We start from the raw sequence: 68,528 nt of genomic DNA, 5'->3' as shown, positions 1-68,528 counted from the left end.
GCAAGAACCCCAAGTCCCAGCTGCCAGTTCTTTAGCTGGGATGTCGCCCTTAACATGCATCGGGCTCTGCCTGAGAACCTGGGATGGCGTAATGTATCGGCGTAATCCATGTGTGGCTCCAAGCCGGGTGGCCTTTTGCAACTGAACGGTGGAAATTTGGTCAATACACAGGTTTTCTATGTGCTGGCCATGATGTTTTTGGTCTGGCACCCATTGTACTGATAACCACTGGGACCACCATGGTGGGTTGATGCCATAATCATTCAATTTCTATTTTCAGATCTTGATACTTTGTGATCTTCTCCAATTCTTGGTCTTCTACTATCCCCTGGTAGTGCCACCCCAATTATTCACACGTTCTTTGTTTCAAGCACAATTGTCTCTGTTGCGACAGGCCAAAACTCTATTGGCCTATATTCAGAAATCCCATAATATCATGCGTTCATTTTTTACTTCTACTATTCATTTATTTATTATTAAATTATTTGCTGCCTTTCTCAGTTTGAAGCAACTCTGGGTGGCTTACAACATTAAAAGCATCAAATCTTGAGATAAAGACAGCTGGGTCCAGCTGTTCCAGAGGATGGGATCCGCAGCAGGGAAGGCTCTCCTGGGCCCTGGCCAAGGGGGCCCACAGCAGGCCTCTGCCAGGGGGGGTGGGGGCGGGGGCAGGCCAAGTCCCCTGGGGTGTGAGGGTTCCTGAAGTAGCCTGGGCCCATCCCCTGCAGGGCTTCCAAGGTGATAACTGGCACTCTGAATTGCACCTGGGAGCAAAGTGGCATCCAGCAAAGCTCTGTCCAACAAAGTGAAATTGAATGTGGAGAAAAGCAAGGTTTTACACTTAGGCAGGGCCTGGCTCAAAACCAGGAACTGTGAGGGGGGCCTTGGAGTCCCAGGATCCCTTAAGCACCTGCGGCTCAGAGGCACAGAATCAAGATCACCTGGAGGGTTAGTACCGCTTCCTAAAGGCCTGGAATCCTGCATCCATTTTTGGGCGCCACATGACAGAAAAGAGGCTGAGGCTTTGGGAAGAGAGAAGAGAGGAGCAACTGAAGACGATCGAAGGCCTGGAGACGGAAACAGAGGAAGAACGGAGTACGGCCTCTCTAGGGAAAAGAAGGACTGGGGGGGGGGGGGGGACGACACATGGCGGAAGCCTTCCAGTGTCTGAGGGGCTGCCACGAAGGGGAGGGGAGGGGGGGCTCCGCCTATTCCCCAAAGCCCCCGAAGGCAAGAAAAAGAAGCCACGGGGGGCAGGGGGACTGACCAGGGAGAGAGAGAAGCAACCTAGAACTGAGGAGAAACTTCCTGACGGAGGACAGTTAACCAGCAGTGGCCTTGAAGGAGAGGCCGGGCAGCCCTTTCTCTGGGGCGGCGCAGGCTGTCCTGCTTGAGCGGGAGGCTGGACTAAAAGACCTCCAGGGTCCCTTCCGGCTCTATTCTGAGTATAATATCGAGCGGCCATGACCGTCCATCGGAGGCACCGGAAGGGGCGCCGGGACAGCCAAAGCCGCTAGGGGCGCTTAGCAGACACACGCGCGCGGCCACCCCTCCGCCAGGCCCGCCTATCCCGGGGATGCTCACGGGGCCTGCGCGGGGGGAAGGAGGCGCTGGGCGGGGCCCGGGCGTGGTTAGGCGGTGGGCGGTGGGCGCGCGTGCGTGCGTGCGCGGGAGAGAGGCGGGCGTCGTGGGCGCGGCTGGCGGCCATGACGCTGCCGGTCTTCTTCGGGTGCGCCTTTGTGGCCTTCGGGCCGGCGCTGGCGCTCTTCCTGCTGACGGTGGTGGGGGAGCCGCTGCGAGTCATCATCCTGATCGCGGGGTGAGGCCGAGGGACAGGGGGAGAGGCGGGGGGGAGGGGCCTGGGGCCAGGGTCTGACCGAGTCTCTACCCCCCCCTCCCTCCCGCAGGGCCTTCTTCTGGCTGGTGTCGCTGCTGCTCTCCTCGCTGGTCTGGTTCGTGGCGGCCAAGGCCAGCGACCCGGCCGACCAGGCGCTGCAGCGGGGGCTGCTGGTCTTCGGCGTCCTCTTCTCCGTGGCGCTGCAGGAGGCCTTCCGCTTCCTCTACTACAAGCTCCTCAGGTGGGCCCGGCGTGAGGGAGGGGAGGGAGACCCCCGCCCACTCACCCACCCACCTACCCACCTACCCAAGGCAGCACATGCAAGGCGGCCTCCCTCAATCTGGCACCTTCGAGCCGGACGAGCGGGAGGGGGGTGTTGGGGGAGCAGGGGGGCGGAGTCTCCGGGGGGCCCTCCCCCGCCAGGCCGTGTGTGTGTCAGGGGGAAGGGGGCTGCCCGCCGCCTTTGTCCCCCCTGGTAAGGGTTGGTGGGAGTCGGCACGTCCCCGGAAAGAGGGGTTGCTCCCGGCGGGCGGCCTTCCGAGTGACGCCCCTTCCGCTCCGCTCGGATCCGGCCTCTCGACTAGGCTGCAGCCTCTGCCGTCAGGCCCTGGCCTCGGGAGTCCGCTGCTCCCTGCCCCTCTTCAGGCGGCTACCCTCCGGGCTGTCCCCCAGCAGTGCCTCGGCCTGCGCCTCCCCGAGTGGGCTTTTTTCCTTTCCTTTCTAAAATGCAACAACCAGAACTTGGGAGTTGATGCAGCCCAAGTTTTCACTCTGCAGTCGCCTTGCCTTGTCGGTTCCTCTTCAGCCTCTGATCCCCCAGCTCCCCCCCCCAATACTTTTCCCACCTCCCACCCATCCTGCCCCCAGAGCCCCTGGGCAGGAAGTAGGAAAAGTAAAGAAACTAATGCTCATGCCGCCTTCTGTGCCCAGGGCTTAGGGTTGTGCGATGTCAGGATGGAATTTCAGCTCTGTTCCCCTCCTGGGGTAATTGTATTTAATGGGGGATGAACTGTGGTTTTTCCTTGAAGCATACTTTATAATTAAGAAAAATAAACCCGAGATATATTCTAAGAAACACATTTTATTGTAAAGAAAATGAAAAACAAAACTTACTAGCTAATGATTACATTTTGGCAGAGTTCCTGCCTACCTTCTTGGCAGGCGAACAAAGAAGCAAAGATGTGGAAAAGAATGTGGACATGCGTAGTGAGCTTAGTGATAAGAGTTAGATCAGTCTACCGTACGTCTTAGAGTTTAAGCACAGCTGGCAAAACAAAAAACGCAATGACATGTGAGCACTCTGCCCTTACGCCTGCCCTTCATCAGGAAGGGGCTCTGACACACACACACACACCGAAGCTTCAAAGTGGCCTGGGGCCCAAGGATCTGTCACAGAAGCTCCCTGATTCCTGTGGGCCGTGCTCACCTTCCATCAGGTGTTCTGCTTTTCCCCGTGCGAGGCCCCCTGAATTGGACCATGTGATGAAGCAGAGGCTTCGCAGAGGGGCTCTGCCCCCTCCCCATTATCACTCCCTGCTTGCCCTGGCTGCCAAGCCTCGGACCCACCCCTTCCTCTTCTGCTTGGCTGTTCACTTCGCTTTTGCGGCTTTGGCTTTTCCGACTTTTTCAGCTATTAGACAATATGTGCACTCATTTCCCACTCTTGTTACATTTAACTATTAGTCAGAAATTCTCCATTTACCTAAATGGTTTCTTAATTTTCCCTGATTTTTCCCTCCTTCATTGGATATGGATTATTACTGGCACTGACTGCAGTTGGGACTGGCAGCTTCAGTTCTAAGCAGCATCATAAAAGTCACCGTTGTGGCTATTAGGCAAATCATCTGCAAATCATCCCACCTGAGTGGGGAGTCATCTGACTGTGATTTGCAACTTCCCGTTGGCTTCCCCATGTACTTCTTTTGTTAGAAGCTGGCTGTGGATATTGCAAATGGGGATCGTGTGCCCGTGGGATGCTGTGTCCGTTGAAAATGCACCCCAGTTGCCGAGTGGCCAAATCACAATCGCATAACTGTAGGGACCCTGCAATGGCGGGACTTGGAGACAGGTCATAAATCTCCAATCATAACTTTGAACAGTCACTAAACAAATTGTCGGTAAGTGAGATTGTTGCCTGGATTGTATTTTCAGCATCTTGTTTTAGAGATATTCCCAAGGTGCTTTGCTCCGTGAGGATCCTGTGTGTGGAATCACACCTGCACCTCTTTCTCTAAGCTTGTTGGAATCAAGTTTCTGGGTATGGCTAGGCTCCAGTTTTTTCCTGTCATGGTTTTCACACACGGTTGCTCCTTAATGTCTCTATGGCACCTCCTCAACCGGTCCTCGTCTTTGATTAGGGTCAGATCCAGGAGAAGCTTATCCCTTCTTCATTCTTCCAGAAAATGGAATAACCCCTAGAAGACAATATTTGTCTCTTGGTTAGACCATGGAGTCTTTGGTGCTCTCTCAGCTTGGTTGTTTTCTTGCAGATATTTTTTTCTTGCAGATATTACTCAACTAGGTAATATCATCAATGCTAGAAGGGAGCAGGGTTGTGCTCTGTTTAATGACAGTGGCTGCCCTGTCATTCGGTGTTTTGTTGGGTTCCTTGATTAGGGTTTTGTTTATTGTTTGATTGTCTGCGTTGATAGTTCCTTGTTTGGGGCATAGTTTACCACTCAATTGTTGATCTGGTATTAATCCTGGTGTTAATGTTTGCTTACCTGGGTGTTGCTTGCTGGTGAGAAGATGTTTTTGGTCTCTCTGTTTCCCTTTTGACTTTTTGATTATTTCTTTTGAAGGTATGTAAATGTTTTCTTCTATATGTGCCTATTGATGCCTGATTTGTCAGAGTGCCAGGCTTCCGGAAATTCTTTAGCATTTTTGGATTTAACTTGGTCTAGGAGGGTCTCTGTCGGCCTCTGCTTTGCTGCTCGCTTTCGGCTGCCATTGAAATGGGGAGGGGGGGAGATAACATGGTGTTTGGGAGGGGAAGCTTCAGCACAGGAGTGAATGAAGAAGGGAGTGGTTTTCTCACCATCTACTGCGCATGCCGCAGATAGTGGAATTGCTGCCAAGGCCAACCGTCCGGCATACCAACCTGATGATGGGTTTTGAAGCTGCAGGCCACATGACACCTGTGGGGTGTGCGGATTGGACCTGGTGATGGGATCACTAGGGGGAGGGGGCTGGGTCACATATTGATATCTATGATTATGCGCGCTTTTGCCTCAGATCTTGCTTTGCCTAGCTGCTATCTACTCATAACCAGTAAAAGTACTCTTAATTCTGAAATATGGAGTTGAGTGATTTCTTTCTTGGTTACTCATGGAGGCTGCCCTGACAGTCTCTGTTTCCCTGAAACTGTCTGTCCATATGTTTCCATCCTGTTTTCTGACTGCTGGTTGGTGTTTGTGGATGCCATGCTTATTCTACATAATGGCTGTTGCGGTCCTTACACTGTATGGCTCCCGTTTTTTTCCTTCTGGGGCTGCTGGGACTTTTGCTTTACTTCGGATGATCTGAAGGGCATTTCTTGGTTTGTGGCCTACGTTGATCCCATGAGAGGCTGTGATAGTCTGTCTGTTGGTGGTTTCTGAGGTGATTTGACGTATGGCTGTGTTGTCCTTTTTACAGCTTTTGCTGGTCATGCCAAATTGGGTTGAGTGGACGGGAGCTTTCTGGTAAAGTTGCGTGGGTCTCCATTGTGTTGGGAGATGTTGTGTAGATGATCTGGTTCCTTTTCCTGAGGTTCGGGGCAGCTGCAGTGTGTTTGGGTGGGAGGCTGGGTTGCTTACTTTGGTCATGGAGTACAGGAGTTCTCAATATACACAAGAGTTCATTTAGTGACAGTTTGCAGTTGCACTAAAAAGTGATTCGTGACCATTTTTCACGCTTACACAACCATTGCAGCATCCGCATGGTCACAAGGGTCAAAATTTGGATGCTTGGCAACTGGTTCATATTTATGACGGTTGCAGTATCACAAGGTCACCTGATCGCCTGTTGCAACCTTCTGACAAGCAAAGTCATTGGGGAACCCAGATTCACTTAACAACCATGTTACTAACTTAACAACTGCAGTGATTCACTTAACAGCTCATAAATGGAGGACTCCCTGCCATCTATGCCCCTTTTGTACCCGGGTACTTGACCTGCCAGGTGATTTGTCTCTCACCTGGTCTGTCAGGCCTTCCAATTTCCCTGTGGCTGATTTCATGCACTGTGTTGCTGGTCCCCTTTCCATTCTCTCTTCTTAGCCTTTTCTAGAAACCGACTGACTTGTGTAATTCAGCTGCACCCTTCCCAGACCCACCTTCTTTTTATTTACTTATTTTTTTTAAAAAAAACCTTGACATTGTTTGACCTCATTTATTTAACTAAACTAGAATTCACAGATGAAAGGAAATGGAAATTTTATATAAAGATTAGCAGAGTTGGAAGGGACCTCGTAGGGTCATCTAGTCCAAAACCCCGCCCAAGCAGGAGACCTTAACACCGTTTTTGACAGATGGCTGTTCAATCACTTCTTGAAAGCCCCCAATGATGAAGCTCCCACAACTTCTAAAGACAACTTCTGTTCCGCTGGTTGAATGTCCTCAGGATCAAAATATTCCTCCTTATTTCTAGGTTTAATTTCTCCTTGTTCAGTTTCCACCCATTATTCCTTGTCTGGCCTTCAGGTGCTCTTCACTAGACTAGCCAGACCCAGTTCCTGCAACCGTTCATCGCATGTTTGAGCCTCCAGTCCCCTAATCCTCTTGGTTGCCCTTCTTTGCACTCTTTCTAGAGTCTCAACATCTTTTTATAGTGTGGTGACCAAAACAAGATGCAGTACTCTAGGTGTGGCCTTACTAAGGCTTTATAGAGTGGTATTAGTACCTCCCTTGATCTTGATTCTATCCCTCTGTTAATGCAATTTAGGATTGCATTGGCTTTTTTGACTGCCGCCACACACGGCTGGCTCATATTGAACTGGTTGTCCATTAAGACTCCAAGATCCCTCTCACAGTCACTGCTATTAAGCCTGGTTTCCCCCAGTCTATATGGGTCCTGTTGGTTTTTCTTGCCTAAGTGTAAAATCTTAACTTTTTTCTACATTGAATTTAATTTTGTTAGAAAGGGCCCAGTGTTCAAGTCTGTCAAGATCCATCTGGATCTTGAGCCTATCATCTAGGGTATTGGCTATTCCTGCCAGCTTAGTATCATCTGCAAATTTGATGAGTTCCTCTTCTATTCCCTCATCAAAGTCGTTTATGAAGATTTGAAGAGTCCTGGGCCCAAGACGGAACCTTGTGGTACCCACTGCTTACTTCACTCCATGTAGACGTAGTACCATTAAGGACTACTTGTTGAGTACCGTTTGTCAGCCACTTACAAATCCATTTGATGGTGATGCTGTCTATCCCACTTTTCTAGCTTACCAAGACATAGGTTATGGTCTATTTCCGGGATGGCGAACCTATGGCACGTGTGCCACAGGTGGCACACGGAGCCATTTGTCAGGGCACGCAAGGCGTTGCCCTGTTATCTGGCCAGCACGCATGCACGTGCTGGCCAGCTGAGTTCAGCCTTTTTTAAAGCCATTTTTTGCCCTTCCCAGGCTCCAGAGGCTTTATAGGAGCCTGGGGAGGTGAAAACAGCCTCCCCTGCCCCTTCCGGAGGCTTCAGGAGCTTCCCTCAAGCCTCCTTAGTGCAAAAAACTGGCCCTATGGGCAAACAGGAAGTTCGGGAACGGACGTCCGGTTTGCTCATAGGGTCCGTTTAAGCCCTCCGGAGGCTCCTATAAAGCCTCTAGAGCCTGGGGAGGGCAAAAAAAGCATGGGGAGGGGCAGTGCCTCCCTTGCGTGCATATGCACTGGGGGGGTTCGTGTGCTCCCCCCCCCCTTAGGGCACGTGAGTCAAAAAAGGTTCGCATCACTGATCTACTTGGTTGAATTCCTTGCTGAAGTCAAACTATATTATGTCCACAGCATTTCACTGGTCTGCTAATTCAGTCACTATGTTGAAGAATGAAATAAAATTGGTTTGGCATAATCTGTTTTTAACAAAGCCCTGCTGGCTACCAGTTATTACTTTACTCCTTTCTAGATGTTGGCAGATCTATTTTTTATTTTTTTCCAGTATCTTCCTGGGTATTGATGTTAGGCTGATTGGACGCACAGGAGCATCTCATGTGTCTGCATGCACACACACACACACACACACACACACAGCAACTTTGAAGCTTGGCCCCACCTCGCCTCTCCCAGAGACAGAGAGGCCACAGACTGGGCCCTTCTAGGGCTAGCCAGGGGCCCACAGCCAGGAAGGCTCCTGGGCCAGGAACAGCCTTTCAGATCCCTGGGAGAAAGTGGAGGTCCAAGCCTGCAGGGGGCGCCAGCTCCAGCCTAGGTGATCCAGAACTCAGCCTGTGCTTCTCCTTCCCTCCCCCAGGAAGGCGATGGAGGGGCTCCTTGCCCTAAGTGAAGATGGCTGCTCCCCCATCTCCATCCAACAGATGGCCTATGGTGCGTTTCCCGAGGGATGGCCCAAGGGTGCCTGGGCAAAGGAACCTTCTGGGGACTCGGGGACCCCTGCAGAGAAAGGGAGGACAGGAATTCCTGGGCTGCTGGGAGGGGAGCTTGAAGGGGGGCCCCTGCTGGTGAGCGTCCCTTGGCCCAGGAGGAAGCCCTGTCCTAGGTCCAGAGTGGACAGGGTGGGGGAGGGGGATGTGGCCAAAGGCTGTGCGGGGTTGGGGGATCGGTCGGCCCTCCTGGCCCCTGCTCAGGCCAATGCCTTCTGTGCCCACAGTGGCCGGCCTGGGGTTCGGACTCATGAGCGGCGCCTTTGCCATGATCAACCTGCTGGCGGATTCCCTGGGGCCTGGCATCGTGGGCATCCACGGAGACTCCCAGCTCTACTTCCTGACTTCAGGTACAGTTGTCCCTGCTTGGGTGGGGGGATGCCTTCTCCAGCCCCCTCCCCCCCTCACTGTCTCTGTCCCCACAGCCTTCATGACTCTGGTGTTGATCCTGCTGCACACCTTTTGGGGCATCATCTTCTTCCACGGCTGTGAGACGCGGCGCTGGGGGGAGGTGGCAGCTGTGGTGCTCTGCCATCTCACCGTCTCTGCCCTTGTGAGTAGCACCCCTAAAAGTGACTGTGCGGGGGTGTGTGGCGTTAGAGAGAGAACAGGGACTAGTAGGCTGCAGTGAACATGCCCCTCAGCTGGCACCTTTCAGGCCTGTCTCTGCTTCAGCTGCCCCAATGAATGGACCCACGTCCCCTATGGCCAGGGAGGGTCTTAGTCCTCACGGCATTTTAGTATTCTGATAGCTGAGATGCTGTCTCCCAAGTGCCCCCTGGGAATCCAGGGCCCCAGGCGGCCCCCGGCAAGCAGCTTACAGGCCACAGGGAGTGGGGGGGGGGGCTGTAGGCAGCTTTGCCTCCTGTGTGCAGCTGTGGTGCCCCTTGGCTGGGCTGCTCTCCGGCCTGCGGGGAAGGCAAAGGGCTTCCTGTTTCATTTTTGGGAACCCCCCGGCAAGGAGATGGGGGTGGGAGGCCTCCCGGTCAGAGGCCAGGCGGGAAGGCTGACCGGCCTCTCTTTCTGCTTGCAGACCTTCTGGAACCCAGTCTACCTGGGCAGCCTTTTGCCAGCATACCTGCTCATGGTGGCCATGGCGGTGTGGGCTTTTCATCTCTCCGGAGGCTCCAGAAAGAACCTGCAGCATTTCCTCCTGTGTGAGTGTCATCCCAGCTCCTGCCCAAGGCCGCCTCTGGTCCCCCTCCCCACTGGGCCGTTGGCCTTGGGGTAACACCCCCTCCCAGCCCCTCCAGCCAGCCGGCTCAGCTCTCTCCAAGCACTGCACTCCCATTTCACAGGCCTACGGACGGCACCCCAGGCAGGATCCTGAGCCTTCCAGCCACATTGCTAGGAAGCTGAGGCCCCCAGGCTCTCCAGAGGGCATCGGATGATTGTGCCCTTGGAAGACAGGGGCAGAAGAAGGGACTACGGCTGTGAGGACGGCTGCCCTCAACCAGCCGCAGGAAATCTGTCCGCCAGTGCCGTCCTCTTGGATCTCGCTGCGCCTCCCCTCTGGCTCCTGAGACTTGTTGGGGAGGGAGGGAGGGGGAAAGGGGGGTTGGCTGAGCAGCCAGGCGATCTGTATGGGGCAGAGAAAGAGCCTTTGATCTGCTGCTCTCGGGGAGAGGGGGTGGGGGTGGGGCACCCAGTCTTGCGTTGCTTGAGACCCAGGAGCAGAAGCTGAAGAGAGCTCTGTGGTTTCCCTTCTGAAGTAGCACCAATAAAGAGACTGGCTGAAAGCTTGTGTTTGTTGATTGTGGGGTGGGCAGGGCAGGTGGCCTTGGCCTCCTCTGAGGGCCTTGCTTGGTCAGCTGCAGTGGCCATAACTCTGCAAAAGGGCCGCCTGCCACCATCAGGGTGAGCTGGGCCGGTGGCAGCCATGGAGTCAACCTCTTGGGGAGCCTCTGGGGGGGGGGGGGTGACGACGACAGTCTGGTGGTCGCAAAAGAGCCTGTGAAGGGGAGCCATGGCTTGATGGAAGCCAATCCTAAGGGGTTGGTTGCGGATTCAGTGTATTAGTGAATGAACTGCAGCCAGGTTGATTCTGCCACCATCTTGCTCTGCCCCCCCCCCCCCCCCCCGCATCATTGGCTTCCTTGAAGCAAGTCGCCTCCTGGCTGGCACTGGATGCTTTGCAGGGCAGGCACAAACACCTCGGTCAGCTCAGTCCCACCCACCCGCTCTCTCTGGCCTGGAGAAACAGATGCCCCCCTCCCCCCTGAAAAGGCAGGTGGTCATCAACTTAAAGCCTCAGTTGGGACCAGGGTTTTGACTGCTAAGCAAGGTAGTTAAGTGGCTGGTGCCCAATTGCGCGACCTTTTCGCCACAATGATTAAGGAAATCACTGCACTTAGCGTGGCTGTTAAGCTAATCGGCTTCCCTGTTGACTTTGCAGGGAAGGTCACCAGCAGCAATTATGGGCTGACGCAACCTTCCTGCATAGGTGCCGGTTGCCAAGTGCCGAATGTTGATCTTGTGACCGTGGGCATGGAAATCACTTATTTCAGTGCCCTTGTAACTTCAGGCACTTGCTAAATGAATAGCAATAGCCATGGCCTTTAGACTGATATGCCGCTTCACGGTGTTTTCCAGCCCTCTCTAAGCAGTTTGCAGAGTCAGCCTCTGGCCTCAACAATCTGGCTCCCCATTTGACCCACCTCAGAAGGCTGAGTCTACCTGGAACCTAGTGGGATTCAAACAGCCAGCAGAAGTAGCCTGCAGTACTGCTCTGTGACCATTGCGCCACTACGGCAATTAATGGTTGTAAGTTGAGGATTACGTGTAAATGTAAGACTTTTAGCTTCCTCTGAGGATCTGCCACATCCCTTTTATAATCAAGCCACCTTGTGGCAGTCAGTTCCACAGGAGAATTATGTGGCATCTGCTGAAGCCCTTCTTTTCTTGCAATAGGCCAGGCAGAAGATGCCCTGGTAGCATTACGAGACCTCTTCAGAGTTCATGCATCTTTCTAATTTTTCCCCCCTGTACATCTCTCTGGTAGTTTTTGCTGTTTTTTTTAAAATTGGCCTGGACAGGTGGCACTTTTACTGGGAGCTTGGAGGGAAGGGGCAGGTCATCCTTTGCCTGCAGCTGCTTCAGACACTTCCCTCACCCACCCACCCACCCACCCACCCGCAGACCAGGAAGGGGCCTTGGGTAGCCTCGGCTTCTGTGGATGGAGGAATCCCCTGTAAAATGGAAAGGGGGGTGAGGAAGCCCCGATTCACTGGCCGGTTCCTCCCTCTGCCTGGTCTGCTGTTCTCCTGGACCACTTTGGCAGAGCCAACCGATGCGAACGTGTTCTGCCCAGCACATCTGTTTTGCAAGGGGCTGCATCCCAACAGCTGCACTTCGTTTAAAGGCTGTGTAGGGGTGGCTGGGAGAAAGGAAGCACATTCCTGAAATAAACCACCTTTGGAATCTGCGGTTTCATTTGGGTTTTGTGTGAAGAAGGTTGAGAGTCTGCAGGCTTCAGGCCATTGCCATCCGGCAGCCACGCAGTGAGCTTGCAAAGAACAGTCAGTTGGCCAGCCAAGGGGCAAGGCTGCTGTGTTTGTGCAGGCCATAAAGAAGCCATTAATTACACCAGTCCAGCTTTTGGCCAATGAGGCTTCCCAACGAGAAGGGGGGAGGGGGAGGGGGAGACAGCGACTAGACCAGTCTATCTTCCCTGCCTTTCTCTGGCTCCAGCCCTCCAGGTAGCCGCTGGGCAAGCCTTGTGCCTGGCAGCCAGGTGGGTGCTGCGACACCTTGAGCAGCTCATGGTTTCCTGCTGGGGAATCTGAAGGTAAGTCACCGGTTTCTGGCTGGAAGCATCATCTCGGGAGCCTGGTGGGCTGCATTTTAGGCGGGCGGCCTTGGCTTTCCCAGGAGTCCAGAGGGGATCCTTCTCAGCCCTCTGCAGCCCCTCGCGTCTTTGGGCTGCTCTTCCTCCAGCTGGCCTGAGCACCACCTCGGCTGCTAGCAGAGGGGGGATAAGCGCATGGGGCAGGAAGGAGCTCCAAGGGTGAGGGGCAGAGCGTGGCCTGGGGGCTGCCGGTTACAGTACCTGCTCATCAGTGGAGGCCAGAGGGTAGAGGGCAGCAGGCTTTGTGGCGTGTGCCCTGTGGAGAGAAAAGGGAACGGGTGGCATGGGGATCGCTCTCCTTCCCACTCGCCTGGGCTTCCTTGGGGGGGCCTTGCACCCTAGGTGGGCCTGCACAGAAGTGGATGAGGACGTGGGCCAAGCAGGAAGCAGGGCTCCACCTGGCTCTCCTGCTGTGAGGCTTCCTCTCACCTGCTTGCCTGCCTCCGGTGCTTGTGAACATAGAAGAGGAAGGCGAGCGCTGTGGCCACAAAGAGGGATCCAAAGAGAATAGCCAGAATGTCCCCTGCAGAAAAAGGTCCCCTGATGATGAATTCCCCCATGGAGGAGAGAAGGCCAGCTGTGGGGAGGGGGCACGTATCAAGTTGGTCTTTGAAACATTTTCAGACTGCAGCCTCTCAGATCCAGCCGGTAGGATTAATGTTGGGAATTCACACGCAGCAACCTCCCTCCCCTCTGCACCCCCAAGTGGCTGCCGAGTTCAGGCTTTAGGGGCAGGCAAGTCACCTCTGGGAGCCCTGTGGAAGGACCTGGCCCTTTTCTGGGCGCAGGAGCTGTCCCAATTGCTGTCAGTGTCGCCATCACACTTGCTGTGGGAAGGGAGTGCTGGCACGGCCAGTTGCGAGCAGGTGCCCAGGCACTTACCTGTGTGAAGGGAGATGCCCAGCCGCTTCTCAGCATCTGGAAGCAAAGCAGAAAGAAGAGGCAGAGCAGCTCAGAGGTTGGGAAGAAGTAGATCCAAAGCCCCTGCAAGCCGCCTTTCTTGAGTTGGAGGTGCCCAGAGCCCCCACCCCCACCCGCTGAGAGTTGAGCAGCAAACACACCTAATAAATTGCTGCAGTTGCTTGCAAGAGAGAGAGAGAGAAAAAGAGAGCTGGGGTCACAAGAGCTGGCCATAGGGTAGTAAAAGTGGCTGGTTTTGGGCGGTGCCCAAGAAGTAAACTCTCCCTGTGCCAGCCTGATTCGCATCCCGAGAAGAGAAGAGCCAAACATTCTGGAGCATAAACTGCCAGCAGCCCAATTGCAGCCCAGCCTGCAGGGCTTGTGTGGATGGTGGTGACACTGCTGAGGTGCAGCCGCTTCAGTTCTGCTCTTGGACCGGCTTCCTGCCAGTGAAGCCTCAGGCCCCCAGAGGATGACACTTGCACTCTTCTTCCCCAGGAGATGTTTGGACTCCCCAGCCGCTACCTTGCTTGACTCCCAGCCCAGCTGAAGGGGATCGTTAGCTGCTCCTTCTGAGCCCCCCCTGCTCTTCCCTGTGCCCAGTGGGGGCTTCTGATCTGGGACAGGCAGCCCCCTCCCCACCCCCAGCTTCTGAAATTGTCCTTGAAGCAAAGAAGCAGGCAGCCAGCCTGGTGTGGCCCGGTGAGTACCTTTTCCAGAAGTGGGGTCAAGGCCATCTCTTGGGGCGCCACCTGGCAGAGGAGAGGAGAGACCTCCGCCTAGAGGGAGACAGCAGGGACTCAAAGCTTCTTCCTTTCTCTTCTTCTGCTCCTCCCCCCCCCCCCCCAGCAGAAGCATCCAGAGCCAGCTGCCTATTAGGATCCGGGTGGCGGTGTCCTCCTTCTTGCATTCTGGGTTGCAGCTGAAAGGTCCTGTCCGAAGCAGCTAGAGCCAAGACCGGTGGCTGCATCCCCACAACAGAGGTTTGAAAAGTGTGGGGCCAGTGGCAGCCTCCCATCCCAGCTTCTCAATCCCCTTTAGTCCTCCTGGTGGCCACCAGGGGACAGGAACTCTCTGAGATGCTTGTGTGTGTGTGTGTGTGGAGGGGAGATAAGCCAAGGGGTCTCTGTGGGGGCGGTTGGGGAAGTACCTCCCTGGCCTGTTTCTGCCACTGCCCCAGATGGAGGGAGTCATTTCTTCCTGGCCTCTCCCGTGAGTTGACCTGTGGGTAGAGAGTGACGGAACCCCCAACAAGGCCGGCTGACCCCTTGGGCTTAATTCGCTGGGTTGGGGCAAGCGGCCCCGGCCCTCTGCATGAAATGAACCCCCGCGTTAATTCAACCGTCAGGTTAAAGGGAACAGACGGGGAGGAAGTCCTGAGCACCGAAGCTCTCAGCACAAAGCAGCCCTGCCCCCACAAGCCCTCCCGGCCCAGGACAGGCGGGAACTCTGGCACAATACCTGCTTCAGGCTCTGCCTGGCCCCCTCCGTCCTCTAAGGGCCCGCCACCCTCTAAGGGCCTGCCGCCTGCAAGATAAGCAAAGGAAGGTCAGCTCTCCCCTCCTATCGCCAGGCCCACTTGGGCCCCTGCCCCCCCTCCCGGTCTTCTGGGCGGGTCTCCTCTAGAGGCCCCTCGCCCGTCCAGGTACCCCCAGGGCAGGTGTCCCGCCTCCTGGAGGGGCCCCGCCTGGGTACCTCAAGAGGGTTGATAGCCGTGGGGAAGAAAGGCGGCATCTAGCCAGGACCTGCTTTTATCATCCCGCCCCGCCCCGCCCCGACAAAAAGCCCGAAAAGTCCCGCCCCCGCAGAGCGCTGGTGCTGTCCAGGCTCCTTCTCTTACACGCGGGCACCCGCAGGCGGAGCCAACCCGGGAGGCTTCAACGCCCCATTTCAATCGCTCCATCCAGGGCACAACGCCCGGGGGGGAGGGAGCGGGGAGGGAGCGAATCTATCCGCATCCCAGCGGGAAAAGGGGGTCCGTGAGTCTCCCGCAGAGTCTTCGGGGAGGGGTATAGGAGGGGTCTTTGTCCAGCCGCCCATCTCGCCAAAAGGCCACTCCGTTTCAGCCGAGGTTCCCGTCGGTGGGAAGCAGAGAGGCCGGGTTAAGGCAGCGCCTCCCCCGTGCGGGGCCCGTTTCGGCTGTTCCGGAGAGCTCCGACTCGAGGTCCAGAGCGAAGCTGGGAGCTGGCAGAGGAGCCTGCGGCCCCGGCTTCTTCCGCCTGCCAAGGAGGGTCACCGCCTTCTGTTGGCCGGGCAGCCCTGGGATGCCGCTTGGCCGTTCCCGCCCTGGGGAGGAGCCGGGCAAACACTCCTTCGCTTGGCCGAAGGAGTTCCGGGCTGGGCCGGGCGTCGCGGATCAGGCGCGGTGAAGAGGGAGCGGCTTGTGTGCTTTCCAGGGCTGCGGCAGAGGCCGGGCAAACGTCGAACCTTGAAAAGGAGGCGAGGGGGGTGGGATGGGAGTGACCCAAGGAGAGGCCAAGCACCTTGTTACTCATACCTTGCTCACCTCCTGCTTGGATGACTGTAATGGGCTCTATTTGGGGCTGCCCTTGAAGTCCCCTCAGAAACTGGTCCAGACTGTGGCAGCTTGTGTGGTGATGAGTTGCTGCCATGCTCCCAGCTTCTTTCAGGTGCAGTTCCAAGCGCTGGTCGGTCCTCACAGGACCAGGCTACCTGCACGACCCCCTGTCTTTTCCAGGCCAAATGGGCTGGGCCTGCTTCCAGCCCCTTCCCTTAAATATTGCCCTCTAATGGGAACCAGAGAGCCTGCCTTTTCCGTGCCCTACGCATCACTTTCCCCCTGAAGGCCTCCTCCTCTGTCGTCCTAGCCTTCTGTGAAGCACTGGGTCCCCCCCACCCCGGTCTTCTGAACCACCAAGGCGGTTCTTTTGCCATGTGGAGTGGCATATAAACTTAGCTAAATTAATAAATAAAACAGCAAAGCATGGTCAAACATCCCAACAGAAGAGTCATCTTGGGAGGTGCTTCCATCAGGTTTCTCCTAACCAAGAGCTCTCTAGAAAGGTGAAAGGAAGGTATAGACATACCAGTTCCCTCCAAATCAGCTGGGCCAGCGGGCAAGCTGGGCTGGCGTCCAGCAGCATTTCTAGGCCGGCTGAAGGGCCAGTGGTGTGGAATAAAGGGCTGGCAAGGGGGAGATGCTCTGGGTGAGCAGTTCCCCAAACCGGAATCAAGGGGTGCAGCCGGGTGTACTGTCTGATGCACCTTTCAAGGGGTGTCAGGTATTTAGATTTCCTAGTTGGGACTTTTCTTAAACTGGGATAGTTTGGCGATACCAATTCACATATGGATTCTCGCAGATGACTTCTTCATCTTGAATGTTGCCTCAATCCTTTGCTTCTTCCCAGACTGTCTTTTTAGTTTGGTTCATTATGGTAAATTCACTCGAGAACCCGCTTTCATCATCCGCACCCACGTTTGGGCCCCTGAGCTTAGCCAGAAAGACTGGATCAGAAGCACCAAGCAGGAAAGACTTCCCGGCTCCCAGAAGATGGTGGCTGACTTTCAATCATCACAATGAGTCACTCCCCCCTTTCTCTCCCCAGTGTGGACTTTGCAAGGGAGTGGAAGCAGACTTTGTGTACCTGCCTGAAGAGGAGGTGCTGGCAATAGCCACTCCCCCACATGCCCGTACAGTTTCACAGGTGGGTGGAAGCATCTCTCTCCACAGAGGCTGCTCAGGAAGACAAGGTGGAAGCTTCCGCTGCTTAGTCCTTGCTCACTGCTGCCTTGTTTCACCAGTCTTGGTGGCAGCTGGTCAGCCATGCTTTCCATGTTGTCAGAAACCTTTTTTGGTTTGGGTCTCTACTAGATCATACACAGTAGACAGAATTTGTCTTCCATTCCATTCTCACGGGGAATCCCACCTCCCATGAGGTAGAAATGCCCTGCCTCCTCCTGGCATTTTAGCGTACAATGAAAGTGACTCTCTTCCCCCAAAAGGAAGATGCACATTAATAAAAGGAGGATGGGGGGTATACCCATCCCCCCCACCAGAAGAGACCGACATCTGCTTCTCCCAGGGGCCTCTAGGTCGGACCTAGGCATGGAGCTGGATCCCCTGCCCTTTGCTTAGCTGGCTTTGGAGAGAGTTGAGTGTGCTTGAAAGCCCCCTCTAGCTTGGGAGCTATCGCCACCTCTGTCTCCCTCCCTCCCTGCCTGGCTGGCTGCTTGTGGGATCCCGAGAGGTTCCCAGCTTGTCATGGGGAGAAGACAGAATGGATCCCGTTACCCAAGGGCCTCTGCTGACGGTTGGCACTGCCTTGGTTTTAAAAAATTAAGAAGTCGTATTCTCTGGCCACAAGCTCATGAAAGATCGGAGATGTTAAAATAAAAGCCCAGCAAAAGTGGGAGATTCATCCCCAAAAGTTGACAATTAACCTTTAAGTACAAAAAGATGGAGAGTCCCGAGGGTGGATTCTGATGGACCTTCCAGGGACAGAAGAGGAGGACAAGGCATGCCAAGCCAAGGACTTTGAGGGCAAGGGGTCCCCAGGGAGGAAAGGGAACTGCTCCCTCCCTCAGCACCAAGATGGGCAGGCTTGGATCAGGCCCCAAATGGGCCATTAGGAGGATTCTGGATAATTGTGGACTAGAACTGGGCCAGAAACTCTCCAAAGGCAGCCTTATCCTTATGTAGCCTTCTTGGATTGAGGAATTCTTGTATGTGAGGCTGCTTGACAGGAAGTGCTTTTCCTTTCTGGAAACAGGTGGACTTTGGCTCACTTACCCGGTGGCTGAATCTTCTCCAGGCTCTGGAAACTTGACAGGACGCTACGGCCATCAAGGTCCTGCAGCAGGCGGAAGTTGCTCTGGATGGGCTCCTCCTCGTCTCCTTGGAGGGTCTCCTCCAGCAAGGAGATCTGCAGGGAGAAGGGCCAGCAATGGTCACCCGGAGGGGGCAAAGGACTCAAAGGAGGAAGAGGGGAGGACCAGGGAGCACAGACCTGTTCCTGGGAGAGCCAGACTGTCTGGTTAAAGACTGTCCAGTTCACCGTCTGGTAACAAGGTGGGGTGGTCAGGGAGCCATTGTAGCGGAAATAGCGATCGAGGTCGTAAGGAAGCAGCTTGGCTACATCAAAGCCAGCAACGGCCGTTTCCTCTCCTGAGAAAGGAGAAGCCTCTGTGAGGATCCTGCCAGGAGGATGCAGAGAAGCAGACGGATAGGAGCCCTCCAGATGGGCACTGCCGCATGAAGAGAAGGGCACCCAAAGGTCACCCTAAGAGCATCTCATTCAGATGAATGGAGTGTGGTGATGAGAGGCATTGTTGCCACTCACACAAGTAGCAACAGTTGTGGTTAATCAAGACTGTGCCAGTGTGCCCACTTCTTCTGACTTCAGTCCCTTGCCTCCTCAGCCCTGCTCTTCTGCCTCAGAGGGTCGTGTAGGGAAGAGGTTTTTAAAGGCAGCCGGGGCAGCGACCGAGGACCAGTGCAGAGAAGCCTGCTGGTTCTCGCTTTCTCAGCCAGGCACCCCGGAGGTAGATGCGCCCCATGGATATGGCAGCATCGCTTGCAGGTGACAGCGGCCTTTCTCCTGCCTGGCTCCAGTACATCCAGGTCTCCTGCTGGGTGATTTTCTGCTGGGCCCAAAACAGAGAAAGGAGGGGGAACAGCCCCCTGCCCCCTTTTACCTTCCTCCTTGATATCACTCAGTTGTTTGAGGATGTGCTGATATGGTTCATTTGTTTCCATCCCCACCTGAAACGAGACAAAAACAGCAGCGAGAGGTCTGTAGGCCCTCTGCCTTGTGTGACCAGGGGCCCTGCTTCCCCAGAGGGAGGCTGGGTGGCCCCTGCTTTATGTACAAACAGCATCATCCGTTGTACATTCAAAACAAAACTAAGATCTTCTAAAACAATCCTCCCTGAAGGGCAGCTGGTGGAAATGCTGCCAGTGTTCCAAGGGTCACTCCTGCAGCACTGCAACTGCCTGGTCCACCCCTCACTTCTTTCACACATGACCCCCCCCCCCCCCGCCCAAAATCACCTGCAGAAATGCGGCCAGCACAGCCAGCCCTCCAGGCTCACTCGCAGCCTCCTGGAAACTCTCAAATCGGGAGCTATAATGGACCACATGAATCTGGAGGCAAACACAGAGAACAGCACTGAGCACACTCCAGAGGCCCCCCTGCTGGTCCCCATGGAAGGGGGGGGGGCGGTCAGCCATTTGTACACAAAAGAAGATTGTGCTTCATGGGACTGTCAGGATAACCCAGAGCACCTGTGTTACACAACCGCAATAAAACCCTGGGAGAAAATCCCATTGCCCCTATGTGTCCCCCACCCCCTACACAGTGAGGAAGAGGGGAGGAAACTCTGGAGTCTCAAGCTCCTGGAAAATAACTTTTGACCCCAGAGAGGAAATTCCGAAGACCTCACTGCAACCCCTTGGAGTCCTAGAAGAGGGAAACGGCCTGTACTCCCCATTCAAATGATATTATTACATTTTGCAAAGCATACACATTTTTTTCTTCTTCCAATAATCTTATGACATTTTTCCAAAGACCCCATAGGACTCATCGGCAGCGCCGTACCTGGGTTTGGCTTCAAGGCCAGTGAATCCCTTCCTCTCTCAAGACCTAGAAAAGGGAGCAGCTGCCCAGCAAGGCAGCTTGAGCTCTTTGGCAGGAGCCCTGGACAAGAGACCGGGATTTACCTCACCCGCGTAACGGTGCCCATCCACTGTGTGTTCGGAGCCAGGTTGGGTGTGCCCCGATCCCCAATGCAGGTGCAGCTGGGCTGCTTGGTATGGCTGGGGGAAGCCACCCCCACTGAGGGTCATTTTCTTGGGCAGACCTAGAAGAACTGGGGAAGGGAGAGAAGGATTGTCAAGGCAGATGAGAGCAGGGGGGGGGGGGCTTTCTATTCCAGTGCTTCAGGCAGGAGAGCAGCATGTCTTCCCAGCATCTGTGGCTTGCTGGGAAGACATGCTGTGGCCACACTTAATCCTTATTTGCCTGCCTGCAGGGCAGAACAAGCAGGTTTGCCCCTTATACTTTCCCATCTCTCCATGCCCATAACATCCCTCACTCAGCTCAGACCCCCCCCCCCCATTCCCCTTCTTCTCAAGGCCTATGGGACAAAAGTAGGTGGGCAGGGAGACCTCTAGCTAACTGCAGCCCCTCCTGGGAACCCCAGGCTTGACTCTGGAAGCCCAGTGGGCAGCATCAGAGCAAGTTGCTGGAGGGAATTTGAAAAGAAGGCCTGGAGCCTGGCACACCATTAACTCAGATCAGGGCTCCCCTCCTAGGCAGAAAGTCCAATGTGATATTCTGGAAAACCTTATTGCAAGAAGTACTCTTTCAGTGTCCCCAGCTGGGTGGCTGTTATCACCTGAAGAGCCACTGTTGGCCCTGGGAGTGAAACACCCAGTTCTGCTTCCTGACTAACGACTCGCCATCAACCTTGCGGAATTTATTTTTCAACTTGCAGAAGGCAATGGGCAATGGGACAGGATCCCATCTGCTAACTGTGGCTGACATACGCAAGATACGGAGTCAACTGCCAGGCACAAAGTTTTTTCATTTTGTGGAAATGTCCCAATCCTCAGTGTGATCTGGAGATTTGTCCTTGCGTTGCAGTGAAGTCTATGTTGATAGCAGAGACCTTAACTACCAAGGGAGGGTCCTGCCTAGAGCAAAATCCCAGAGAATTCTATTCTGGGGAAGAAGAAGAAAAGGAGACCCAACTGCTCACAGGTTCCTTGTTAGTGCAAACCTCAGGGCTTGAGTAGCCTGGGCTACTCCAGGATCCCTAGGGCTAGTGAGGTGAAGGCAAGTTGGATGGACTCCGTTAAAGTGGGGGTGCCACTGGAAGATCTGAGGACCCAGATTGGGCACAGATCATCCTGAAGAAAATCTGTGTGGTCACTAAAAATCAACATGACGGCATATAATCGGTCGACCGAGGACAGGAAGAAAACAGAAGACAGTTTCAGGTGGGAAGCACCCTTTGCCATTGGGTTCCCTAGCCTGCCAGGCCTTGACTCTCTTTTCCCAGGACAAGGTAGAGGACACTCTTCGGCCCTTGAAGGGCAAACTCCGTCCTTGGAAAGAAGAAGTGGAGTCAGCGGCTCCTGTCTCTGGGAAACCCTAACAGAACTTCCTGACAGGGAGGGAAGTGAATGCCTGAATGGAGGGAATGGAAGTAGCAGGAACACCAATGCAAAGGGATCGTTTAGAAGAAGGACAAGCAATTTAAAGGAGGCCACCAGGAGACAGAGGGATGAAGAACCATCACCGAGGGCAAAAGCCAATGACGTCAAGGAGGCAGTTATTGGCAGACGATCCTTCAAGGAGTTTGAAAAGGACGACTGTAGGCTCTTTCTTGATAAAAAGGGGAAATGTGGGGTGGATGGTCCCTCCACCAAATGAATTTGGTGCTGAACAACAGGGTGGTCCTTCATGGAGCCACATCCAGATGTTTGCAGTAGGGTACTTCAGGCTTCCATCCCAGAGCCGTCCCAGGATGTTCCTCTTAAATGGAACGTGGCGTGTGCTGTGTGCAGAAGAAGAGGCTGAGGAGAGCCACCAGAGCAGCCATCCGATACGGAGAGAGGGTGTAGATGTGTTCTCTATAGTCACCAAGAGTAGGATAAGAACCAGGGAAAGCTGCAGAACAGCCTGCCTCCTGGAGAGGAGGAACCAACATTTCCAATGCTTTCATTCTATAACATACTCAGTGGTGGGTTCCTAACTGGTTTACTACCAGTTCGCTGAGAGGGCGTTTTGTGCATGCGCTGCTTGCTTTGCTCATGTGGCCACCACGCATTGCTGCACATGCACTGTTGACTGAAAACTGTTCTGCGCATGAACAGAAACATGCCAGTGAAGGCAGAAGAGACCAGGGAACTGGTTCTGGGGCGTGGCAGGCCTGGGTCGCTGCTGGTTCCAGTGACCCAAGCAGCCATATCACTACTGGTTAGGCAGAACCAGTCGGAACCAGTAGGAACCCACCACTGAACATGTTGCCTGCTGTATGTTCCATAAGCACCAAAAGTAAGTGAACGATTGCTGTATGTAGCCAAAACAAAGCCATGGGAAATGAGAAGCCATGGCAGGAGAAGGTCATGGAAAAAGAAACTCAAGGACAGAAGTCTCTAGAAAAAAGATTCTAAAAACACAATGCAAATAATTAAAGTGAAGAAAGAAATGGAAGAGGTCAATGCGTATGTACAAAAAGCTTTATGTGGAGTTTTGAAATCAGAAATGAATTCCAGCAAATACCCGTTTGACAGGAGATCAGGAAAGGGAATCTGCTATGGTTGGCAATGGGTGCCAAGAAAAACAAACACAACCTCATCAGATACATTCAAAATAAAATAAAAGGGATGAATCAATATACTACCTTAGTAAACCCTGATAGGTGGAAATGAACCAGAGTTTCTCTAGTCCTATTTTGGGTAAATCATTATCAATGAGAATGTCAGGGAATGGGGAATGGAGAACTGATGCCTGGAGTCAGAGAATATCTCTTTACACTGAAGATTTTAACATATCCAGGGTCAGAGATACTGTGTCCAGGCTTACTACAGAAAGGAAATGACCATCTTGGTTAAACCCTTACGGATTATCTTTGAGAAATTCTGAGCTCCCAGGTGGTTGGACAAGAAGTATCCAAATCTTCAAAAAGTGGGGAAAGGAAGGAAGACCCAGCAAGCTACAGACCCATCCGTCCCACCTAATCCTTGAGAAGACATTGGCCAAGCAGGAAGGAAAGAGATGGATTCTAGGAAACCCCTGATAACGATGAGGTGAGTAACAGAATTTAACATGGAGTTTTCAAAAACCAGAATGACTTCTCTTGTCAAACTCATTTTTTTGATTGGGGAACTTCTGTAATCAATTGTGGAAGGAGCTTGTTGCTTTTGGGTGGCAAGCTATAAGCCCCTTCTCTTTCGAATGCGTGTGGATACCATCCATTAACATTCTGATCAGCAGCCAATTAAGGGTGGGCTGCACTGATGGGCAAGAGGAGCATGGACGCACTTCTTGCACTTGTTGTCACTTTCCTAAAGAAACCCCACACCTGGTGCGGCAAGGGGACCTTAATGACCCTGTTGCTCCCTCCTTAAACACTCTCCTTTCTGGGACTTGCATTGTGCTTGAATTCAAGCGCCGCTTCCGGTCAAGTTCAGGAAAAGGCCCCCTTTCTCCAAGGAGGCACTGACTGGTGCAGGCAGCCTGCCTGCTTCTGGGACCTCTGAAGCCCTTTTCCTGGGTCCTATCCAAACAGCCGCACACCCTTCAGCCCTGGTTCAAAAGGGCCCACTAACGGTTCCACACCAACTGGAGAATGGAATGGGCTCGGCTGGGGGCCTTTAATCTCCAATCTGTTTATTGAGGTCTTGGATGAGGAGCTTATCAGGTTTGCAGATCATGCCAAATAGGGTGGAAGGCATAACGCTGCAAGAGGCAGAAATAAAATTCAAAACCGAGATGGTAAGAGATGGATGCACAGTTTCTTCCCTTAGGAAAGTGGCCCTGAGAATCAGGGATGCCTGGCTTGATTTTGGCATTTCTGAAAAAGGTTGCAGGCTGAATATAACTACTACAAAACTACTACTAGCTACAAAAAAATGGTCAATATGATCTTAGAGTAGCTGAGCAGAAGAATGCATTTGAAGTCACAGGAAGTTTCATTTTATTCTTACTTTGCTTTCTGCCTTGGTGAGACCCTTCCTTGAGTGCTTTTATCCAGCTCCCTTCATCACATTTGAAGTCAAAAAGGATGACAAACGTGATCAGGAAGTGAAAGCTATCATCTCATGAAGGGTGAAAGCAGCGCCTTTCCCTGAGAATCCTGTCTATTTTGGCCAGCAGTTCTGAAGGCTGATCAGTTTTGTTAATGAAATCCTTAAAATCTATCAGCTGATCTCCCTTTCATGGATGTAGTCAAGCGAAGACAAGGGAGACTTTCAACTGAGGGGGCTGGACTCCACAATTCTGGGGTCCTTCTAAGATGGATGGCAAGACTGGTAGGACCGCACTTGGAATATTGTGTCCACTTTTGGTCACCATGATACAAAAAGATGTTGAGGTTCTGGAAAGAGCCCGAAAAGAACAACGAAGATGATTAGGGGTCTGAGGTTAAACCGCATGATGATTTGGGGAACTAGATATGTCTAGCCTAAGAAAGAGAAGGACGGTGGTATGATAGCAATGTGCCAATATTTGAGGGGGGGATGTCAACCTGTTCTCCAAAGCACCTGAAGGCAGAACAAGAAGCAACAGATGGAAATTAATCAAGGAGAGAACCAACCTGAAACTAAGGAGAAATTTCCTGACAGTGAGGACAATTGATCAAAGGAGAACAGGTGCTCCGACACTGGAGGCTTTTAAGAAGAGATGGCACAGCCATTTGTCTGTAATGGATCTCCTGATTGAGCAGGCGGTTGGACTAGAAGTCCTCCATGGTCCCTTCCAACTGTGGCATTCTGTTATTGCTCCCACCATCAAACACAAATATGGTGGCCTTTCCTGGCCTTTATCACAAATCAATCCATCTTCTGTCAAAGGACAAAGTAAGATGAGCGGCTAATAAGTTTTACAAATAAAAACAAACATACAAACAAACTTGAACAGTGACTAGGGATCCTTGTAACTGGTGCTTATAATTAAAATAAGTAATTACAAAAAAGGGGAAGGGCAGTGATAGCCATGCAATCAGAGCCCCAACCTGTCCCCTGTGATGTAAGTGACCCTGCCTCACCGCAGCCACACACACACCCCAGTGAGGTCGGGAGTCCTGGACTCTGGATAAGTCCCGCTGTCTTTCTGCTTGAGGGTTGTAGCCTAAGGATAGAAGAGAGTATTTGTAGCACGGAGTTCCTTGTTGCACTCAGAGTTTGGCTGTTTTCTTGCAGACATTTCATTACTAAACTAAGTAACACTATTTGAGCACTGATGATGTTACCTAGTCTGGTAATAAAACATCTGCAAGAAAACAATCAAGTGCAGAGATCACCAAGGACCCCACAGTTCTCTCCTGAAGTGGACCAGTCTACCGAGCAAGTCCATCTGTTGGCTTGCCTGTAACAACCGCGCAACCCCTTTCTAATCCTGTAGTTGGGAAGGATCCCTTTGTGATCCTGAAGAAATGTGATCCTGGAGTTTGGGCGTCACTGTCAGGGACCCTCCGTGGGGCAAGGGCAAGGACAGAGTAGACTCAAAAGCCAAGCTGAGACCTGGCACCAGGCACAATCGGTTTTCCTTGTAGTACCACAAGAAGCCCAGTTATGAGGAGGGAGGCCGAGAGGTGGCCCTTGTCCAAGGAAGCAGGAGGAATTCTGAACCAGCCTGGCCACCTGCTTGGAGCTTCCGGGGACGCCGCACCCAGCTGATGCTCAGCAGCCCCATGATGCTCACCCGTGTGGCCATTGTTCTTCAGGGACAGCGCCTCTTTGGGAGGCAAATCGTAGCCAGACAGGAGCAGGGGTTCCAGCTTGGCGCTGAAGCTGACAGCAGCTGTGTTGATGTTGATGGGTGACTGCATGCGACCCTCACAGTGGGGGAACATGGATGCCCATTCTGGCATGTCTGGAAGAGAGAGACACGCTTCAGGGGCCTCAGAGCCATTGACCTGCCTCAGAGGTTGGGGAACGTTGGGTGGAGACTTAGGGCAAAGGGGAAAGTTTGACAAGGAGGAAAAGGGGAGCCTGGTCAGCCTCACTTCTGCTGCTCTTCCAGAAAATGCAGGATAGAATGAAAAGGAGACTTCCAGGTGGTTTTTCTGGGTCAGGGACTTCACACACATCTTCCCAGCTCTGGCAGGTGGGCTGGCAGCTCTGGGCTGGGCGGGCAGGAGGGAGGGAGGGAGGAGGCAGCTACCCATGGAATGCAGTCAGATGCCCTTGGGGTGGGGGTGAGGGCTCAGTGCAAGGACAGTTCTTATTGCCTCTGCTGCAGGGAGGAATGCGGGCAGTGGGCATGATCAATGACCCACAAGGGCTACAGTAGGACTGCAGGGGGTGGGGGGCAGGGGAGGGACAGGAACGGGCCTTCCCTGCTGCTACAATTTGAGGCCTAGATATGCCCAGGCAGGCTTTGGGCTCAGTGGAGCCGGAGAAGACCTGCAGCAGGTGTGACCAGGGATAGCTGATCATTAACCAGACTTCACCTGGCCAGGGGCCCAGGGGAGCCAGAGCAGGCCTTTACCTTGGTAGCTCCAGTGATGGTCCTTGTGCCTCGGAAGACCTGGGGAGCAAAGAAGAGAAGCTGACTCCAGTTGCTGCCCCCACCATTCCCTCCCCACAAAAGCAAAAATGAGAGATTCCCCTTGCTCCTCCCCCACTCCATTTTAATTCTGACATGGAGAACAGTGTGGCTGATTTACTCACACAAACACACACAGAGCACTTGAATGATAGCCCAGGCCAGATGTCGGATAGTGGGCTAAAGAGCTAGAGCACCTGCCTGCCTCCCTCTTCCACAGGTTCCCCGGGTGACCCCAGAGGAGTCCTCAGGGTGGACCTGAGACACCTGAAGGAAATGCCCGTCTAAACCACCTTCTGCTTTGGGCAGATCTTTGCCTCTCAAAAGAGACTGGGGGATGCTTCCACCCAGGCAGTGGCTGGCAAATTCCTTGTACTGCTGCCCCAGCCAAGCTGCTTTCGGCAAAGGGGGGGGGGGAGAAATTGGGGTAGGGTTGAATGACCCAGGTATAAAATCCTTTGCAGTGTGCAATGAGGAAATTGCAACTATACCTCTCCACCTGCGCATAATAAAGCTGGAAAGCCATTGTGGTAAGATGTAGAGATGGCCACAGGTTTTGATGACTTTAAAGGCGGGGATATAAAGAAATCTCTGGGCAAGGGGCTTTGAAGACTCCATGTCACCTCCAGGTGGGGGCAACCTCCCTCCAGCCCGAGTGGCCCTGTGAGAGAGCCAGACTCCAGGGATCTTGACATGATCCAGCAGTTTAATCTTATGTAGAGAAAAAAAGAAAATACCAACCATGGATAATAGCTCCCCCCCCCCATTTCTTTTTGCACCCATGGATAACCTGTCCAAGACTTAAAAGGCTTCGGACAGACAGTCTCCAATAGCACCGCAGCCTTTCTGTTGGTCCCACCTTGAAACTTTTGGTTTCATAAACAAAAATAGCCTTGGTGAGTTAGTAGATGGAGATGCCATCCTTGGATGCCCTACAAATGCCCTGAACCAGGCAGAGCAATTGTGGACTGCAGATTCAGCTGGAAGCATAGGCTGACCTGTCATCAGCTGCCCCCTCCCCCCTCCTGGCTGCCCCTGGAGGAGAAGAGCTGCCGGCCAAGAAGGGCAGGGAGGCAGAAGGGCAGCCCAAAAGATCAACCCCCCCCCATGGAACATCTGGGAGGCACCCCAGAATTTATTTATTTAAAACATTTGCAAATCTGAAACCAAACTCTGGGTTTCTTGCAAGCAGGAACAAAGCATACACAAATAAACCCAAGAGAAGAAAACCTGGCGCCAGAGTCACCCTTCCCTGATCCCCTCCTTGCCCTGTCCCAATGCTTGGGGGAGGAGCCAGGCCTTAAGTGCACTCTTAAACCCTGAAAGGGTGGGGATCCACCAGAGGGCCTCCCGTAGGGCAGGGGCTGCTAAGGAATGAGGCTGGTTGGGGGAATGGAAGCCTCACTAAGGAAGAGAAGCAACTTCTTCCCACCTGAACTACCTGGATGAACTATTTTCTGTGACAAGTGACTCCGGCTGGAGACAGTCCTCTCCTGGCAGTGGTGCTCTAAGCCGGGGGGAGGGGGGGAAGCAAATTTTTTGCAAGGTTCTCCCTGTGCTAGGGTGGAGGGAGAGGCAAGAGAGAGTTGTAGCCACGCCTTCCTCCTCTAGCCTCTGGGACAGACTCAGTGAGCCCCTCAGACGGTCAACCTCTCCTTTTCAACCTGGGGGCAGCCCCTCCATGTTGACGTGAGGTGGCCAAAGTTTGGAGGGGTTTTTCTTCCTATGTCAAGGTCCCTTGCCCCAATTTGGTCTTAAGAGAGCTCCACTGGAACTCCTTGACCTGTTCTGGGATTGAACTATGCAAGGTGGTGAGGGAAGGGATCTACTAGGAGCTCCTGGGTGGACAAGAGCTCAGTGGAGGGCCACGTGTCTCAGCACTGCCACGGAGAGCATGTGAGGCACCCAGAAGCCCAGCATCCTCTTTGCAGAGTGACTGGGCAGAGGGGAGAAAGTGGGATGGGGGAGGACGGGTCTCTGGGGATCAGAAGGACAAAAGAGGAGACTTGGCACAACATGGAACTGCCTTGGTTGCCCAACTGCCCTTGCCCAAGAGAAAAACAGCACAATCCTGGGTGGACACAGTGACCCTTTAAAAAAGGGCACCTCATCCGAAAGACTTCTGCCCTGGTCTTCCTGGGAAAGAGTTCTCCCAGCTTCTTTGGGGTCACCCTAACTGCACATCGTGACTCAAATTCCGTCCAGCAGCTTCTTTTTTTCCCAGGGGCCAAACCCAGAGCAGCTCCATCATCCCACGGAAGGGAAGAGAAATGAAATGAGAAGGAAAGGCCTATGTGGAATCTTTTCATGAGGGCTGACTCACTGTATGGCAGGGAGCCCTTCAGGTTCAGCCCCACCAATTAACCACCACGGGGAGAATATTTTACTCTACAGTTAAGTCTTTAGGCTGCAATCCTACACCTGTTTACTTGGAGCTCAATAATATTGCTTTCAAAACTTCTGCACTAACGATGCTACACAGTAGGAACAGCTGCAGTCTCAATCTTAATTCTGAGAACTTTTGAGCAACTATGTATATGGCTGTCCTATACATGGAATCTCTACTTATGTCTCAGACGAAGCCCCCTAAATTGAATAGCTGCGTGGAGGGTCTCCCCCACCCACCCAAGGACATATTCAGCAGGCAAAAGATAATTGGAGGAGATGGCTAGATTAGGGGCCCTCATTTGTGTTGCCCAGCAGGGAAACAGGAGGGTATTTGCTCTAAAACCTGGACCTGGACATGGAGAAGGCAGCTCCCAACCTTACGAAAAGGTTCCTAACAGGAAGAAAAGGTTCCCAGCTGAACAAACCAAATGGCCACCTGCATTCTGGAGCTCAGAGGTTGAACTCTTCAGAGCTACATGCCAAATAGAAACGCTTATTGTTTCCCAACACACACACAAGAGCTAGAGAGCTCAGGTCGTTGGCCTTCATGGCAGGTGAAAATCCCGAGAGCTCCAGGGGGTAACCAAAGTCAATGCTCCAAGCAAGAGACAGGCGACCTTCCATCACTAAGGATATTTTAGGGGGGTTCCCGCATGGAGTCCATAGCCCCCTCAAGGGACCCTTCTGTTCCAAGAGCCTTTGGCGTCTTCACGGCTATCGCCTCCTTTGCCGCGCGCGGTTAAAACTTTGACTCCGGAGCAATCTTTGCTCCAGAACCGCCGGGAAAGGGAGTTGCCGGCTGTGGGCAGCCAAGGGCATTCTGGTGCCCAGGAAATTGCCCACTCCCGTCAGCCTTTGGTGCTGCCCAACGACAACCCTAATTTCCAGCCGGAGGAATTTCCTAGGGCTTCTTGGGTCGGAGGGAGGATTTCCCACTGAGCAGATTGTCGGAGGGGTTTTGCGGGAAGGAGGTCGCCCCCTCAGGCCGTCCAAATCGGAGCAGCCCTGCCGGCGGCCGCCGTTGAAGCAACAGGTGGAGCTGATGGCCCGAAACGAAGCCAGGGAGGGGGATTCTGCCGCCGCCGCCCCTCACCCACCTGCATCGTCGTCCTCCTCCTCCTCGTCGCCCGCTGCGCAAGGTCGCGGGGCGGCCCAGAGCAGCAGCAGCAGCTGCAGCGAGAAGAGACGGAGCCGGAGCCTCTTCGGGGGACTCATCTTCGTTCGCCCTCGAGGTCGCCTCTGCAGCCAGCCAGGCCGGGAGTCCGTGGCAGCGGAGCGCCTCCCAGAGCTCGAAGGGACGCGCCTGGCGCCTTTTATAGCGGGCAGTTGTGCTCCGCCGCCCCGTCTTAGCCTGCGGAGGGAAGTGCTGAGCTCCGCGCGAAGGTGCCCCCTTTCGGCCCTGGCCGAGGCTTCAAGCTTCTCCGCTCATTCTCGCCTCTGGTCGCAGCGGCTCTCCCAGCCCACTTAGCTGATTATTTGTGGCCGCAGGGATCACCCCTCCGCGCGCGCCGGAGCAGAGCTGTGTCCGTCCTCACACCGGCAGGCTGGTCACGCCCCGCCTTCCCCGTCCCCCTTTTCTGCACGATGCGTCCTCGTGGATTGAGCCGGAGGCCGGTGCCCTTCTCCAGAGCCTGATCGGAACCGGCCTGACCTTCTTGCGGGATCAGGTTAGGCTCAGGGCAGGGGGCCCTGCAAGGCTCCTGCGCCCGAAGGCTTTTCTCTGAGTTCCGCCGTTTTCTCTGGGCAGAACCGGCCTTGTGCTCCTGGGGCGGCATTGCTGCAGGGCAATGAAAAGACTGCCCAGTTGTCCCTGAGATGCGGGCGCTAGAATCTGCTTCTGGGGCAGAGAGCGCCGAGAGGAATCCGGCTCCCGCCCTCCCAATCCCCGCGAGCGCTCTCCGCCACCCACCGACCCTGGAGGAAAGGGAGAGGCATTGGAGCAGCAGAGCCTGGGAAGGCGAGAAGAACCGGTGCGGGACTTTGAAAGTATGAGTCTCGGGGCAAAGAATTTCCTTTTGCAGCGGCGGGACGAGAGTGGCTTTCTGGGATTCGAGGATCAGGAAGGACCTGGGACCTTCATCAGGACACCCAAGGCTCGCGGCACTCCGATCGATCCTGATCCCAGTTGCTTTGATCTTAGTAGGGATACCCATGAGTCAGAAACGAGCTTGGCCCAAAATCTCCCGGAAGTGAGCGATTCCCAGCGCCTTCTTCCCGCGCCACGGGCACCGCAGGCAGCTCACCTCCTGCTTCCTTAAAACTCCATGCCAACATCCTGGCTGAGCCTCTTTGTAAATGGCAGCGCTGCTCTTGAGGCCGGATTGCGCCCCAGATGCAGCAGTAGCAGCAGCCCTTCCACCCACCCCTGACCTGGGGCTCCAGCCGAGGTGCAACCGTTTGGTGGCGTTTTATAATTTTAACTCCTACCCCCAACGTTTCTAGAAGAGGAAAGAGCGACCCTCCAGGCTGCCATGTACGAGGTTGCCAATTCAACGCAATTGATAAAATCTAGTCGCCCTTATGGTCGGGACAAAATTTAAATCCACGGCCGCGACATAAATGAACTCTTCTGATACCAGGAACTGATATGGGAGCTTTATAGCCTCCAACGAGTGCCGCCTAGAGTCGCCCCAAACAGCCAGATGAGCGGTATATAAATAATGAATAAATGAGAAATAATAGATGAATCGTGTTAGATATTAGCATATATCGTGGCAAGTCTCCCCTCTGGTCCGCTGCTACAGCGGGAAACAGGTATCGTTCTGATTGGTCGAGGGGCGTACCCGATCCCTATAAAAGGGGAACCCTCCGACCACAGAGCAAGCTGGATCACTACTATTACTAATAAAGAGCTGTTAAGTCACTTCGTGTCCGCAGTCTGTCTCTCGTTGCCCAGATCTAACATTGGCGACGAAGGTGGGATCGAGAGGCAGATAGGACGAAGAACGCTACCTCCAGAATCTCCGGATTTGATCCAGCCCAGGAATTCGGCAGAAATTCCGGCAGCCATCTCAGATCACCACAGCGCGGCAAATTCAAACAGAGAAGATGGCGATGCATGCTCCCCCTGCTCCTTTCGACCCAGCAAACGACGAATGGGAAGCCTTCATGATTCATTTCGAGTGTTTCCTCGAAGCGAACGAATACACGGGGATCACCGACGCGAGGAAGAAAAACATCTTCCTCGGCTACTGCAGAAAGGAAGTCTTCAATACGGCCAGAGACCTCACCGCGCCTACTCCAATACAGGCAGTATCGTGGACGGCGTTGCAACAGGCTCTGCAAACTCATTACGCACCAAAACCTTCCCGCCATGTCTGCCGCAAGGAATTCAACACGAGGAACCAGAAGGCGGGAGAATCCATAAATCAATATGTTGCAGCCCTACGAAAAGCAGCAACTCACTGCGAGTTCAGGGATCTGGACGAGCACATCTTAGCGCAGCTCATCTGTGGGTTAAGAGACATTTCGCTACAAAAGAAGCTGCTGGCAAACCCGAATTTAACCCTACAGATAGCGCTAAACGAAGCAAGAGCGTCAGAGTCAGCGGAGAAATCATCGGTGACCATACAACGAGGGGCCAACGTAAACCAGCCAGCACCAAGACAAACCAGAGTACACTACGAGGACACAAGCCCCGACTACGAGAATCCCGAGTTCGAGGACAGTCACCTGATGCAGAGCAGTCACTTGAGGCCTGGGGGGAGACCCGGATTCTGTTTGCCGCCCTGCGCAAGCTGCGGAGGGAATCACCCCAGGTCTACTTGTAGGTTCAGGAACGTTGTTTGTTCGCACTGCAACAAACTTGGGCACATCGCACGAGTGTGCCGGAGCGGAGTCCCTGCCTCACGGCAGCCACCCATGTACCGCCAACAGAAGCCCAACCCAGGGGCTTGGCGAAATCAAAAAGGGCGCCCAGAGAGAAATCCACAAGTGTTTACCCAGAGAGAAAATTTCCAAAGAGCTGAACGAGCGTATCCCCAGAGAGATTACTCACAAGGAGCTGAGCGAGCGTATCCCCAGAGAGAATACACACAAAGAGCTGAAAGAGCGTTCTATCAAGACGCTCAACGAGAGTATTTTCAGGATGTAGACGATGAGATAGAGTTGACCCAGAGAGAGGAGTTGCGAACGTATCTCACCACAATACATCAGGTCTGCCCTAAGCGGCCAAAAAGGCTGAGAGTCACAGTCCTCTTGGAGGGCTCACCCTGCGAGCTAGAAGTTGACACAGGATCGACCCTGACGATTATTTCATGGGCATCCATGAAACAGGCTATCCCTAGCCTCAGAAAGAGCCAACTACGCGCTCCAGACGTCCTGCTACGAGACTACCAGGGGAACCAAGTCCCCATCGTGGGCCAAGGCACATTCCACATCCGTTTCAAGGACATCGAAGCCCAGCTGCCCGTGACCATCGCCAGCGCGCCATTACAGAACCTTCTGGGGCTTGATTGGTTTGAAGCCCTGGGGTTAGAAGTCACCGGAATCAACGCCGTGAGAAACAGCAGCGCTGAACAGATTTTTAAGGAGTTCGAGGATGTGTTCAGCCCCGGTCTTGGTAAGTATGTGGGTAAACCAATATCATTCAATTTAGACCCCAAAGTGGCGCCAATCCGACTTAAACCGAGACGAGTGCCTTTTGCACTCCGCCCAAAAATAGATAAGGAAATAGATAAGTTAGTGGAGCAAGGAATCCTTGAGCCGGTAGATCACGCGCGCTGGGAAACACCCATCGTGACCCCAGTCAAACCAGACGGATCAGTCCGCATCTGCACGGACTATAAATGCACAATTAATGTCGCGCTACAACAGAGCGCATACCCTGTGCCTGTAGTACAGCACTTATTGCACTCGTTGGGGCCAGGAAAGGTATTTGCTAAGTTAGACATGGCACAAGCTTACCAGCAACTGCCAGTTGATAGCGCCACAGCGGAGGCCCAAACTATAGTGACGCATAGAGGAGCATTCAAATGCAACCGGCTACAATTCGGTGTGAGTATTGCCCCAGGATTGTTCCAGAGCGTCATGGAACGACTTTTGCAAGGGATACCGGGAGTCGTCCCCTATTTTGACGACATCTTGGTGTCCGCTGCAAACGAGGAGCAATTAAATAAAAGAGTCAGAACTGTTTTGGCCAGAATCAGAGAAAAGGGTCTCCGCCTTAAAAAGGAAAAATGCCAAATTAACGTGCCTAGCGTAGAATTCCTGGGTTATAGAATCGATGGTCAGGGAATACACCCCACTTCAAAGAAAATTAAGGCAATCCAGGACGCCCCCACACCACGAAATCAGACCGAGTTGCAGGCTTTCCTCGGACTACTTAACTTCTACAGCGTTTTTCTGAGGCAGAAGGCGACCGTTGCTGAGCCACTACACCGTCTACTCCAGAGGAACGCACCATGGAAATGGGGACGATCCGAAGCTGCAGCTTTCGCCGGGGTAAAGCGCCTGCTCACCACTGACTCACTGCTTGTCCAATACAGCCAGACCCTACCGCTGGTATTGACCTGCGACGCATCACCCTTCGGAGTTGGAGCAGTCCTCAGCCACAGGATGCCCGACGGAAAAGAAGCACCCATCGCCTTCTACTCCAGAACTCTTTCATCGGCCGAAAGGAATTACAGCCAAATGGACAGGGAAGCGCTGGCTGCTGTAGCTGGAGTAAAGCGTTTCCACGAATACCTCTACGGCCGCGATTTTGAACTAATTACAGATCACAAACCGTTGTTGGGACTTTTGGCGGGAAACCGCCCCACTCCGGTCTCCCTTTCTCCACGCATGACCAGGTGGACTGTTTTCCTGGCTGCGTACTCATACAAATTGATTCATCGACCGGGCTCCACTCTCGGACACGCAGACACACTCAGCCGTTGCCCATTACCTGACATTCTGCCAGACCCCACTCCAGAAGTACCGGTATTGCTCATTGACTGTTTGGACTCTGGACCGGTTTCTTCATACGACGTTGCAAGGTTCTCCTCTAAAGACAATGTAATAAAGCAAGTTCAAACTTGGGTTTGGAGGGGGTGGCCGAAGGGAAACGTGGGCCCGGAATTCAAAATGTTTTGGTCAAAACGGGACGAACTCTCAGTGTTACAAGGTTGTTTATTGTGGGGGGATCGAGTTGTTATTCCGTATGTTTTACGAAGGAATGTATTAGATGCTTTACATGTGGGTCATCTGGGGATTGTTAGAATGAAGGCGTTAGCAAGAAGTTACGTTTGGTGGCCAAACATGGACAAAGAAATAGAGGAGTGGGTGGCCACTTGCGACCCATGCCAGGAATCGAGACCAGCACCCCCGGAAGCGCCCGCCACAGAATGGGAGAAACCTAAAGCACCCTGGTCGCGAATACACATCGATTTCGCAGGGCCATTCCAAGGTCAGACTTTCCTTATAGTTGTGGATGCATACTCAAAGTGGCTAGATGTAGTCCTAATGACTTCAACCACGGCAGAGGCAGTCATTAAGGTTCTACGGCGACTTTTCACCACCCATGGCCTGCCCGACCTCCTGGTCTCCGATAACGGGCCCCAGTTCACGGCCATGCAATTTGAGACATATCTCAAATTACATAGCAGGTCAGGGAATTCGGCACGCCCTCGTCGCGCCATTCCATCCGGCATCAAATGGACAGGTGGAGAGAATGGTACGATTCGCAAAAGAGGCCCTCGCTAGGATGGGTCCAGGTGATTGGCAAACATGCATTGATCATTACCTTTTAATTCAGCATATCACCCCAAGTGCAACGACGGGTAGGAGCCCCGCTGAACTACTCATGGGCCGCCGTCTACGGTCTCACCTGGACCGTCTTCACCCAAATTACTCTGCCACAGCTCCCCCAGACTCCACAAGCAAAATTCGGTCTTTTAGCATAGGGGATTCAGTATACGCCCACAACTATGCAGGGGGAACATTGTGGATGCCGGCAAAGGTCATTGGCATCACGGGTCCACGATCGTATCTGCTGGAACTGGAAGATGGGCGGAACTGGAAAAGGCACATCGATCAACTTCGGGGTCGCCTAGCGCACTCAGACCTTCGGAACGAAGACGAGATTTTCCTGCCTACAGAAAGTCAGCCACGCGAGAGCCTCATCATAGAAAACTACGACACCTGCGAACCAAGCTCGGGACAAGAAAGCACGCACGAAGCAGAGCAACCCCCAGGCAACGCAACCGAGCAGACTCCGGAACGCCCTAGCAACGAGGGTACGAAACCTCCCGAACGCGGAACGGGAAAAGCATCCGATCCGGAAACCAATTCTGACCAACCAGAACCACGACGTTCCTCCCGAGTAAGACAACCCCCAACATACCTAAAAGACTATGTTACCTACCGCAACGTTCCGTCTAGGAGGGGAGGGGTGTTAGATATTAACATATATCGTGGCAAGTCTCCCCTCTGGTCCGCTGCTACAGCGGGAAACAGGTATCGTTCTGATTGGTCGAGGGGCGCACCCGATCCCTATAAAAGGGGAACCCTCCGACCACAGAGCAAGCTGGATCACTACTATTACTAATAAAGAGCTGTTAAGTCACTTCGTGTCCGCAGTCTGTCTCTCGTTGCCCAGATCTAACAAATCGGACATTGCCTGAATAATCGAATCACTCCTGGATAGCATCAGGGTTGGGCGAGCGAGACTATGGAAAAGCACCGCGCCGCCCCTTTTTGCGTTCCCCTCCTAAGTTACAAGACCAGGTCCTGGACTCCCATCCACCCACCGCCGCACCTCCCAGTGGGCAGCCTTTCCCCGCGGAGGCTTTGAGCATCGGGGATCGGCGATTCCGCCCTCTCCCCCTCGACCCAATTCCGCTCAGCAATAGCCCGGCTCCTTCAGACCGACGGGCGGATTTCTCCGCGAGCGCAGCTGTCATGCCGGCAGTTCCCCGAGCGAGAGGGACTGCCACTCCGTTCTCGCCGAGACGGCCGTTTAGACCGCCCTAGGCTCGGTACCGGTCGGTCTGTCCGGAGTGGCCGTGTCCGGAGTGGCCGTGTCGCCCCCGCCCCCGACTGCCCCCGACAGCAGCTGTCGGTGGAGCCTGCAAGAACTTCACCGCGCCGGCTCCTCCAAGCCCTCCCGCGTTCCCACCTGACGCCTTTCGAAGCGAGTCTTTTTCTTCGCTGGGAACCGGCACCGGGCAGGGCACAAAGTGGCCGCCCCTTCGAGCAGCGGCTCAGCGATCAGCAGACCATGCAATCGGAAGTCTGCTGCCAAAGGGGGCAGGGAGGGCCGAGAGTCCCTGTGGGTCCGCCAAGAAAGCCCCTCCCTCCGGGGGTTGGGATAAATGTCTCCCCAAGAAGCCTTGCTCGTCTTGTTCGCTTACTTCCCTCTCGCTAAGCTCACGGGCTCTCCCCCACCGCCGTATCCCCGACTGGTGGGTCACTCTTGGCTCCAGACCAACAACTGCGGTGAAAGCGCAAGGAAAGAGGAGTTTCTTTCTTCCCATTGCTATCTGCTCTTCAATCCTCATCCCCCCCCCCACACACACACACACAGCGAAAGGAGAAGCCTGCTGGCTTGGCAGTCAGAGCTGTAGGGAAGCTGTAGGTACATGTCTGCAGTTCAGAAGAGAGGTTACCAAGAGGGGGGGGGGGGTGTCTAGGTTTGCAAAGAGAAGACATTTTCCTCTTTAATGTTTCCAATTTTGGCATCCCAGTCTCCAATTACATCAGTATCAAAAACTCTTATTCTTTTTTCCCCTCTTTTTTATTTTTAAACATAAAAGACAACATTAAAAATTTTCATCCATTACATACAGCATGTCGTTTGGTTACAAGTGTTTTTGCATCCGTATTTTCAATTACATATACAATCACAGATTTTCCATCTAATATAATCAAAAACCTCATTTTCATTGTACAGCATATATTCAATTACGATTATTTCTTTTCCCCCCCAGTAAACTTAATTACATTCTTGATTGTCTGCTTAATAACAACATACCTTTATGTAATCATTGTCTCATTTTAGATGTTTTTACAGTATAAAAGAGTTTATCAAGTGTTTATATATCTATCACTATTTTCAACAGGATATCTTTATAGTATGCACTTAGAGTTATACATTATATTACCAATCCTCTATCAAATGTACATAAATTCGTTATTATCTTTGCCCTTCATTTTATAACAAAAGATTCTAAATTATTCATATATATGTCAGTGTTTCATTGTATCATTATTAGCCTGTTTAACAACATTATTGCATTCTTACTTTTCTCCTTCAATTAAAACATAAGTAAAACATTTTTCATTTCCAAGTCCTTTTTTCCAGCCACTGATAAAACAAATCCCATATCTTATAAAATTGCTCATCTTCTTGTTCTCTGATTTCAAATGTCAATTTGCTCATTTCAGCACACTCCATTATCTTTCGGATAACTTCTTCCTGTTTTGGTATAATTTCACTTTTCCAGTTTTTTGCAAATACAATTCTAGCTGCTGTTAAAATGTTTACAATCAAATATTTAAAGTCTTTGTTATAAATTTCTGGTATGATTCCCTATAGAAAGATCTCTGGTTTAAGGTCTATATGTTTGTGTATCATTTTCTCCAACCACATGTGGATTTTAGTCCAGTATCTTTTAGCTTCAATACAAGTCCACCACATGTGGTAGTATGAACCCGGTATCTGATGACATTTCCAACACTTTTCTGATTTATTCTTGGACATTCTTGCAATTCTCGTTGGGGGTAGATGCCACCTGTAAAACATCTTATACAAATTTTCTCTATATGGAGTTGACATTGTCATTTTATAATTTTGAGACCACAATTTCTGCCATTTCTCTAAATCTATCCCATGCCCAAAGTTTTTCCCCCAAGCTATCATAATTTCTTTAACTTGTTCCTCTTGTAATTTAGTCTCTATCCATATAGTTTTTTAATTACTTTTTCATCAGTACCTGTTAAGATTTGATCTAACTCCATCATTTCATTGTAAATACCTTTTGCTTTTCTATCTTCATTATATCTAGATTGTATCTGTAAATATGAATACCAATTCCTTTCTATTCCTTCTTGATTCAAGTCTTGAATAGATTTGAGCTCACCCTCTGTATTCAATATTTCAACATATCTAGAATAGAATAGAATATTTATTTCTAAGCCGCACCCTCTCCCGAAGGACTCGGGGCGGCGTACAATAAACAAATAGAATACAAAGTACAATACAAATCTGGACAGGACATACATATGACAAGGACGTATATAAGACGTATACAAGGAGGAGGTAGGCTGATAGCTGTAAAACAATTAAAAAGTCACAATATTTAAAAATCCCAATAAATAAATTCAATTGAATTATACTAATAAAAACCCGTCAGGAGCGATATAGTTAGATCATGGTTGAGCCAGGCCAGCTACTTGGAATAGGTGGGTCTTGAGCTTAACTCGGAAGGAATGGAGGTCAGACGTAGTCCTGATATCCGGAGGGAGGTCATTCCATAGGGCTGGGCCCGCCACACAGAAGGCTCTACTCCTAGGCGCCGCCCCTCGACACTGTCTGGTGGACGGTACCTGGAGGAGTCCTTCTCTGTGCGAGCGAATTGGTCGCAGGGATGTATGGGGCAGAATACGATCTAACTGTTTGTTCCTTTTTATATATTATTGGATATGAAAATGCTTCAATAGTTGATATCCAGGCTGGAGTTTTTAAGTAGTGTAGTCTTTTAACCTTTTCCCAATTTAATAACAAGGCCTCCCTTATATAATGTCTTCTAAAATAACCATGTGCTTTAGTTCCCTTATACCATAAAAAAGCATGCTATCCCAACAGTAAATCATGACCCTCTACATTCAATAATCTGGAATTTTTTAGTGTTACCCACTCCTTAATCCACATCTGGTTTGTTGCTTGATAATATAACTCCCAATGGTAAGCCCCATCCTCCTCTTGTTCTCTGCTTCTGTGTCAGTGATTGGAGCATAACCTGGGATAATCACCTCATTAAAGGGTTGGCCACAAAGCTTAAATGATATTATTTGGCCATTGATTGCATTGTATTGTTCTCGCTGTAAACTTTTTAGCTATAAAAGGAACCCTGTTCCTTCTTTCCATCTCCTGGGTAATAAACAATATTCAACTTCTGACTGAAAGTGCCCAGTCCAAGGCCACCTCAATTTGTGTACACACACACACACACACACACACACACAACACACACTTGACATTGTAATACAATGTGTGGTTGACCTTAGAGAAAAGGGGAAAAGATGTTGCCCAGGAAACAACCAGAGAAGACAGGCAGAAGTCCTCAGTGACTTAGCAGAGGGAAGATTTGCCCTAACTGATCAGGTGGTTAAAAGGGATGCTGGAAAGTTTGTACCTGCAGACTGGCAAGATTCTGCTATTGTTGCTTTACAATAAAGTAGAATTAGTACATCTAGTCTTCTTTCCTGTCTGGTTTACAGGAGGGAAGCGGGGGAGGGGGAAGCTGTTATCCACTCCTGAAGTGCTTTGCCCATAGCCTCCCCTAGTGAGGGAGCACAATGGGGTTTGTCTTAGGCTCTGGAACAAACCAAATAATCCTTAAAGAATAAAACCATTGCCAAGAGTCAGCATGGGTTTGCCAGACCTTATTACCTTATTGATTAGGTAATTTCCTTACTAGATGGTGCGAATTCTGTCCACATATCTTGTTTTCTACAAAGCATTTGACAAATCGGCCTATGGTATTCTGGTTCACAAGCTTTTTATTTATTTGCTTCAGAAAGCTGCCCAATTCCATAAGGATTTGGGCAGCACACACCATCTCTGTGGGCTACATGGCATGATAATTGAATTGATACCGATACATTCCTGAGTTAAAATTCATACTCCTCAGCAAAGTGGATTGAATGGGCGCTGAAACATTTAATGCTGAGCTGGCTCTCCAAATATACCAAAGAATTTGTTGTATTTGGCTGGAAGTAAATTTATGCTTGTCCCGAATTATTTCCCAGCTGTTGACCAGGGTGGAGTGTCCCATCTGTTCTAGCTACACTTACCTGGACATCCCAGGTAAAAAGCAAAGGGGGGGGGGGCAGAAGGTGGACCGACAAGTTTCTGGAATGAGCTGCCCCCGGAGCTCCGCATAATCCCTGACCTCCGGTCCTTCCGATGCACCCTAAAAAGTTGGCTTTTCCAGCAAGCCGGCCTGGCCTGTTAATGTTAATTTATTTTAAATGTATTGTTTCTTTAAAAAAAATGGTTTGGTCTTTTTGGAAATGGGTTTAATCTTTTTTTAACTTTTGTGATGTGTGTTTTTAATGTTGTATGCCGCCCTGAGTCCTTTTGGAGAAGGGCGGCATATAAATCCAAATAAACCTAAACCTAAACAGGTTGTGAGTGAGTGACCATTAGCCAAACCTTCACCTGGCAGTGACAAAACACTTTTGCAATGGGAACATTCCCTAATCTTTGATTGGATCAACACAGCAATGCCTTACAAGACATTGTAAGTTTTCGCATCTTAGAGCTGCTTTTTAAAATGTTGCATAACACCAACTAACTGCATCTATTTTTGAAAATCTTTTTTTTTTTAAATCCACCACCAGCATCATTAGAAAGCAGCCACTATGACAAGCAGGTGCAGTGGGGCTTTCAAAGTTTAGATAAAGCAAAGGTTAGAGATTAATTGGAATCCAGGGAGAGAAAGTTTGGAGGACCTTAAAAAGAAGAGCGAGTGGGGCAGGAAGCTGGATCCTGGTTGTCTGTGACATTTATATCCCACCTTTTCTTCAGGAGCCAAAGGTGGACCCTCAGCTCTCTGTCCTCCCATTCCTCCCCATGACTGGAAGCCTAGGCCAAAGGTGCTTCCTTTATTTCCCTGACATCTGATGACAGTTTCACCATAGACTCTCTCTTATCTATCCTTGGAGCAGTTCTTCCTCTGCCCTTCAAAGGTATTTTCTCGGCCCTCTGCAAATGTTATTTCTTGCCGAAAAATGTAATCTAAACATTTATTGAAGGTTTTTTAAAAATATTTTCAATTCACATAAAACATGCAAATAAAAAAGCAAAAAGAATTTAAAAAATGATCCACATATACAAATGATTTGCGGGATCGTATCCTGCCCCATACATCCCTGCGACCAATTCGCTCTCACAGGGAAGGACTTCTCCGGGTGCCGTCCACCAAGCAATGCCAGAGGGCGGCGCCGAGGGGCAGGGCCTTCTCTGTGATGGGCTCAGCCCTCTGTAATGACCTCCCCCCTGACATCAGAACAACAACCGATCTCCGCTCCTTCCGCATGAAACTCAAGACCCACCTGTTCCGACTAGCCGGCCTGGCTTGAATTATAGCTATTCTAATCCCTCTGGATACAATTTTAAATTAGGTTTGACTCTGGGTGTTTTAATTGTTTTTTAATTGCTTTTTTGCTGTTTTAATTAATTGATTATTTATTTATTGTGTGTGTATAATGCTTTTTGTATATCTCCTCCTTGTCATTGTCATTATTTGTTATGTAGTAAATATTGTGCGCCGCCCCGAGTCCCTTGGTGGAGAGGGTGCGGCATATAAAAAATGATTAATAAATAAAATAAATACCAAGAGTAGAGAATATATGTGGCGCCGGATTGAATTGTGGGGTACTTGGTACTCTTTAAGTTCGGCTGATTTCTTCAGACATTTCATGACCCAACAAGGTAACATCATCAGTGCTAGAAAGGAGGGGGGTTTACTCTCTGTTGATGATAAAGGTTACTGCCCTCCCAACATGGAACCCAGTGGGTCAGCCCCTATGACTATGTTGGAATACAAGTAGTCCTCAACTTACAACTGTTTAGTGACTGTTCAAAGTTATGACAGGACAAAAAAAGTGACTTATGACTGGCCCTTATATGTACAACCATCACAGCATCCCCAGGGTCACCTGATCAAAATTCAGGCGCTTGGCAATCAGCATATATTTACAATGGTTGGGGAGGGGGGCCCTGGGTCACATGCTGGCCATTCGCACCTGTCCCAGCCAGTTTCGGATAAGCAAAGTCAATGGGAAAGCCCAATTTATTTAACAACTGTGTGATTTACTTAACAACTGCAGTCGTTCCCTTAACAACCTTGGCAAAAAAGGTCATAAAATCAGGTGCAACTTGTTTAACAATCACCTTGTTAACGAAGAAAATTCTGGTCACAACTATAGTCTTAAGTTGAGGACTGCCTGTCATTTAGTCCTTGCCCAGTTCTTCTGGGCAGAAAGTTTGTTTATACCTGTGTAAGAGCAATGATGGCAAACTCTTGGGTGGGCCACCACAATGAGCCCCTCCCTCAAGCACAGCTCAGCCCCGCCTCTGGAATTCCACCCAGTCACCCCATTCCACATAAGGAATTCCTTCCAGATGCCTCAGGCCTCTGAGAAACTGTCCTCGGAATGCCCCAAAGGGGCTTTTTCAAGAGGCCACTGGACTTTCTTGTTTTCCATTGAAGACATTTTGGTTCTTAGCCAAGAAGCTTCTTCAGCTCTGACTGGATGGTGGGAAAGGGAAGGATGTATACTCCTTGCAGACATCTGGCCATTTGCATCCTTTTAGAGAGTCGTTGAGGCCACTTGGAGGTTTAGCTGTGTCCTGGGGGGGGGTCACCTGAGTGGTGCAAATGGGTGTGGAGCCTTCTTGGGACTGATGAAAGGACCCTGTTGTAGACAGGAGATATATAATGTCTATCTCTCAGCCTCTCTTGAGGGAGGGCTGTCCATTTTGGACATCTTTGGACTCTTTGAGCCTTCTTTTCAACCCAGCGTGCTCTCTGTGCAAAAAGTGGACTGCTGTCTTCCAAAGAGCGGCCCTTGCCTTTGAAATGCAGATGGGCTGCTGAATCTACTCCTGGTGGGTTTGTTCTCCCATGTTGTGCCAGGCTTCCTTTGTGAAGTGGGAATGGCTCTCAATGCCGACGAGACAAGGACGGGCGAAACAGCCAATTCAAAGTAAAACAAACAGAGAGGAGGTTTCTGAGCCTTAATAAAAGTGCAGATGCTCAAAGGAAAGACCTCGTCAGTCCCCCGGCCTCTTCCCTGTCCTCCCTCCCTCCCTCCCTCCCTCGTGACTCCGGAAGGGGCGGCGCTGGCTGGCCGTTTGAACGCGGGCGGGAGGCTCGGCGGCGGCGGCGCTCGGGCAGACCCAGCTAGCTTGGCCGAGAAGGGCGGCGGCCCAAGGCCCGGCTCTCCCGCCGTCCTCTGGGCTCCCGGCCGGTCCGAAACTGCGCCCGCGACGGAACTGTCTTCCCGGGGATGAGCGCCGCCGCTACAGGCCCTCCCGGGCAGAGCCGCAGCTCCTCGCCGGAGCGGAGGGCCAGCTGGGAGCGCAAACGCCGCGCCCGAGCGGAGGAGCTGCTCCGGACCGAAGGGCGATACCTGGAACAGCTGGAAGGGGTGGCGACGGTGAGGAAGAGGAGGAGGAGGAGGCGCTGCTCTCGCGTCTCTTGCGAGTCCCTGGGTGCCCGCGGGTGTGGAGGAGGTCGGGATAACTTCGTAGGGCAAGCGAGACGCGGGGAAGGCCTGTTTAACAGCTGCCGGGGAAGGCTCCATAACCCTGGTTTAAGGGGCCTGTCTCCTTTGGAGCAGCGGCCCCCGGGTTATGGAGCCTTCCCCGGCAGCTGTTAAACAGGCCTCTTCGAGAACAAAATAGGGGAGGAATAAGATTGGACTGTCCCAAAGGGGCTAGTGGTTGACCAGAATTGAGTGAATTGATACTTAATTTTCAATCTTTGTTCATACTGGAAGCTATTCAAAATCTCTGGAAATGGACTACTAACCTAAGCTACACCGATACATAAATGCCTTTCCCCCTAATGTATGTCTGCTTCCCCTAATGGAAGGCACCTGAAAACAGCACTTTACTGAAATGTTTAAAACAAAACAAAGCAACTGGAAGAAACCGTGACAATGCCCCCCCCCCCTCTCTCCCAGCCCTACACACACATTCACTCACGGAAAGGGAAATATTCCCGGTAGAAAGAGCAGGCCTGCCCCCTCCCCGGCGCCTCCCTTTGGAAGGGGACCCAAATGCTGGTGACTTGAACAATGTTCACTGGATTTGCCTTTATTAGGAAACCTGGGGGGGGGGGAGCAGGGGAGGTTCGGGTGCCCGCCCCCTTCATTGTTTTGCTGGATCATTTCAACTTCAGCCAGCCATGAGATTCTCCGTGTTCTCCTCCTTTTTGAAACACTCTTTGGTGTTGCCCCGTCATTTAGCCACATTAATCTTGTTTGCATGCACATGTTGTTTTTATGTTTCTGTGCACACTGATTATATTACCTTGCTGTTTGTATGTAAACTGAGAGCTAATGTACTGGAGACAAATTCCTTGTGTGTCCGGTCACATTGGCCAATAAAGTCTTCTACTTTGTAGTCTAGTCTAATCTAGTCTATTATTATTTCTAAGTTTAAAATCTTCTTTGGTAAGATACATAAACATTGCTTGGATTTGAATTTCTTCCACAATTTCACACAATCAGGCTTCCTTCTTTTATATCTATTACATTTTTAAATTTTCCCTTAATTTCACAGACACATATCTATTTTGATTTCTTCCTTTTTATTTGGTAATTCGTGACCTTTTACAGGTACTCTTTATGTTCTGAATTACAGTCTTCTCTCATCAACACCAACAGGGGCCCATGGATTTGACTTCTACTGCCCATTGTGGCTTTAGTCACTTGAGATTTTTGCTAAGTTAGCAGCCTATCTTTAGCCATGCTACATTCATCATTCTAAAGAGATTCCTGGTTAGCTTAGCACATTTTGGCTAGTAGGTAGCAGCATAAGCAAAGCCCAGTTTTAGCCCAGACTTGGTCAATTAATTTTATTTAGGACAGGCTCTCTGAAGAGGCGTTGCACTGAGTAAACTGATTAAAAAGCAGTAAAGGACAAAACTTGACATGCCCAATGAGCCAGATTTTCTCCATGTTGCAGGAAGAGTGAAAATTCCTATTGTTGTTGTACTCGGCTTCACCTGGGCAGTAATGGTGCTATGTCCCTTTTCAGTACTTTGTGGTCACCCTGAAGGCCAAGGGGATCTTGAGGCCAGACATCCACAACATTCTCTTTGGACCCTGGCAGTCCATCTGCTCCGCCAGCCGGTAAGGTCAGCCTTGTGGCATTGTGGGCGGCAGGGGGGGGTAGGGGTAGGGAGAGGACAATGTACTCTCATTGGCCTTCTTCCTTGGAATTCACCCATCCCTCTATGGGTGATGGAAAGGAGCGTTCACAGCCAATGCCTTATTGTTTAACCAGCTGGGTGTTGCTGTGTATAGGATTTGGCGTGAAAAATTAAATTTGCATGCAAGAAAGTAGGATAAAATGAGCTACAAATTTTGATTACCGTATAGAATGGAACAATGGGAAAAGGATGTGGCTGAAAATATTGAAATTTACATTATGTTCTAATGTTAGGAGGATTTTTATAAACGATGTATTGTTAGTGTAAGTCACCAGAGAAATTGTCTAGAATGTATAAAGGCACTTCAAATTTATGATGGAAATGTTTGAATAATACAATTTCAGCGTTTTGGATACAAATAGATAAAGTAATTCAGTAGATTTTAAAGATTTATGTATTATTTAAACCAGAGACTTTCCTTTTGGGAAAAATGGATAGACAGCTGCAAAAAAAGGTCATGCAACTTTGTTTTTGTATTTGACAACTGCAGCAAGATTATGATATGGTCAAAAGATGCAGCATTCCCTACAAGGGAAGAAGGGTTGGTGTAGGTAACCATATCGTGTTTGCCAAAAAGTGAATCAAAAGCTTCTTTTTCCTATTTTTATCTTTTCTTTTTGTACCTTTTATTCTTTATATTAATTTTTGTTAGTATTTATCTTCCTTTATAAATGTAACAAAATGTATATAAGAAAAAATTAAGTTACAGAACTTGTGTTTTTCACAAAAAAAAGGCATACAATATTAAATGATTCCTTACCACAACATCTTCATGCAGTGATTGTACTTACCCCCATTTCATAGAACCATGGAATCATAATGTTGGAAGGGATCTTGGAGGTCTTCTAGTCCAATCCCCTGTCCAAGGCAGGAGTCCTTAACCATCCTGGACAAGTGATTGCCCAATCTTGTCTTGAAGTCCTCCAGCAATGGAGCTTCCACAGCTGCAGGAGGCAATCTGTTCCATTGTTGATCACTCTGCCAGAAAATTCACCCCTATTTTTTGGTTGAATCTCCCTCTGATGAGCTTCCACCTATTGCTTCTAGTCCTGCCCTCAGGCGCAGTGGAGAACAAATGGACATCCCCTTCCCCCTTGGCAGCCCTTGAAGTATGGGAAGATTGCTGTTGTGTCTCCCCTTCAATGGGCTAAACACACCTAGTACCCCTAGCCGTTTGTCCTATGATTTTGCCTCCAGATCCCTGATCCTCTTTGTTGCTCTTCCCTGTACTCTTTCCAGGGCCTCGGCATCCTTTTCGCATCGTGCTGACCAGAGCAGGATGCAGGATTCCAAATGTGGCCTCATTAGTGCGCTAGTCCTGTCACTTCCCTTGGTCTCTCGATTGATGCAGCTAGAACTGCGCTGGCTTATTTTGGCTCATACCTCAGCAATGATCCTCCAGGACAATTAGATCCTCCTCAGAGTTCCTGTCCATCCAGGTACCTTCTATACCTGTGCATTTGTTTTTTCCCCCTAAGTGTGAGACATACTTTTCTCACCGGTGAACTGCATCTTCCTGGATAGGGCGCAATGCTCAAGTCTGCCAAGATCCTTCTGAATCTTGACTCTGCCATCTAAAGTTTTGGCAAACACCTCCCCGCCCCCTTGGTATAATCTGCAGAGAATTCCCTCTCTATTCCCTCATCTACGACACTTATGAAGACGTTGAAGAGTGCCAGGCCCAAGACCGAACCTTGAGATGCCCCACTGCGGGTCTAGAATAATTCACCATGGCCACCTCACCATGACCAACTTGCCAAGGCCAATTCACCACAGCTAACTCGCCACAGCCAACTTGCCACAACCAACTCGCTGCAGGACAAGAGTGACACTAAATATCAAAGAAATGGTGGAATAGAATCATTAAAGAAAGGATGCAAAAGGAGGGACAGAATGAAATGTGAATCGCAAAAATTAAAATATTTTTATTTATTTTAAATGATTACATAGGCTTGTTACATTGTCCTGCAGTGAGTTGTCCTGTGGAGAGCTGGCTATGGCAAACTGTCCCATTGCCCCTGTTAAGTAATTAAGCTCCCCATTAGGAGAGCGAGTATGCAGAGAAGCGTAATGAGAGTGATACGGAATAACACGCACAAACCAGCATACAGAATAATAATAATTAATTTAATAATTTATTAAATTTCTAGACCGCCCCCTCTCCCCGGAGGGACTCGGGGCGGTGTACAGGCATAAATTTAAAACATATAAACAATCAAACACATAAGTAAAAATCAGATTAAACAGCCCCTGTACAATTTATAAAAATTAAAAAACAGACCTTAAAACCAATCTTAAAAAATTTAGAAATAGGTCTGAGGTGGGATAGGTGGAATTAGGCCAAGCCGGCTAGCTGGAATAGGTGGGTTTTAAGTTTCTGACGGAAGGAGCGGAGATCCGTAGTCATTCTAATGTCGGGGGGGAGGTCATTCCAGAGGGTCGGGCCCATCACAGAGAAGGCCCTTCCCCTAGGCGTCGTCCGCTGGCACAGCCTAGTGGACGGCACCTGGAGGAGTCCCTCTCTGTGTGAGCGAATCGGCCGGAGGGATGTATGGGGCAGGATAAGATCCCGCAAATAACTAGGTCCTGTGCCATGGAGCGCCTTAAAAATGATGGTCAACACCTTGAAGCGCACCCGAAAAGCCACAGGTAGCCCGTGTAGCCCGCGCAGAAGAGGTGTTACGTGGGAGTAGCTAGAGACTCCCGAGACTGCCCGCGCGGCCGCATTCTGAACCAGCTGTAGCCTTCAGGTGCATCTCAAGGGGAGCCCCATGTAGAGAGCGTTACAGTAGTCTAGCCGAGACGTCACAAGCGCATGAGTGACTGTGCGAAGGGCACTCCGGTCCAATAGGGGACGCAATTGGCGCACCAGGCGAACCTGGTGGAACGCCCCCCTGGCCACGGCTGTCACATGGTCATCCAAGGACAACCGGGTATCCAGAAGGACGCCCAAATTGCGTACCCGATCCACGGGGGCCAGACGTTCGCCCCCAATGGCCAGTGATGGAGTCAGCTGGTTGAACCGGGGCGCCGGTAGCCACAGCTACTCAGTCTTGGACGGGTTGAGCTTGAGTCTGTTACTTCCCATCCAGATCTGTACAGCTTCCAGACACCGAGACATCACCTCGATGGCATCGTTGGGGTGGTTTGGGGTAGAAATGTACAGCTGGGTATCATCCGCGTGCAGATGGTAGTCTACCCCAAACCCACGAATGATCTCGGCCAGCGGCTTCATATATGTATTGAACAGGAGAGGCGAGAGGGCCGACCCCTGTGGCACCCCACAAGAGAGCGGCCTCGAGGTCGACCTCTGCCCCCCTGCCAATACAAATTGCACTCGGCCAGAGAAGTAGGAGGAGAACCACCGCAAAACGGTGCCCCTCACCCCCAACCCCTCCAGTCGATGCAATAGTATACCATGGTCGATGGTATCGAAAGCCGCCGAGAGATCTAATAGGACCTGGATGGAGGAGCAACCCCCATCTCTGGCCCTCTAGAGATCATCCACCAACACGACCAATGCCGTCTCCGTGCTGTGGCCGGGCCGGAAACCGGACTGGCGCGGGTCCAGATAATCATTTTCCTCCAAGTGGCGCGGAAACTGTTGTGCCACCACACTCTCTACAACCTTCGCCAGAAAGCAAAGGTTGGAGACAGGACAGTAGTTGGCTAACAGAGCTGGGTCCAGGGAAGGCTTCTTCTTTTTTTTTTTAAACAAAGTTTTATTGGTTTTTTAATATTTTACAAAGGGAAAAGGTATGGGAAAGATTACAAATTTTGGCAGCCGCGAAATGCGGTAGGTGCACCCCCCACCTCCAAACTCATAGTGTACATTTGCATAGAATTCAAGTATTACATAATAGCATATAGTCAGTGTGGTAAATTCAATTGGTAATTTCGGTCAGTTTATATCACGTGGATTTTCTTACTTATTTGTGTGATCTGAGCTTTCTTAATGTCGCCCCATCTCCCCCAGTTGGCAGTGCTCCGGCCCCTCCCGTGTCTTGTACATCTACTGAAGTGTCTTCTGGTTTTTCTAGGAGTAGTTTATTTTTTTATAGTAGTTTACTATGTAGAAATATAGAGGTATTCAGAGTCCAGTTAACAGTCCAAGTCATACATGGTTCAGTAATTCAGTTATCAAAATAGTCAGTCTAACACACAAAATATAGCTAAACAGTAGCAAACCACAATACCTCAAAAATACACCGACCAGCGTCTAACAAAACAGAGAGCTAACAAAGTAAGCAATTTCATCAGTGCTGGATCTGATGTTACCTAGGAAGTCCAGCATTGTTGATGTGACCTAGTTTGGATAATGAAAGATCTGCAAGAAAACAGCCAAGCCCAGAGGGCTCCCAAGGGCCCTCAAGTGCCATTCCGTCAGCTGACAGGTTCTGACTTTTTCTTTAAGGCAGATGTAATTGGTCAGGTCAGCAAACAAACTTTAGAGAGTCTCACAAAAATGCAAGACAGATGGAGTGGAAGAAGTTGGACCTCTGAGCAGTTTCTGCTCCTCTTTGTGCTTTACCCTTTGCACTGAAGATGAGTGCAGAAAGCCCCCCTGGCCATTTCCTTCAAGGCTCCTCTCTTTGCTTGCAGGACTCTGCTTTTCCACCTGGCCAGTGGCCATTTTGCATTAGGACTGGAGAGTTTCTGCCACCAGCTGGTGTTCTATATCCATTACGCAGAGAATCTGGAAGCGGCCCAGAACACCCTGAAGGTATGTCCTTCTTGCTCACCGCAGATGACTTCATAGGTCAGAGGAGGCGGTGCTTTATGCCCGGCATTGCCCTTTCTCTCCCCCCCCCCTCCCGGTTTATTCTTCCAGCTGTCTGTTCTTGGCAACCAAGGGCCTCCTTGGGTCATTTGTTTGGTCAAGATCTTGGTCTGGAGATGAGGCTGGGGATCTGTTCTCAGAACCTGCAGGCCAGCCACCCTGACCTGCTTTTCCCCTTTACTGGGCTGCATCTGCAGAAGCTGGTGAAGAAGAACAAAGCTTTTTCCCGCTTCAAGAAGCTTCAAGAATCCCGTCCAGAGCTTAAAGGTTGCCGTCTGGAAGAGCTGCTGCCCCTGCCCCTGCAAAGGCTTCATCAGTAAGTGGCAGAAGAGCCGAGTCCCCCTTCTCTGGCTGGGAAGCCAACCTTCACCTGCCCCTCCTCCCTGGGCTCCCGAGAGAGACTGCTGGGGGCCATGGCTGAAAGATATCTTGAGAGGCAGTTGTTTAGATCTCCTCCACCTCTAATATCTGCTTGTTAGGTATAGGTGCCTCCTGCAAGATTTGGTGGAGCACACTCCCCCAGAGAGCTCTGGATTTGACCAACTCCAAGGTAGGATTCCAACTAAGCCCTGCGATATGCCCCTGAATTTTTGCTTCCAGCTGTTCAGCTCTTCATCCCAGCAGTAGAGACCCCTGAGTCTTGCCTAACATCATTTTGTAGGGGTGGCTTTTCTCCCCTTCCCGGCTACCCAGGCAGGAGAAGAGGTGATGTTGCTCTTGGGTGATATGCTGTCGCTTGCAGGGTCCCTAAGGTCTGTCTCAGATGTCCTGCGCAGAGTCCAGGAAATTGCTCGTGCCCATGAGAACCTGCTGCTGATGAGACAGATTCAGAAACAGCTGAAAGGACGGAAGACCCAAGTGCTGGCTCCAGGTGAGGCCTCAAGTCCTCCTATGCTAGACAGTCATGATGAGGCTAGAACTAAACACAGGCCAGGCATAGAATAAAACCAGCAATTAATGCTACAATGCAAGGATCAGGCTGGAAACCAGGGACCCTGAATTCTAGTCCTGCCTTAGACACAAAGCCAGTTGGATATCCTTGGGTTGCTTCTTCTTTCTCAATCCTAAGAAGGAGAAGGTGTCGCAAGCCATTTCTGAATTTTTGCTAAGAAAGCTACAGGGACTCCTCCAGGCAGTTGCCAGAAGTCAGCACTGATTTGAAGGCATATACACAAAATAAAGACAAACCCAATGAAATCAGTATCTTTACCAACTGATAAAGAAGAAACATTCTAATCCTTGTTTGAAGACAAATCTGACTTCAAACTCAGATCTATGGGGGGAACTGTTTAACGAACAGGAATACCAAGTGAGGAAGCCTATCAGCCCAACCAGTCCAACCAACTGCACAAACTTTTGACCTATTATGTAGGAATGAGAGGTAAGGCTATGTAAAGACATGTATAGGAAACTACTATGATCTCAGTAGGTGGTTATCTTGGATACCTACAAGCTCACCTAATTAGCAGAACCAGATGCGGGAATAAGGGAAAGGTGATGCACAGCCAGTTATCTTTTAGCCCATTAATTCACCGAGCAAAGGCATGAGTCAACTTTGGCCTGAATAAGTTTTCTGATTTCACTAGGGAAGAAATAGGGGAGGGAACCAAAACAATGTGTTGTTGCTCTGTGCTTTGCTTGTAAAAACTATATAAAAAAGCCAAATAAACTCTGCGAGAGTAGACAGATATTTTGGACACAAACTGCCATGATTGATTTCTGAAACCTACACTATCAGAGACCTTTCAAGTGATGGGGTCACCAATGAACAAGGCACGTTGTTTCACAAACATTTATCCAATGAATTGATGATGTAAAGATGGGCAAAATAAAGAATGGCCTCACTCTGTGACTGTTGTGAAGCGGGTGGGAGAAGCACAGTTGAGCCAAGATCATCTTCACCGCCCAGGACCCTCTGGGCAACAGGCATCTTTGGAAGCAGAGCTAGACCCACCTGGATGGCCCTGGTGAGGATTTAGAGTTACCATCAGAGGGTGGGGAGCTCCCTAGTCCCGTTCAGGGGTTTGGGAAACTGCTACCTTCTCTTAGTTGACGTGCCAGTTGCCATCTATGCCAAACGTAGATGGAGGCTGGGAAAATCCAATGAATATAAAGTGCTACTTCAGATTAGTGGATAATTAGTGGATAAGCAGTAATCAGGTGCTGGCTTGGACTTTCAGAAACATAGAAAGTCTTGATACATGGACCTCTCAAGGGTTCTTTTTGCAACCCCTCCCTCTTTTCACAGCTGCTTTTCCAGAGCGCACGGAACGCTATTGCCTTCCCACCAAAGGCGCAGTTGTTTACTTGCATTTGTATGCATTCTAACTGCTAGGGGGGCAGGAGCTGAGGCGGGAACAGAGTATACATGCACACACACGCAAACCTATTGTAAACTCATTTTCCATATACCTTCAGATTCATGGAGGAAAATGGAGTCTAAAGTAAATCTCTTGACATGTTAGGAATCCAAATGCTATCTCATTGTGTTTTTTGAAAATTTTGAAATTATGTGCCAGTGGCTTGCCTCAGCCCCAGTGTTGTTAATCCCTCTGCATTTCCCAGAGAAACCACTCCTGCAGTCAGCGATGGACCACAGATGGTTTCAGAGCTTGCTTAATAAGTTCCTGGGTTTCTGTCCTTTTTCCATGCAGGGCGCCGCTATCTCCAGGAAGGTTGGCTGATGGAAGTCCCCTCCAAGGGGACTGAGATGCAGCGTAGGAGATGCTTCCTTTTCACCGATATCCTGTTGTTAGCCAAGCCTTGCCACCCGCTCCATCCTTGGAATTCACACAAGTTTGCTTGCCAGGCCGTTTACCCACTCAGTCACTGCGTTGTGGAGAAGGTCTTTGGTCACACCCAGAGCCAAGGAGGGCTGCTCAGTGTAAGTGCTTCCCCCCCCACTCCCAGGTTCTGCCAGTGGGCTGCCTCCTCTCCCCTGAAGCCCATGGTTGATCTATGATGGTGGGTGATGTGGGAGGCACAAATGGAGTTAGTGCCAAGAAGGGATGGCAGGCATTGATGACTCCCTAGCCAGGGACTTTGTGGCAGGGAAACCGGGAACTCTTTCTTTTGGCCACACGGCAGTTTCCTGTCCTTCTTTCTCTTTTCAGCTCTCTTTCCCACAAAAAAAGTTACTATTGATGTCTTGTGATCAGGAGGACTTTGCCAAATGGCACCAGAATCTGGTGGTGGCTATCAGGTAGGCTGCATCCCTCCTGCTTCTTCTCTAAAGCACTTTGATAACATTTAAGGAATCATTGATCACAACTGAGCAAGTGTTAATTAGGCTGAGGCAGTGGCCGCATTGTAAGTACCACAGCATAGCTGTAGGGGAGTCTGGGGCTCCCTTGGTAAGCTCCTCTATTTCATCCACCGCCTCAGTTTTTGCCTCAAATGATCTCCGACCGAGCCAACCCAGAGACAGTCCTTTGGTTCAAGGGAAGGCATTACAGGTAGCCCTCAACCTGCAGCCATTCATTCTGACTGTTAAGAGTTGCAATGGGGCTGAATGGTCTTACTGAAGTTCGGGCTGATGAAGAGCTTCAGGGTCACCTGATTAGGTGTTTGGCATCCCATTTACATTTATAGCCAGTTGCCAAGCCCCCTACGACTGTGATGTGATCGTCATTTGCAGGGTTTCCTTCTGGCTTTGCAGAAAATCAGTGGAGAGGCTGGTAGGGAAGCTTGCAAGTCACAGCTGACTGTCAGGAGGGACTCTGTCTGGTCTCTAGCTGACAAAGATCCATGCTATAATCTATGCAGCATTTTCCAGCTTCAGAAGCTGAGGTCTTACACACCCTGCCCGCCCACATCTCTTGCTCCCTCCTCCACTTGACATCGCTTGGGGCTTGCACCTTCCTACTGGCTTCCACACTGACCTGATTGTGGAAGCTGGTGGGAAGTTGCCTCACTAATAACCAAGGCATTAATTTAATAATTACAATTGCCTAGATTGTCACAGTGAAGCAAAGTAAGTGCACTTCATCGCTTAGTGATGGAAATTCTCTCAATTATGACCGTGGTCAGATTATTTCCCTCTTCTTACAGAGAGCTTCAAGTCTGTGGAAGCCCACCTGCTCAGAAGGCTGAGTGAGTCAGCTGGATACTGCAGGAAATAGCCTGTGCGCCCTGGGCAATTGTCTGGCAATCTGCCAACCTGCAGACATTAGTACTATCCTCCTTTGGACATCTAACTCAAGCATAATCCTAACACGGCTCCGTCCTTGGTTTGGTTGGCTGTTCTTTCCATCCAGAGAAGCAGGATGCTAGGAACAGCCCTTCTCCTCAGAGGCTGCTGGCTCCAGAACCAGCCCCACTTATTGAGCCTAGAGGCAGTGAGCCCTGCCATGCGGTAGCCTACTCAGCAACTCTCATGTGGCACAGGAGGACGGAAGTGATTAAGATTCTACGCAAGCTAGTTTTCATACCTGTGGATCTTGCACAGTGGGATGTAAAAGCCTTCTTTTAATGGCTATGAATGGTGGTGTTTTTTCCTTGTGAATTCTATTGCAAGATTAGTTTCGCCTGCCAACTAAGGAAAGATTTTGGGCTGGAACTCAGTGGGTCTTAAAAACATGTCAGGGCACGGACAGGTCCTTCAGACTGCATGCTTGGGAGCCAATTACTCCATAATCCAATTCCATCAGTACAACCAGGGCAGACAAAGTGCTGCTTTAAGCATTTTCAAATTCTGTAGCTATGCAGCCAGAACCCCAAATGGAGACAAAGTCTGGTATTGCTGTAATTCCCAACAGATATTAACAACAGATTACTTTTGAATCTTTGTTGCTAACTGTATAATGTGGGTGTGGATATTTTCCAGATCCCCAAATTTCAGATAATAGATTCCATTTTTTAAGCAAGGAAGGATCCATTTATGGTGGCTTTTTAACAATTTTATTTCAATTTATTGTAGCAAAACAATTTCTACAATGTTTGCCAATTGCATCTAAAATGAGTAGATGCAATAAGCAAATCACGTAACACTTATTTTCAAATGCATCTTGTTTTGCAATGTGTGAATGTAAAATCCATGTGAACCCCTACTCGATAGACTGTCAAAGGAATAAAAAAATTCAGAATATATTTTTATTCTAAAATTTGCAGTGTGGAAAATTATGCTTTCCTAAATGGATACTTGCTTTTAGAGATGACTTTAAAGGTCATGTGAGGAAATAGCCAAAAAGAAATTTAAAATTTGGCAGATTTTGATACTTGGTGCACTTTCCAGAGGAGCAGTTTTATCCAGCTGTCATAGCAACATTCTAGATCACACATCCTTCTGTGGAGGACAATGGACAGGCATCCTAAATGGTGGAAGTTATATGTACATGCATGTGTGTACATCTATACAGGGATCCTGGAACTACAGAGAAACTTGAGGGAAATCACAAAATACCTTGAGTTTTATACTGGCTCAACAAGAGAGAAAAAAGTTTCTCTTGCTTTGAGGGACCGTATCCTTCGCCAGTTCTTCCTTTGTGAAAGGAATTAATACTCCTTTTTTTTCTTAGTAAATTCCTTTGCAGAGGTCATTCGCCTTAAGACAGCCCAGGCCATCTTCTATTTGCCAAGCTGCTTAAGCCGGAGTCTGACCAGTCAAAAAAAAAGAAGTAATTAGTAAGGACAAAGGCTTCGTCCAATTTGCTTCCTCAGGCATGATGAGCACTGGCACAGAATTCCAATCCTGTGTTATCAAAGCCCACACTGCTTCGAGCATTGTAAAAGTAATATGATGTAATATTGCACTACAAACACGTTACGGATATTCCATACATTAAATATTTCATATTCTCCCCCCCCCCCAAATTTGATTTGTATGGCTGCCAGTTTCGCCTAAGTATCTTTAGGCGGCCATACAAATTGAATGTATGAACATATAAAAATGTTATAATTATGTATTATATTAATCTGAAAAAATTGGATGGGGAATTGAAAATATTAAATATATTTGGAACACAAAATACAAGGGGGATGTTAGAGATTGTAGGAAAATTTAATTCTTTGAATTGATTTTTCTTCAAAATTGACTTTCTCAGGGGGGTGACAAAGAACCCCGGGATAGCTTCACTACCAAAGGTATGAATTACCAAGATTTGATGGCATCCAAGTAAAAATCTGCAATGAGAAACAGATGAGCTAGGAAAAATTCCGTGTTTGTTAGGGATGGAAATGGACATTTAATCTCCAAAACCAGGAGTTTTAAAATGGATTAAAATGGGATGTAACAGATACAGTTTATACTACTTAGGTTTTTATTTCTGGTCATTCTTACTGGAATTTTGCTGACCAATAGGGAGACTTAGTAATGGGCTTACAGGCAACGGGCTGAAGCATGGAAGGAAGGGGGGGGCTCTATTTGAAGAGACGGCGGTGGTGGAATCCTTACAGCGATTTGCTGGAGACCAAGTGGGAAGTTTTTTTTTCTTTTTCTTTTGGTTTCGCCTTCCTTTGTTGCTGCTTCTCCCTCCGAAGGGTCCTCCGTCAGACGGCCGAGCCCAGCTCCTCCCGGTAGCCCTTCAGCAGCTGGTTGACCAGCGTCTTCTCGCCGTCACGGCGCGGCAGCGGCAGCGGGGGCAGCGGGTTGCCTTTGTACTCGATCACCGCCCTCTCGGCCCGGTCCTGGTCGCCGTTCTTGGGGATCCGCACCATCCGCGTGTAGCCGCCCTGGAGGGAGGCGAAACGGGGCACCAGCACCTGGAAGAGCTTCGGCACCAGGTCCTTCTCCTGCAAGGGGGAGGGGCGGCGGCGGCAGCGCTCAGTCTAGACTCTTCGCCCACCCCCTCGGGATTCCCCCCCCCGTCCTCCTCCAGCCCCCCAGCGCTTACCGTCAGCCAGAAGTCGGCCAGGCGCATGGTTTGCGGGTCGGCGTCGCCGCGCTTGGCGTGCTCGATCAGCTGCGGGGAGAAACGACACCGGGGGGGAGGGGGCGGGTGAGGGAGGAAGGAAGGAAGGAAGGGGGGTGTCGCAGGGACGCCCCCTCCCCCCCAACCCTTTCTCCCTCCCCCGCACTCACGTGCTCGGCGTAGAAGCGCATCTCGTCGGCGCGGGCGCGCGTGGTCTCGATCCTCTCATGGCGCACCAGGGCCGTGACTAGGTTCCGCAGCAGGTCGAGGCGCGAGCGCGGCCCGAAGCCTAGACGCCGCCGCAGCCGCCCGTGGGAGATGCCCAGCGCCGCCGTCAGCCTCATGGCCGCCTCTGGGACGCCCGAAGACGCCGCGCGCAGGGGGGGCGGAGGCGGGGCGAGAGCGGGGTAGCCGAGGAACCGGGGAAGGGGCGGAGCGTGAGAAAGACTCCGCCTTTCCCGCCCCTCCCAGAAGGTCCGGGCGTCTCCCGGCAAGAACGGCGGCCCGGCCCGGCCCGGGAGTGGAGGAGGGGGTTTTCCCGTCCCGTCCGGAGCGGTTTCGGGAAGACGCTCTGACCGAGGACCGCTGGCCCCGAGCCCCGGGGAGGTTTTGAACCGGGCTCCGGCGGTGGCGGCCTGGCGGCTGCTGGCCTTTAAGGCGGAGCGGACAGGTTTGTGAGCCTCCCAGAGGGACCCCTGCATTTGCCTCCGAACGCCCCGGTCTTTGCGGCCTGTTCCGAACGAAGCCTGTTTCCCTCGGGAGGAACTAAAATCCACAGAAATCTCAACGACCCGTTTTTCGTCTTAGAATAACAAGAAGGGATTCTATTACAATTTCATGCAGAAACTGAAAACTTTGGCATAATATTAAAAGCAACAAAATATTTTACAAATGGGATAAAGGTTTTTATTTCTCAGTGTTGATGTTCTGTTTTTAAAAAAATGTGTATTTAAAAGTGGCAGAAGCGTTATAATAAATAACATTTAAAATGTTTATTTTAAAATAATGTAAGCCGCTCACATTTCATTGCTGGTACCTGCTGAGTATTGGTGTTTCAGATACATTGATCTATTCTTAAATTGGAGCTGTTCATAAAGGCCAGGTACTCACACCAATTGAGGGGGTGGGGGAGGCTGAGCATTTGGGCTTCTTTAACCTCTCTGAATCTTGTCTGTTTAAGCATCTTCATAGTCTGTTGGAAAAAAGTATATAACATTTGTTTAAATCACTGCCTCAGGCTTATTTACTGACCATACCGTACTAATCCAGTAAACATTGTTTCAGTTTAGAAAGTGTGATGTTCTAAAATAAATCCCAAACAATATTTTCAAATGTGGTTGAGATAATCATTTTATTTAGCAATTGATACAGCTTCTTTTAGAATACTCTCATACATCCATACTATTCCCTTTTAGTCTCTAATCCTGGCAAATTAATGGATTTTAAATAGATTTATTTCTCAGTCTCGTTCTTTAGTACCTTAATGGTTTTTATGTTGAAATTTGCTTTAATATTCTTTCTAGTGTTATAAATGTTCTTGAACCTCATGTCCATCCCATCTAGAAGTCCAGTGATCTCAGTTTGCTGAGTGACTGTTCTTCACCATGTGCAAATGTGTGACTGGTGTTTCCGAAAGGAGATATGCAAAACTTTGTTGCAGTTTCAGAAATATCTCCTTCAATGATACGGTTTACTTGAAATGTTTCTTTCATGTATAATGATGATGAACGATTACATTGGCAAATTACAATTCAGATATAGATGTTCTCTAGGTCTCCCCCCATCAGCAGGAGATGTTTAGCCGATCGGAATAGATTCCTCGAGAGTAGGAAGCAGATAGATCGCAAAGAGGATGTAATGGAGGGAAGGAGATTCCCTTGGTCGCAGCAAGGGTTGGCTTCCTTGGGCCCTCAGTGGGAATGTTGCAATGCGAAGGCACACCTCTTGTAGGCAGCGTAAAGCAGAAGCATGGCACGCAGCATTTGCCGACATATAGCCATGGCCATGCGCACTTGGGGCTCCCGGAGCCCTCGGGGCCAGCGCTGGTGAGCGCTTAAGACTTGACGGAAGGCTGAATGCTCAGATATCCTGAGTGAGCCACTCCAGCGAGGGGGCTGTACTGTCACAAGGTGTCCAAACACCGAATCGATCCCTGTGAGACGCACAGCCTGGGGTTTACGCACTGACCCATTGTGCCCTCTTGTCTCCCCAGCTGCTCCCGGCGGCTGTCCTGCTCCCATCTTCACATGAGGCTCCAGGACCAGGCTGAGGCCCTGGAAACAAAGCTGCACTTCTAAATCTGCAGCAGCTGGGCTACGTCCTCGGAAGAGAGGCTTGGAAGCCCCCGGCCTGGGGAGTGTGCCCCTCAGCCACTGCAGAGATTCATCGAGTGGAGACCAGGGTGCCCACAGCTGATAACCCCCTTCCATGGTCAAGGCCACAGAGTAGCCCTTACCCGTGTGGCATCTTTGTACTACTTGGTGCCCTTGGCAACTCTGTCTGAACATGGACAGCTTAGAACTTTCTGATTGATTCAACGTTCCGGAAGCCCCCCTGTCAGCTTTTGTTCTGTGCTGCCGATGGCACAGTGGCACTTGTAAATGATGAAACCAAACTAACGTGAGGGTAGGTGACAGACTGAAAATAGGGTCTAGGGTTAGGGTGAGTGGTTACGGCTTAGGGTTGGGTTTAGGGTTTAAGGTTAGAGCAGTGGTTCCCAAACTTTTTTTGGCCATGCCCTGTGGAAAACCGGGGCTCAATCTTCCCGGTTGGGCCAGAGGCCTTCTCCGGGGGGCGATTTCATGAGATGGAGAGTAAAGACACACCACGCAGGGTTCCTCGGGATGAAGCCGCACCCAGAGTTGCCTCTGGGGACCTCTTTTATTGGCAAACAAGGAAGGGCGGAGTAAAGGGTACATACATAGGTTTAACACTACCATATTTGGTCACACTTCCTGTAATAGGTTTAACAGCACCATATTTGGTCATACTTCCTGTAATAGGTTTACTACCATATTTGGTCACACTTCCTGTAATAGGTTTAACATTACCATATTTGGTCATGCTTCCTGTGCTAGGTTTACTACCATATTTGGTCATGCTTCCTGTACTAGGTTTAACATTACCATATTTGGTCATGTTTCCTGGCTGCTCATCCTGGCGTTATGGTGGTGAGATCCTTTTGTCCCCTTCGTTTTTCCTCCTAACATGGTTCAGCCTCCTTCCAGAGGCCTACACGTAGTGGAAAATTACCAGAGATAGTTCTTCTGAGCACATGTTTTTTGTTTAGCCCTTAATGGTGGATCAGATACTACTGCAACAATGCCCCACCTATGCCTCACTAAAATCCTAATCCCCCCACCCCCTATAATTCTTACTTTACTCAAAAAGTGAACTCTAGTCATGCGGAGGAAGCCTAAAAGGTCATTAACTTGGTTTAAACAAGGTTCAAATTGCCCCCATTCAAGATCAAATTGCCCCCTTGTGGGGCGTGGGCCCCACATTGGAAACCACTGGGCTAGAGCCTAGGGGTTTAGGGCCTTAGGGGGTTGAGGGTAAGGGTTGGTGTTAGGGCTAGGGACGATTTACCGAAGTGTAGAGGGAAAAAAAGGTAAAATGTTTGTAAGCATAATTGTTTTAAAGTTTAGGAGAAAACAAAACGAAGGGCAACCCCCCATCCCGTTTCGCCCAGGATCTCGGAGGCCGAGGAACGAAGCCCCTCAGCGTAAAGTGGCAGGAAAAGCACCGCCACTCTATGCTCCTCTTAAGGGGACGATCTGCTTCCGTTTCCCTTCTCCCGCATGGCTGCCGACTTCTGTGCCCATGCTTCTCCGAACGACCTTCCTAGCACGGCCAACTTCCTGTCCGTACTCTACGGCCGTCCCCCAGTGCCTGCGGAAAAACGACCTATCCATCATGGCCGACTTCTCAGTCATCCCTCCAACTTCCTTGCGCAGCGACCTGTGCACGGTCGGATTTTAAGTTTATTGTTCTGTATCTTTATTGTCAACATTAATGGGAGGCCCAGGGGCCGCAACACGGAGGGAAGAAGGAATCCTGCTTCAAAAGTCTGAAGCCAAGTTAAAAAGACGAACTATAGCTTCAACGCTAAAGGACAGGAAACAGTGTCCTCCTGTGGTCCAAACAAGTAAAGCAGGCAGCTTGGTATTAATATTAAAAGCGCAACGGGAGGCCCAGCAGCTACACAACAGGCACAGAAGAAATAATCCCGGTTCAAAAACCATAAACCGAATTTTTAAAGTTCTACTATTGTATATCGACCATGGTATCTTATTGCGCCAGCTGGAAGAGATGGGCGTGGGGGGCACCGTTTTGCGGTGGTTCCGCTCCTATCCGACCGGACGCAGTGTGTGTTGGCAGGGGAGCAGAGGTCGACCCTGAGGCCACTCACTTGTGGGGTGCCCCGGGGTTCGGTCCTCTCGCCCCTCCTGTTCAACACATACATGAAGCCGCTGGGTGAGATCATCCGTGGTTTTGGGGTTGGATACCATCTGTACGCTGATGATACACAGCTGTACATTTCCACCCCAAACCACCCCAACGAGGCCGTCGAAATGTTGTCCCGGTGTTTGGAAGCCGTGCGAGTCTGGATGGGGGACAACAGACTTAAACTCAACCCTTCCAAGACTGAGTGGCTGTGGCTACCGGCGCCCCGATTTAACCAGTTGACGCCATCACTGGCCATAGGGGCCGAATTACTGCCCCCCGTGGAACGGGCGCGCAATCTGGGCGTCCTCCTTGATGCCCGGCTGTCGATGGATGACCATCTGACAGCCGTGGCGAGTGGGGCGTTCCACCAGGTTCGCCTGGTGCGTCAATTGCGCCCCCTATTGGATCGGGGTGCCCTACGCACAGTCACTCATGCGCTGGTGACGTCTCGCCTGGACTACTGCAATGCTCTCTACATGGGGCTCCCCTTGAGATGCACCCGAAGACTACAGCTAGTTCAGAATGCGGCCGCGCGGGTTATCATGGGAGGATCAAGATACTCCCATATAACACCATTCCTGCGCGAGCTGCACTGGCTGCCTGTGGTTTTTCGGGTGCGTTTCAAGGTGTTGGTTACTATCTTCAAAGCGCTCCATGGCATGGGACCTAGTTACCTGCGGGACCGCATCTCACCTCATACATCTCTACGACCTATCCGCTCTCACAGAGAGGGACTCCTCCAGGTGCCATCCGCCAAGCAGTGCCAGCGGGCGGCGCCTAGGAGTAGAGCCTTCTCTGTGATGGGCCCAACCCTCTGGAATGACCTCCCTCCCGATATTAGAACTACTAATGACCTCCGCTCCTTCCGACAGAAGCTCAAGACTCACCTGTTCCGACTAGCTGGCTTAGCCGATTGATAGTTCCATCTTCCACCTCCTGGCAAACATTTTATTGGGGAATTTTTTAAGGGAATTTTAATTGTATTTGTATTTTAACTAAGAATTGTACAGTATATTTTTTACCTCCTCCGTCTATGTCTACGTCTACGTCTACGTTCATGTCTATGTATTTGTATATGGTTTTAACATGACTGTACACCGCCCCGAGTCCTGCCTAGGAAAGGGTGCGGTCTAGAAATAAAAGTTTATTATTATTATTATTATTATTATTATTATTATTATTATTATTATTATTATTATTATATCCCACGCAGGTATAGCAGCCACCAAGAGAAATAAACTTCTTTCATGTTTTATTGTATTGTAGGAAGTTAAAACCCATTCCTCTCCTAGAAAAATGAAATATCCTAGGAAATATTGAAAAGGGAGAATATTATATTTCCCTGGATGAAACCTTACTTTCATTTTGCATCATATGTTCAATTGCAATTTAAAATTTCTTTCCTTTCAGCAAGCCTAATTCCCTGCATTCTTAATTATCTATTTAATAACAGTATACCTTTATATAATCACTTATCTCATTCTAATTATTTTTACAGTGTAAAAATCCCCCCCAACTATTTATATTTATACATCACTACTTTCAATTATGCATAGTCCCATTGATCATCCATCCCATTTAAGAATTGTATTATTTGTTCTGAAGCAACGATTTGTTAAGATGAGACACTTTCTTATTCTTTCGCTAATCTTGGGGTCAAAAGGTAAGGGTCAGGATCAAAAGTCGAAGGTCGGGTCAAAATGTCAAAGGGTTCAGGGTCCAGGGTCAGGGTTATCTTGGGTCGGAAGATAGCCTCGCAGGGCCCCTGCAATAAAACGGGCAAGAATCAGCATGGTTTAGCTATTAATGCAGTCTCAATTCAAAGAGTCTTATAAAACTTTTTAGAACATCCTGGGAGCCACAGACCGAGTCATCCTTCCCAGATGACGCTTTTGGTTCTAACTTTGAAAGAAGAGACCTGACCTTTCTTAAGAATAGGAAATCTTTGGGAAGCAGGGATCAAACTTTGCAGGCCCTCGGCGTATTTTGCTGTTTTACCATCTGCTTTCCAGTATCACAGGAACCAAACGTACGAATCCTTTGTTTCTATACACTATGAAAAGACTTGACCCTCCCTCCCCTTAATGAAAAAGCAAAGCACTTTTCGCTTTACCTAAATTAGTCGGCGATTTGTGTTTTCAGTAGGCCAGAAGCCCCTTCGCAAAGGTAGAGGTTTTTTCTACCCCAAATTCAGGGAATAGGATCTGAGCTCCATGCATATTTGGGGCGCTTGAGTTTTGAAAAAACATTTGGCTCCCCATCCTCAGGATGTCCCTTTTTCAGTGGCGAACACGTTAAGGAGCCGTTCCTCGGGCGTCTCGCATTTCCTTTTTCATTTGCGCTCAGGCAGAGACTTGCGACTTTCACTACAGCTTTTATTACGGAAACAATACGCATCAGAGGAGACTAGCAAACAAAACACACGGCCCAATATTTATCGGCTTCAGAAAGGAGGAGAAAATAACGCCCACATACATCTTCGTAGGTAATAGACGTCGGATGACCTTTCGCTATTCAGAACAATCACGTTTGCGTTGTAAGAAATAGGTCAGAGGGGACCGTAGACGGCTAAGAGAACGTTACGCTAAAACCTGCACAGGCACCGGTGACAGCCAAGAACAAGGTGAAATTCATTGCTTCCATTCGGTGCAGTTTTTAAGGAACACAACAGAAAGGGACCTCAGTGGTCTTCTAGTCCAACCCCTTTCTCTAGCAGAAACCCTATACCATTTCAGGGAGAGAAACAGCACCATCCTATGGCCTAAGCAGTTACAGCTGCCTTTTAAGAACATTTAAAAAACGTTACTACGTACCTTTATTATTAAAAGCCATAGTAATAGCGCAAAGGGAGGACCAGGAACGGCAACACAGGCACAGAGGAAAGACTTCCGCTTCAAAAGCGTTAAACCCAGTTAAAAAGGTTTAGTACGGCCCAAATGCTAACGCTAGCTAAGGGACAGAAAACGGTGCCATCCTTGCGTTCGAAGCAAGTATAGCAGCCGCCCAAGGAAAAAGTTTTTAACAGCATTTTAAGGTTATTATCCTTTATTATGAAAACATTTATAACAGGCCATCCTAGGCCTTAACTCGGTTTAGGGTTTTTGAAACAGGATTTATTTTCGCATTCCTTCATCATAATGTTCTCTTAGCCATCTACTTACCTTTCAGAAAGCTGCTTGGGAAGGAAAACAGCCGAGGCACGGCAATCCACTCTGCCGCGGGACTCAGCTGAGAAAATACAGGTAGGCGGAGTTTAGGGGCGGGTCACGGTTCGAACCTGTCAAATTCCACCCCACCCGCTCGCGAGGGTTAGAAGCACGAGCTTCAGGTGTGGTAGGACGTATCCATCCGACCAGCAGGCAGTCCCCGGGAGGCTGGGAAGCCAGGCAGGGGGCAGGCTACACCGGACTCGCTCGGCGTCAACCCCGAAGCGATTCTGGCCGAGACCACCTCGCAGGCTTCAGGGTCGCTACAGGGCAGAAGAACGGGCGGGGAGGGGTGGGAAATACATAGCTCGGTTTTTATAGTCAAAAGCGGAGTAAAAAAGCAGAGCGGAGCAACCAAGCAGACACCCGGCACTTCGATGGGACAATGGGGGAAAAGCGGGGAAGTTTCACTCGACATTAGCTGAAAACGGCAGGAACTTTCAGAGCCGGTTTTCACCACTCGTACCAATTTCACGTATCCAATAAACCTTTCGAAGGATCTACCCGTCTTGGAATTCCGCTTTCCACGGGTGCATTAATTGGAGCGTTGACACACGGGACAACGCAAGAACAAGTGGACTGTGTGTTTTGGACCAACGGGCAGCAATGTTCCCTCTAATTTTTTTTCAGTGTGAGCAGAAAAGTATAGTGTTTGAGCGGAACATTTTCATGCCTGAGCAGCACCTGAATTTTTTTCACAGGTGTCATCTAAGACAACAACGAAATCTGTATTATTTGAAACTCAAAAGTTATGTTTATTCAAGGTACCCGCTTAATTAAAAGTGTTATATAGTATCACTTAAGAACGCTCCTGCTTCACTTCCGGTTCCGGCGGCTGACGGCGACGGGCAAGTCGTTTGCCCGCTCCGGCTCCCCGGTGGGCTTCCCCACTTCTTGGGGGGCACAGGACGCCCCGGAGAGGCGTCCTGCCGGAGGAGCGGCTTCGCGGGGGATCCCTGCATTGGCGGCGGCTGGTGGGGGGCCCCCCGCTTCGCTCTAGGCATCGGGGAGCAGTTTCGGAGGGCACTTCGCGTCTTCGCAACAGGCTGATCGGAGAATGTAAAAATAGAAGGAAGCAGCGGCGGTGTGGTGAGGCGCTACCCCCCTTCATTCCCTTTCTTGACTTGAAGGACTTTTCAACATTTTAAAACTTTTACTTTCGGATTACTTTGGAGGCGCGGCTGGAGGGAGGGGGATTCCCCCCCCCCCTTGGACAAGCGGCTTGGAACAATTCTGCTCTCAGCCCCAGGGGAAGGAGGAGGGGGGAGAGCCAACCAATGATGCCACACCCTTGTTAAAGTGACTTTTTATTGAATCTAGCTCCATAACTTATTGATGATCTGAGGACTTTGGGAACTTTTAAGACTTTGTTATGCCTCTGAGCCCAAAGCTGGCAGGGCAAGATGGCACACTTCCGTTGTCTTCATGAACTGTGAAACCTGACTCCACCTTTAAAATTCAGGCTTCCGGTCTTTGTCTCCGTGTCACCCAGAAGAATCTCTTGTGGATTGTTATTCTTTGAACTCTCTGGGGGGAAAATTTTTCTCTATTGCCAGACTGACTAGAGAAATTCTCTTCTGCTTGGATCTTCTGTCTCCTGGACTCATCTGGCTGCTCTACTTCTCCAGTTGTCCATTCTCCATACTGACTGAACTCTTTATTTTATAAACTATGTCTCCTAAAAGACCACCCCCTGGAAAACCTGGCTTTGCTACCTCTGCCCCGACATCTGCAACATCCAGTCCTGCTACACAATCAAAGATTACAGACCTGATGCAACCTAAGAGTACAGAGATGGATTTGCAACAAATGTTTCAGCAACTTATACAGGGCCAGGAGGAAATTAAGAAACAATTAAAGGAAATGAAAGAAGAAATTAAAGAGAACCAAGTCCAAATCTATAAGAACTCACAGAGACTGTACCTTGTGGAGGGTGGGGTGGCGGAGGTGAGGGGGGGGGTAGAAGTGGTGCAGAAGGGAAACGAAGAACTTGATACCCAGCAAATGAAAACAGAATTTGAGAGAATGTCCTTTTATCTTAGATTTCAAAATGTCATAGAAGCAGATGGGAAAAATATAAGGGACATCATGACAAATATTTTGGCTGAATATATACACAAAGAAAAACAACAGATGGAATGGGAGATAGATCTGGTCTACAGAGTGAACTCAGCTTATGCCAGAACACACAATGTACCCAGGGAGGTCCATATTAAATTTCTTAGAAAAAGCACAAGAGACGAAATTCTGGGTGTACAAAGGGGGCAGGCACTGACATACCACGATAGGGAAATAACCATCTTGAAGCAGATCCCCAAGAAAATTAGGGAAAAAAGGAAAAATTATTCGCAATTGGCGAATAAACTATACCAGAAGGGGGTGTGGTTTAGATGGTTGATGCCTGAAGGTATGCTGATATTCTGGGAGGAGACAAGAATTAGAATTAACACACCCATAGAGGCACAGGCCTTTATGGAAAAAAACAAAACACACCTAGAAAAAACAAGATCCTACAACGGATATCCAGGACACGGGAGGGGCCGGAGCTCTGCCAGCGGGGGGAGAAGGGGCAATACCAAGAAAGCTCAGATCACAAAAATGAATAAGAAAATCTCATTGTTATAAACTGACCGAAAGTAGTAATGGAATTATATGTGGATTATATATTACAATGTATAAACTGATTGAAAATACCAATAGAATTAATATGCTGATTATATATGACTATGTATTAATGTTTTATACTCAGATGTGTACTATGGGTTTGGAGGGAGGGGGCGCCTGCCACACTTTGCAACTGCCAAAATTTGTATACCCTTCCATTACCTTTTCCCTTATAAATGTTAATAAAACCAATAAAATTTGTTAAAAAAAAAAAAGAACGTTCCTGCTTAGCAACCAAAATGTTGGGTCAGAAACTCTGGCATTTGAAGCATGTAAGTCTTAAAGCTGTCAAGTTGCAAGATCCTGGCACCACTAACCCCACTAACCCTTCAGAGAAAAAAAAAAACCAGGGGTCTTCAAACCTGACAGCTTGAAGACTTGTGGACTTCAACTCCCAGAATTCCTCCTCCAGTCATGTTGGCTCAGGAACTCTGGCATTGAAGCATGTAAATCTTAAAGCTGTCAAGTTGCAAGATCCTGACACCACTAACCCTTTAGAAAAAAAAAACCCAGGGTCTTCAAACCTGACAGCTTGAAGACTTGTGGACTTCAACTCCCAGAATTCCTCCTCCAGTCATGTTTTGGCGACGTCATCTGCATGGATCTGCTCCATCTTCGGTTTTTTTCACAGGGGGCAAGGCTGCCGCTGAAGATGCTGATGA

At 50.2% G+C, this 68,528-nt stretch overlaps 5 protein-coding genes across 5 annotated transcripts; 2 read left to right on the top strand and 3 right to left on the bottom strand.

Moving 5' to 3' along the window:
• Positions 1–1,660: 1,660 nt before the first annotated feature.
• On the top strand, positions 1,661–10,126 carry APH1A (aph-1 homolog A, gamma-secretase subunit). The gene is made up of 7 exons (XM_081971801.1): positions 1,661–1,819; positions 1,908–2,078; positions 8,273–8,346; positions 8,630–8,752; positions 8,828–8,955; positions 9,436–9,559; positions 9,701–10,126. The coding sequence occupies exons 1-7, from the start codon at positions 1,707–1,709 to the stop codon at positions 9,730–9,732; spliced, it is 765 nt and encodes a 254-aa protein (XP_081827927.1). The 5' UTR covers positions 1,661–1,706; the 3' UTR covers positions 9,733–10,126.
• A 976-nt stretch (positions 10,127–11,102) lies between these two features.
• Positions 11,103–29,989, bottom strand: CA9 (carbonic anhydrase 9). Its single transcript, XM_081971815.1, has 13 exons — positions 29,870–29,989; positions 26,328–26,366; positions 25,539–25,709; positions 19,829–19,977; positions 19,160–19,252; positions 18,805–18,871; positions 18,117–18,274; positions 17,900–18,032; positions 14,611–14,676; positions 13,860–13,928; positions 13,132–13,167; positions 12,679–12,772; positions 11,103–12,505 (listed from the first exon to the last, which is right to left on the bottom strand). The coding sequence occupies exons 1-13, from the start codon at positions 29,985–29,987 to the stop codon at positions 12,442–12,444; spliced, it is 1,257 nt and encodes a 418-aa protein (XP_081827941.1). The 5' UTR covers positions 29,988–29,989; the 3' UTR covers positions 11,103–12,441.
• Positions 29,990–43,774: 13,785 nt separating this feature from the next.
• Positions 43,775–56,501, top strand: ARHGEF39 (Rho guanine nucleotide exchange factor 39). Its single transcript, XM_081971799.1, has 9 exons — positions 43,775–44,138; positions 45,745–45,839; positions 50,522–50,642; positions 50,897–51,015; positions 51,179–51,249; positions 51,442–51,570; positions 53,354–53,583; positions 53,813–53,901; positions 54,750–56,501. The coding sequence occupies exons 1-9, from the start codon at positions 43,989–43,991 to the stop codon at positions 54,793–54,795; spliced, it is 1,050 nt and encodes a 349-aa protein (XP_081827925.1). The 5' UTR covers positions 43,775–43,988; the 3' UTR covers positions 54,796–56,501.
• A 432-nt stretch (positions 56,502–56,933) lies between these two features.
• Positions 56,934–58,750, bottom strand: MRPL17 (mitochondrial ribosomal protein L17). The gene is made up of 3 exons (XM_081971800.1): positions 57,718–58,750; positions 57,530–57,598; positions 56,934–57,428 (listed from the first exon to the last, which is right to left on the bottom strand). The coding sequence occupies exons 1-3, from the start codon at positions 58,246–58,248 to the stop codon at positions 57,186–57,188; spliced, it is 843 nt and encodes a 280-aa protein (XP_081827926.1). The 5' UTR covers positions 58,249–58,750; the 3' UTR covers positions 56,934–57,185.
• A 707-nt stretch (positions 58,751–59,457) lies between these two features.
• LOC309382297 (FANCD2 opposite strand protein-like) lies at positions 59,458–59,976 on the bottom strand (the record flags this gene model as incomplete). Its single annotated transcript, XM_081971798.1, has 1 exon — positions 59,458–59,976. The coding sequence occupies one exon, from the start codon at positions 59,974–59,976 to the stop codon at positions 59,458–59,460; it is 519 nt and encodes a 172-aa protein (XP_081827924.1).
• Between the last annotated feature and the right edge of the window lie 8,552 nt (positions 59,977–68,528).

This window comes from Natrix helvetica, assembly GCF_964273705.1.
Source record: "Natrix helvetica genome assembly, contig: HAP1_SCAFFOLD_144, whole genome shotgun sequence".
Lineage (NCBI taxonomy): Eukaryota > Metazoa > Chordata > Lepidosauria > Squamata > Natricidae > Natrix > Natrix helvetica.
Note: the sequence above shows the minus strand (reverse complement) of the source record. Positions and strands in the feature narration are given on the sequence as shown.

Coding starts and splice junctions, on each gene's coding strand:
- APH1A (XM_081971801.1), top strand. CDS start 1,707: ATGACGCTGCCGGTCTTCTTCGGGTGCGCCTTTGTGGCCTTCGGGCCG. Junction 1,820..1,907: donor GTCATCATCCTGATCGCGGG/GTGAGGCCGAGG, acceptor TCCCTCCCGCAG/GGCCTTCTTCTGGCTGGTGT. Junction 8,956..9,435: donor ATCTCACCGTCTCTGCCCTT/GTGAGTAGCACC, acceptor TTCTGCTTGCAG/ACCTTCTGGAACCCAGTCTA.
- MRPL17 (XM_081971800.1), bottom strand. CDS start 58,248: ATGCAGGGGTCCCTCTGGGAGGCTCACAAACCTGTCCGCTCCGCCTTA. Junction 57,599..57,717: donor TGCGCTTCTACGCCGAGCAC/GTGAGTGCGGGG, acceptor TTCTCCCCGCAG/CTGATCGAGCACGCCAAGCG. Junction 57,429..57,529: donor TGGCCGACTTCTGGCTGACG/GTAAGCGCTGGG, acceptor TCCCCCTTGCAG/GAGAAGGACCTGGTGCCGAA.
- CA9 (XM_081971815.1), bottom strand. CDS start 29,987: ATGAGTCCCCCGAAGAGGCTCCGGCTCCGTCTCTTCTCGCTGCAGCTG. Junction 19,978..25,538: donor GAAGAACAATGGCCACACGG/GTGAGCATCATG, acceptor TCCCTTCCCCAG/TTCTTCTAGGTCTGCCCAAG. Junction 13,929..14,610: donor CCAGGCAGAGCCTGAAGCAG/GTATTGTGCCAG, acceptor GTCTCCCTCTAG/GCGGAGGTCTCTCCTCTCCT.
- ARHGEF39 (XM_081971799.1), top strand. CDS start 43,989: ATGAGCGCCGCCGCTACAGGCCCTCCCGGGCAGAGCCGCAGCTCCTCG. Junction 44,139..45,744: donor AGCTGGAAGGGGTGGCGACG/GTGAGGAAGAGG, acceptor GTCCCTTTTCAG/TACTTTGTGGTCACCCTGAA. Junction 45,840..50,521: donor TCCATCTGCTCCGCCAGCCG/GTAAGGTCAGCC, acceptor CTTTGCTTGCAG/GACTCTGCTTTTCCACCTGG.